The sequence below is a fragment of the Argiope bruennichi genome, chromosome 4, assembly GCF_947563725.1.
Source record: "Argiope bruennichi chromosome 4, qqArgBrue1.1, whole genome shotgun sequence".
NCBI lineage: Eukaryota > Metazoa > Arthropoda > Arachnida > Araneae > Araneidae > Argiope > Argiope bruennichi.
The window spans coordinates 106,793,603-106,865,691 of NC_079154.1; the positions used below are offsets into that span (position 1 = coordinate 106,793,603).

Consider the following 72,089-nt stretch of genomic DNA (forward strand, 5'->3'; position numbering starts at 1 on the left):
ATGATAATGTTATGAGCATTATTCATTCAATTTTATTTTATATAAACAATTCTTAGTTGTAGAGCAGCGATAATCTGCTCATAAAAAAACATTAATATCATCGTAACCGGGATATACTTGAACATAGTAACTTAAACAGTAAAAAGTATTGTAAAGTAAACTTAAATATGTTGAAAAATTTATTAAAATTAGGGGAAAAATTGCACCTAAATAACATTAGGATGACTGAATAGATTTTTTTTTTCTATGTTAAACTTGTATAAAAATGGGCTTTGTGCGATAATTTGCACCGAATTTTATGAGCAGGAATATAAAAATTAAAAAAAAAAAAATCTTTCTTTAGTGAATACAACTAACTAAGAAGAAATTATGTCCCAAAGATGATAGTTCCAGGTCAAACGGTCTGCCCTGTAGGGCGTTTTCATAATCGTTATTTCTTTTATTTGACAATCTAATATTTCTGATCATATCTCTTGTATTAAATATTTTCAAGACTGTGGTAATGCAAAAACATTTAGGAAAAAAAAAATGGTGGTGGCAAAAAGTATCAAAATAAAAAAGAAATGCTTTCTAGTGCCATAATATTTTAATCTCTATTCTTGTGAGAAGCAAGACTTTTTATTCAATTGCTTATAGAATGCCACTTGCAGAATATAAAAAGTCAATGAAAAATGGAAATTTTATTTCGTAATAAGTGGACCGCGGTGATCTAAGGCCTCGGCTTTGGAAACGGAAGGCTTCAGGTTCGAGACCCGATTCTATTGATGAACCATCGTGTAAGCGGGTTCTGGTGTACTGCTAAAACCATCGGGATTCTCCCTGTCCTCTCCCTGGTGTGGTGCGGAAGCTTAGAGAGGGGTGTGCCAGCTCAAGTGTTGTCATCGTCATCTGACCGCTGTGCAAAATTACGAGGTCCTCCTAAAATAGCGCTAGTGCTGCTTTAAGACGGGACGTTAATACAACTAAACTACTTCTTAATACACACTTTGCAAAAATTAAATAGCCTCAAAATTTACAAAATATGGACCAAGTTATTTCGCTTTATAATTAATTGAAAAAAAAAAAAAAAAACTCCGTATGTTCTAACACGAATTCAGTTTATTTATTATTTAGTGTTTATTTTATGCATTTTTCTTACAAAAGCCATAAATTTCACAAAATTAATCTGCCGTAATTATAGTTATAACATTGCTTATAATCATAAAAGGGAGTTAATTCATACATCAAAACATTATTAGATAATATATTTAGTATTAATACTTTGATGCAGAATATATATCCTTATATATATTAAAACGATAATTTTAATGATTCACGATTGACATTTTAATCTATCAGTATTTTTGTCGGTATAAAATTATATATTTATTACCTTATATTTAAATGAAGGACAAAAGATGCTTAAATAAATTTTACCTTATATTCAAATAAAGAACAAAAAAAATTTAAATAAAAATTTTAAAATAATAAATTTTAATTGTGCTTCATGTCGAAATGAGTATTTATGAGAATTTCTTTTGAAATAAGCAAAAATATTTTAATACAAAATAATAAAAAAAGATTCGAGATAAATTCTTTTTTTAAACTATTAATAATTTATTATTTACAGACAAAAGATTATGTGACTTATAAAATATCTGCCATTTTTTTCTTTGATCTTCATTAAATGATTTTATTTGATATACAATATATGCTACGAGTGAGCGAATTCTTTGCGAAACTTAACAGAGTACACCATCTGCTTATCACCATAATTAATTTACATGGATTTACTTTCTCAGGTTTAATTAGCATACTATTTATCTCATTATCCAAAACATATGCTGCTGCATAATCAAATTTGATTGATTTTCATAATATTTATTTTAAATGCGCTTTCTTTTTCTGCTGTTTAATATTTTATTTGCAAATTCTCTCTTTTGTAGGTAATATAATTAGAATTGCCAAAATGATCGATTAAATTTTATTGGTCTCGGTTAGTTTTTATTTTGCTAATATTAAAATTAATGTTAGTATCCATAAGATATTTATTCTCAAAGTTAATAAAAATGCGAAAATTATTAACTTGTAAATTTTATTGTTTCGTCATTTAAAAAACCCGAATGTCAATTAAGAATGTGAATGACGTTTTATTTTTAAAAGTTTTGATAATCTAAAAATTAGAGAAATTGCTGTATCCAGACAATGGGTTCTATTTTAAGAGGGAGATTCATTCTTAGAGTCTCCAGAAAATGTATTGTTATTGTTCAAATGGCTTAAAAATGTAGGTAATATAAATTCCTGTTATATACCAGAGCCCTACAGTATTCTTGCTCAGATTATGCGGTTATTGCTAATACTGGAGTGTAGTTGTAAACGTTAGCGGATAATTCTTTCATGAATTCTGTATTAAGATTTTATTCTTTGGTAATTAACATGTATTTTTTATTCATACAAACAGCTATATTTCCGGATGTAAAAATAAATAAAAAATAACAGCAGGAAATGAAAGTTAAATTAAACGTGCATGTAATAAAATAACTGCATTCCAATTCATGTAATTGGGTGAAATAATTCCTTTTTTGCAATAATAAGACATAAATGGCAATACTAGGAACATTTCTTTATTTACTAAACAGTAATCATTAAACATGAAAATTACATTGTATCATTCAATATACAAAATGGAACAAAGGAAGGGATGAATCTGATTGTAAAGTTATTCGAATATATTTTGATTCTTGAGAGGATAAAAAAGAATCTGTTAAATACTTTTGTTATACTTATCTTCGATTTTATTGAAGATTAAAAATTACATGAATATGATGAAGCCTATTAAAAATATTTTGAGATTGAGAGGAATTTATTATTTTTTTCGTGCCTTTCTCTATTATTTCAGACAAATTAGAAGTTAATTCTTTGCATCATTTTCCATAATGATGCTTAATGAAAATTTAAATCTTATTATAGATCAGATATTCGAAAAAAGAATCGCAAAAGCCGAAAAATCAACAAACAAGGTTCTGTTACCTTTACATATTTTAATTACTTTGTCACTTTTTAATTCAAATAAATTATTGTTGATTCTTGCATTCTGTTGAATATCTTTTATTTTTAATACGCCCCATTAGTCTCCTACATTTATATTAAAGCAATTCTTTCCATTATTATTGAGAATTAATAATAGCGAAAAGCGCTTATTTTGCATTATTTTTCAATTTTGAAAAATTTGCTGACTTTATAAAAATTTGTAGTATTTGAAATTAGATTTTATTCTCCAAAAAATTCTAAAAAGCAGGAAGATGTAGCAGCAAGTTTTAACTAAAAAAGTATATGTTGATTTAAGATTTGAAAGTCAAATGCTGTAAATTAGCTGAAATAATTAAAGACTTAAAATTGAAACGCTATAAACAGATAGACGTAAATTTCAATTAACTTAACAACTTCGGATGAAATTAAAAGAATAGCAATGGAATACATGTTCGATTATAGAAAAAAAAAAAAAAAAAAAAGGAATTTTGACTTTTTGCATTTTAAGATCCGCTTGTTCTTTGCTTTTATAAATAATCCAATTTTTAATAAACGAACATTCTATTTCCAAATGGAAATAAAATGTTCAGTTATTAAAGCATTAAATAAAAAGTAGAAAAATCATAACGGAACAGAACTGTCTAAGAATCTTCCACGAAATTTTGAATCAGAACACCTTATAATCATGTCGGAAAGATTAATTTTTCAAAAAGGAAAGGAAGAGTGTTCCTTTTCATTCTTGGGATATATTTACATGGAAATTATATGTTCTTCGAATCGCAAGACAGACATTGGAAATTATCGTAATAATGCATGAAGGGCATATTCATAAACACTGTCAGGGAATGACGTGGCATACATTGTAGAGGTCGATAGCTTTAGGAAATGTGTCACAGCTTTTCCCTGTAAATATTTTCCTCCGGTTCTCAAAATTTTTTACATGAGCTTCGTGATGAAGTAATTGCAGAATCCTTATTTTTGCACCACAGTTTCAGTGTTTACTTTATGGAACTTTAAAAATAAGAGGTTTTAAAGTTATCATCACACTTAAAATTTGATTTCTATGGTCTGAAACATTACAGAGAAGATGCCTGTTTTAAAGTTTAAGTGACGAAGCAATATCGTTTTAGCATCACTTATCAAGCTTACATAAAGTGGAGAATTATCGATTCCAAAATATTTACATTTTACTTCGTTTGAGTTTGCGTAAAATTCATCAATTTTTTTAACTGTCTTACAAGGAAAGATAACAATAACATGACAGAAATATCAATAAAATAAAATTACTGAGACAATACGTAAAGTGCTGGTTGTTAAAGTACTTCTTACTAGATTCTAAGGTAAAAAGTTACTGAATTGAAACATTTAAATTTTATCTTTTTTTTTTTCTGTCCACTAATTACTTATAGTTTATATTCTAAATAAAATATGCATTTTCATGTAAATGATACGTTACTTGGGATCAACATATGTAATCTACATATTGATAGTGATTGATGAGCTAAGTTGGCAAAATACACGTAGAAAACTATGGCATAATGTGCGCCTCAATGTCACTAATTCAGAGTCAAAGAATCTCTGATGTCAACTGTTTAAAGATTGCTCCAGCATCAAAGAAAGTCTTTTGAACACATAATAGCTACTTTTATTTATAGTTGAGGAAAAAAATGTACAAGTAGGAACATAAATAAAATGAAGGTGTTACTTATTCTTCAAAGTGGAAATTTTGTTTCAGATTTGATGTTTGTTTCCTAAGAAGTACTCAAATGAATTTTGTTATATAAATTTTAAGCCAATTAAAAATATTAATTAGAAACCGAATAAAGCACTGTAAAAGACATAAAGTTTCCTGTCCGTGGACAGATTTATTTATTTATTTTTGCTAATAAAATTTTATTAATATTCAAACTATAAATATTTAAACCATGGTATTAAAAGGATCAAATGCTCTTTCAGAGTAATGTTAATTTTGATTTTTATGTGGTATAAGTTTTCAAAAAAATTACTGAAAAGGTTTTAAAACATTTAAAATGGCAAACGACAAATAATTAGATATTATTTCAGTAGTAAAATTGCATGTATTCAGTGATCTTCAATATTATTTTCTATTAAGGTATGTGAGCTTGCTGTAGATGGGAGAATAAAAACTGCTTTGCTTATTTCATTGTTTGTAGCCCTTTTTTTCCTATTATCATATTTGATAGAGGTGTTTTCAATAAAACATGATTCCTCATATTTTAGAAGCAATTGTTGAAATCTTATTTCTTAACCATTTAAATAAGCATGAAATATGTAAAGAATAACTAAAACACTATGCATGTTTTAGCAAGTAGATGTGTTTGTTATTATTACATAGTAAAAGCTACTGTCTATAAAAGCCATTAAAATCTTGATACTTTTGTTAGGATGTCTGGTGAATTGGCTGTGAAGAGGTTATGTAATACAGACGATATTTCTACTATCTGGAAAAGAACATTCTTAAATCCTGGATTTCTATAGTTCTTTACGTTAGCATTCAGTTTCAGTTTATTTAAGTCTCTATAGAAAAAGTTAACTATTTTATATTCAATGTGCAATTTTTGTGATATTATTTAAATATTCCATTTAGGATCTAAAAGGTGATAAATCCTAATACATCAAATACTGACGAAGTCGTCTACTTATAAAAGGTAAATCTCGTCACTTGGCTGGAGCAACCTGTACAATTGACTGGACAAAGTTATAATACATAATTCAGTACTTGAGAGCATCTCTCAGGAAAGCTGTCTTGTCTTTCTCGTATTTGAGGCATTTACCCCACCAAGATCTCTTGGTGCATTTCTTGACATGTTTGAAGAGGAAGCACTTCGTCTGTACCACGTTAAAAAACAACTTCCCCACCATATTGCCTGCTGCAGTGCCAGAGAGTTTCAGGCAAGCTCGAAATCTGAAAATATATATTAGATCGAGTATTTATTATTGTAAATGAAAAACTAAGACTAAAAATAAGAAAAGGTTTTGGAAGAATACTCATATTTATCCAAAATCAAGAAAAGGTTCAAGAAAAATACAGATATTTGTCCAGAATATCAGTATTCTTCCAGAGATATTAAATCAGAAAATATAAATTAGATCAAGCATTAATTATTATAAACGAAAACTAAGACTAAAAATAAGAAAAGTTCTGGAAAAATACTGATATTCATTAAATAATTCAGTCCAGAACTTGATGCACTTTCATTTTCTAGGTTCTTTTTCTCTTTAAGAAGTTTTTAGTGTTATATTTAGAAAGAAATAAACTCATGCAAATGAACCAACGGCTATTGATTAACGATTGAAAAATCATAAACAATTAGTGAGATTTGCAGATATTCCTGGCTGAGTCAAATTATCAAATAAGCAAAGAAAGCTTCTGCTTAGGGGGCCTCGTAACTTTGAAGGGCATCGAACATTTTTATGGGATTTTCCGAGTAATTTTATTTTGTGGTTTCATGCGATAATCATGTTTTCTCGAACATATTCAAATTGAAATGAAGTATTTTTTAATTCTTCAACTGGCTGGAACGTAGAAAGTCGTTACCTGAAAACTGTCTTCAGACAGGTTCGGATGTAGAAAATGATCTGCGCTTTCCTCCTTTATTTTTATGAGGAAGGCGTGTTAGCTGCTTGTCAAAGACATTTTCTGGTTCCTGCTTGTAATCAGAATTTGGATGGTTCCTCGTCTTTTTATAGAATGTTTCAGTTACGTTAAAATAGATATGTGTTGTACTTCTAAAGTGAAGTTGTGAATTTATGTGGAACATGTAAGAAGTTATCAAAAATTTCAGGATTTGCGAAATTATGCATTTGGAAATAGAATCTAACATCGCTATCTTACTTTGAAATTATTAAAGAAAAAAATAGGGTATGATTCCCACATTCATATTTAAATTTCCTACAAATACTCAGATTTCTCTCAATATTCAAATTATTTAATTAATTTTTTTACATATAATGCTTCTCCGACATATTGTCAATTATTTGATAAATTTAGAATAAATTGGTAAAATTTCTCCATGTTCTAAACAAACCAGCGAAAGTGGCTTCTTCAAACCTTTTCTATGATACTCTTTAATAAAAGCGTTATATATATCTCTCTCCCTAACGCACAAATTGTGGATCTTGAATAATTCATAAATGTCGTGAATGCTTATATTTTTATTTTTGGACTTCTACACGAGAGTTGTGTTCTTTGTTATATAGTGAAGAAAATGGGTATTTATATATTAATTGAAAGACACTGGCGAACAAGGGTTACGAAATATCGGTATTTGGCGTGGATCAAACGCTTTTATCTAATTTAATGTGTGATCTGTGCCGATTAATCACTAGCTTGTGGTTAATCGAACTTCTGTGGCAAACAGAAGAAAATCGAATATGACCTTTGGACGACATTTTCTCGACTGATTGAAACCGAAATTGAATAGCTGCGTCATTCACCAGGCGATGTCTGATAGATTTGAATGTTTGTACATATGTAAGGTAGTGATGCACCAACATCGCTTGCAACGTGGTCATTATTTCTAAATCACTTAGAAAATTTCCAACATTTTCGAATCTGAATCCATAATGAATAACTTAATGTAGCATGGATTAAAATCTGTAAATATTAATGAATATCGATAAAGAAATGATTTTTGCTGAGTCATTAAATTAAAAATTCGTTATTCTTATTTATTTCAAACTAATTGTCGTATATTTTTTCCCTAAATAAGATCATTTAAAAAATATTTTAACAAATATTACAATATTTTTTATAGTTGCCATTAAATTCAAACGAATTTCATTGTTTTCTCAAATAATTTAAATTGCATTATTTTTTCAAATATTGAATCTATGGCTGACAAAGCTTGGCTCCTTTTTAAAAATATTTTTCTGAAGCTCAACATTACATATTTTTTAAAATCTATTTTAAACTGAAGTAAAAATCAAGCGATCTATGTTTCATGTTAAAAAGTTGACTTGTTGATGCATCTTTCCTCACAATATATATATATATATATATATATATAAAGGATTTTTGATTTTTTAAAAATTTGTTTTTTAGTAATAAATTCGTTTCATTTTTTTTTAAAGTTATTATGAACAATTTTCTCTTAATTTTAAACATCGTGAGTAAGAAATAATGAGCCGAAACTTTTTCTTCCCAAAATTTAATATTTAGACAATTTTGAAGGTTTTGAAGTTACAACAATTTTTAGAGCAATTTTTTAAATTCAAAAATAATTTTAATAATTATGCATGTAATCATGAAGTTTCAATTTTTGGTAATTTCATTTTGTGCATCAAAGCATCGTATTATCTCTTCATCCAATATTTAAGAAGACAATTTGCAATTTTTTAACTTGTTAAATCTTTGATATTCAATTTGGTCATGAAAAGAATTTTAAATAATTGAAGTTAGTTTTAAAATGCTTTATTTTGAAAGTATACTTAACAACGGTAAATCATCTTTATATTCATATCAGTGAGAATTTTTTTTATATTTTTCATTAATAATAGGGACAATTTAAATATTTATGACTACAATACAATAGCTTAACTGGCGAGAAAGCCAATACTCTAGTTGAAGAAATTAGACATCAGTGCTGTCATAAAAATGACATAAAATTTGAAACCAAAAATAAATCTTACACATATTTTTAAATTAGTTAGAATCTTTCGACTTTTAAGCTAATCCAAGCTCTTAACAGTGTTAACCCTTTGTACTAGGAAAAGTAAATCGATTCATAATTATTCACCTAAAAAAAGGACTAGTTGTTTATTCCGAAAAATAAATATATAGAATTATTTTAAGTTGAATTTTCTCGAAAAATTAATTTACGTCTTCTTACAACTGTCTTGGCATTTTTAACTTTTAAAATTAAAAATAAATAATTAAAACGTATAAATGATGTGTTATTGGTTATCAATATTATGTTGAATGGTGCTTGAGAAGAGACATCTGAGTCTGGATGATTAATAAAATCTTTTTTTAAGGAAGAGAGGACTGGAAGTGGAAGGGGAGGGTGGGCTCTGAGAATAGGATCAAAGTCTAATCAAAATAAACGGGAGGAAAGAAAGTTCGGGAATCGCAGAACAATTATAATATTGGGTGAAAAATTATTTTTGCTACAAATTCATAATCACTGTTCAATAGCTTATACAACGCAAAAAAAAAGTATAATAAAATATAGCATTAAGATATACAGTATTCAACCTAATCATGGTTTATTTACTAATTACTATTAGGGATAGGCATATACTTCAAATCAAAAAATGCTTTAAAAGATGCAAAGAATTATAATGCATGAAGCAATAAATGTTCTTCAGAAGGAATTACGATGTCTAAATTTTTATATAATCATCCAATTCTGTTAGTCATATTAAAGAAAATATTGTCGATACATTAATATTTTAAACTAAAGAGTCTTCACACTTCTGCGACTAAAACTGATCGAGTTCTGAGGCTTCGCTATTTTTGTCGATTTAAAACAATGTAAGTGATTGACTGAAGGAAGATTCATCAATAAATGCATGGCAGTTCATTGAGCTGGCTTACGATTCATAACTTCTGACTTCATAACTCGATCAGTTCTAGATGCAGAAGTTCATCGAAATTTTAATCTGCTAAAATATTTTACTAAGTATGACTAATAGCACAAAGGGATTTTTCATTAAATTTAAACATCATAATTTTTTTAGTCAATATATTTATTGACTCAAACAACATAAAAGATAATTCTTAACAACATTTAAAGAAATTTTTCAGTAAAAAAGTATAAATCTAAAGGTTTCTAAATTAATTGCTGGGTCATGATTTAAATGAACATTCTGTACAATAATGGCTTACTTGATAAAAATTAAAAAATAGGTATGGAATATAAATGGGGGTCATTACTATGACATCATCATGCTATTAAAACGTAAATGTGAGATTTTTAATTTTAACTTTCTCGGTTCCTAACTCCACTCCTTTATTAGTTTTGTAAATTACATAAACATTAAACAATTTTTTTTCTTAGGCTCCAACAATTGAAGAAAATCAAGCGATTAAATATTTGATGAAACCATGATAATAGTTTGAATCCTAAGGTAACAATTCAAACTATTTTTAAAAATAATTTTTTTTTTCAAAATTCAGAAAAAAAAAAATTGCAGGGAAATCGAATTAATTGAAGATGTTTTTTTTTTAATTTTAAGATCACGCACGCACGCACGCACGCACACACACACAAATAAATAAATAAATAAATTAGAATGATTAGGATTTAAATTTTTGCCAATCGTCACCTTTTAAAAATTTTAAAAATAGGATTTTACAAAACATCTTCGATGAAGTCTGTTAGTATACATGATGAATATTAACTGTTATTTTATAACAACATTTTTATTTTATATACTTTATTTAATAAAAAGAATATAATAGTATACTTACTATTTAAAATAATATCTAAACACTTTTAAAATTTCTTATATAATTGATACAGCAATAAGTGCTAATATATAAGTAAATATTTTACGGCATTAAACATTAGCAAATTCTTCAATCAATTTGGTTTGATCAATTTTTTTTCTAAAATATCGTATTGCGTCGACAAAGTATTTAAATCATTCAACCTGGACCATTTTAAGGACATCTTTATTCTGTACTCTTAATTATATCAACGTCTCTGTCACTGTTTAGTTGTAAGCTCTAGATATATTTTTGTTTTCAAAATTAAAATAAAATCAATGAAATAAATTTTTCAGATCAGTGGCACATTTTGGATTAGGGTTATATTCAACTAGCCCGCTGAATGAGACGAATTTTTTTCTGCAATGTCAACATTAATTTATTCATGCATTAGGATTTTTTATGTATGAAGTGAAGCTTTTAATCGTATCCTCTAAAACTTTGATGACAATGGAATCATTTTATGCGAGGTCGCAATCACGTGACGAGCTTAATTATGATGGTATACAATATCTAAATGATGTGACGTTTTGTCTTTTGTTTGAAAAAGATGCATGGTAGATTCCAAATCGAAACTGTGATGGCACAGATATTAATGCATATGAAACAGTGATGTGCAAAATTTTTCTGTGTTCGCCTATTTTTTATGTAAAAGCTTGTAAACACACAATTACAATGATTCATTAGCATTTTAGTACTTTAAAACAGTTGTTGAGATAAATAAAATATTATATTCTGTTATGGTTCTGCTATTTCTGATATTTGCAGCAATTCATAACGTTCTAAACACTGATTAATTTAGTTTTAATGGCAATAATTGAATAAAACAATGATACTTAAAAATATATGACGTTTAGATGGGATTTACGTAAAATACATTTGTTACAGTTAAAGCAATTGTACAGTTAACTAAAAAAGTATGCTTTCATTCGTTTTTGCAGCAAAGGAGTCCCGATTTGTGTCCTTTTTTATGAAATGTTTTATAAAAATAAAATTAATACTTCAGATTAAAGTATAAAATTACTTTTGAAAAAATTAATTATGCTTTATCATTGAATTCATTGAATAAAGATAGATATTGAATGCAATTAGTAAAAGATAATCATGTCTAATCATAACCCTGCCCATAACCAAAATGTGATTTATAAAGAGACTTAAATTTTTAAGAAGGAAAAATATTTCCTTTTTTTTCTTCGTTTTTATTTTTTTGTATACAAAAAAAAAAACATTAAGCAAAGCATTTGTTCAATACTTTACTTAATATACAATTCAATTTGTTTGTTTTAAATATTAATATATGTATATCACTATGTTTTGTAAATATAAATCTAATATTTGTATATTAATATTTTTAATATAAATGTATCCAAGTAAAAATGGTAATGTCAGACTATTTACATTAATAATTGAAATGGCCATCGACCAATTGTGAAATTTTACGAATGCAACAGAAGTATGTTTGAATATGTTTATATTAATATTTTTTTGCTATTAATTACTTTTGTATCTTATTTTTTAATATATTTTTCTGATTCTTGATGTTAATTCTTATTTCAATATCATTAAGGTGCTGTTCTTAATCTATTGTAATTTCATTCGTGGCAACAAATTCCATGTTTGTTTTTGTCTTTCTTGTAAAAATGTTGATGGAAGCAATTTGCTAACTGCATGACTTTTAACCCAGATGATTATTACTCCAGCTTCGCTGAATTGATTTGGTCTACACAATTATGCTTAATGCCAAATTTGTAATCGTGAAAACAACGTTGAATATATCATCTTGTTTTGTTCCCAATACGCAGCTCATAGGTCAAACCTTTTTGCAAAACTTAATATCGATCTTCATTCTGGTTCTTCATTCAAAACGCTTATTCAAAAAACTGTTTCTAATGAGTAGTATCTTCGGGTCCTTCTACAAATTCTGAAATTTTTTTAGTATCTATTGAATGCACTCTTTTGGTATAAGGGGATAATGGCACTTTGTTGCCAAAAATCCCATTCTCGTCACATTTCAATTAATCAAAGTTTCAATCAATCAATCAGCTTACTACTATTAATAAAAAAATTGTCGCACAAAGCTGCAGGCGTTGTGGTCTTTTTGTGTCTCTTTTCTTTATTCACCATTCCGTGTTGCGGGAACTGTCCGTCTTATTGTATCTCTTCTTTTCACTGGAAATCTTGAATCTCGAATATGAACTAAATCGCATCATCGCAACTACTTCTTAACTGTTAACTGACTGAAACTTCATCTGGAAATAGGGGATAATAGCCATTGTAGCTGTAAATCCCAATAACCTACGTCCACATAAGTCTGCAGCTTTCAAGTAAAGCTGCAGACTTATGTGTATTCTTAAAATTTTAAATAGACCAAAATATAAATTATATTTTTATAAGAAAGACTCGTCTTTCAATCCAAATCGACTAATTGATTCCTCAAGTGAGGCTTATTAGATGCTTCAAGACTGTAAATGAAACTTATTTTATTCTCATGTGTGCATCGCCAGAATACCGTTTAAAGGATAAAGTTTACTACCTCAGATTTTTAATTAATATTATATTAATTATTTGTTTTATCGTAACATGATTAAGTTAAGTAAATTTGTTCTTAAACATTTAAAGAATGACCTAAATCACAGTAACCGGATTTCATAACGCTTTTTTTTCTTTCCCCGCCTCCCCTCCTTTTTTTTTTTTTTTTTTTTTTGAAACTCTAGATATAAACGATAATGAGTTTAGTGATCAGTACAAAGGAATTTAAAGGATGTTTGAGTAGAATTGATCAAAGATTAAAAGAGTTTCATCAGTTATGAGATTGAGGAATTTGAAGCCAAATATTTTGGAACAGAAGCAATAGACCAATCTGCCATTAATACATTTACTATTAAAAGTGTCCTAAAGTAAAGTTTAAATCTACCTGCCGCTGAGGATGGCTTTAAACTACTTCTTTTAAACATTCCGTGCTTTAATGGTAAATATTCCGATTGGCCTAATATTATAGATCTTTATTGGGCGGCAGTTCATGATAATAAATTATTGGGAAAAAATTGAGAAATTTCAATATTTGACAGGACTTTTACAAGCAAGTCAACAAGCAATAAGCAAGCCTATAAGGAAGCACTTTTCTATTTCGGAAACTGCATATCATGAGGTGTGGAATAAATTAATGAAACGTTATGATAGAAAAAAGATCAAAATGCCACTTCATTTGTGAAAGTATTCCTTAACCAACCTTATATTATAAATGTTCATTCTATAAATTTAAGATGATTAGCTGACATATCTAATGAAGTTATCAGTGGATAAAATCTCTTAGGGAAAAGGTGTTGTTCAGAGATATTTGCATTAAATATTTATTGTTGGGAACAGTCGAAAGTGAAATGCGTCAATTATGATCATAAAAGGTCGGTGAAAAAGAATTTCCAGCAATCGAATGTTTCATGAAATTTTTAAATTCAAGATGTACTTCACTTGAAATATTAAATAGTCACAATAGTGAAAAGAGAAATCTTATAAAAATCAGCACCTTATTTTTATAAACGTTGCGCAAAGTAACAATCATTCAGTTCTTAAGTGTCAATACTATAGTGGTCCTCATACTTTATCAAAATATTATAGATTTAGATGCAGATATTCCAATTAGGAAAAATACTGTCTTGGAAAAACTTATTGCGTTTCAATTGCCATGGCAATCATCACCAGAAATTCTGTTTCTCGCAAACAATGTGTCTTTTTTGTAAAAGCAAACATCACGCTTTATTATATAAAGATATTAAAGCTAATAATAAGTAAATTTATCTACGTCGGAGGCACAGAATAAGGAATAAAACGGAATCCAGAAGAGCATTTCATTATTTCCAATTGTGGCGGTTATACTTCATGATTCTACTGGCCAAGAAATATACACTTAGAATTGAAAGTGAAATTAGCTTTGTCAGTGAATCCTTTGTTCATCGATTAAGTATTGGAAGGAAAAATTGTCGTAATTCTATAAAGGGGCTTGGTGATTCTTAAACCGCAGTCATTCATAATTGTATAAGTGTGAAGTTGTTTTCAAAATTTGAAATGATGGAAAACAGCGTTTATATTCATGCGTAGCTTAAAAAATCAACATTCCAATTGCCTTCAAAACCGGTTGACATCAAAGACTTAATTTATTTGAGTTCAATTAATTTTATTGATCTGAAGTTTAGCATATCCAAAGAAATCATGATTATAGGTGCAAAATACCATACCTAATTCTATATATTTAAGTCATTGCATTTGTAAATTATCATGCTTGCGTATTTCTGAAAATACATACTGACAGACAATCAACCCGTTCTTGGATTTGGTTCAAAATTTGATAGGTGTCTGAACTATAGATGTTAAATCTGTGTACCCATCTTACCTATCTAGCTCTCTTCGTTTTGTAGTTATCGTGTTAACTTACTTTTGAACAGACGGACATCCTTAGAACAGATTTTACTCAAAATCCGATAGAAATCTGCAAATTTGGTGCATACACCAAATTGCAATCGTCTAGTGCAAAGCGTTTTTGAGTTATCTTTTTCACAGATAGATATTTTTCAAAAATGTATTTTTCGAACTCATGAAGGTCTAAAACGTGGAGATTCGAATCTCGAGTTCGAATTTTTTGATGATTACTGTACATTCTCTATACTAAGACGGAAAGTCAAAAAAGAGGCATGATCTTTATTTCAAACAAAACTTGCTGAGTTACGTGTATGTAAATCAGAAATTTGTCAGTATTCAGTAAGAACATATTATTTAAAAACTTTGAATGACGAAACACAATAAACTGCAGTTTCGTTCCACTTTTGGCCATCACATCCTTGTTTATCCCCATCAACTGTTTCTAGGAATTTTTACATTGCCAGTGTTAAAAGAACATGTTATCTGCTTAAATGTACAGGATGTTTTGTTCTGTGGGGAGTTAACGCGATTTATTGGTAGGAAGAAAACCAGAAAATCCATTCATGGAAAAAAATGCAACTGTGCAGTCATCTCTGTGACAGCATGTGATGCATTAAAATATACTCCGATGTCCAGAATCAAAATAACTGACAATCTATTTTCTAAATAAAATTTTAGTCGTTTTCACCTTTTTCTCTAGAAGGTAAATCACCCAACATTTTTTATTTTTTTATTCTAAACTTCGAAAGACTTAAAAAGAAAATTAATGCTAATAAAGAAATTGAATTTAAAAATTACCGAATCTCGGAACATATGAATTACTCTGTATCCATGCTACATTATAAAGAATTTTGGAAAATGTGTCTTGAAATATTGTATATAGGGATTGCAATACCGGCATACCGGGTTACCGAATACCGGTATTTTGAGCCATTTGTACAATTTTGTAATACCGGTATTCACAAGTTTAAATACCGGTTTTTCGGTATTTACTAGAAATTTTTAAAATTGTCTCCACTATATGTTCAGGGATCGCCAACATAGCAAAATAGAATACATTTTTGTTTTTATGTCTCCCTAATGGGCGAAATTAATTAGCTAATTAATGGCTTAATTAATTGCTTAAATCTAAATTAGTGAAACATGGATTATCCCTGAAGGAAGATATTGTATCCATAACGACTGATGGAGCAACAGTTATGAAAAAAGATGGAAAGTTGATTGGTGCAAATCAGCAATTGTGCTAATCTCATGGAATTCAGTTAGGAGTAATAGATGCATTATACCAAAAAAATAAAGAACAGAAGAATCCAAATACTGTGGATATAGAAACTTCGGATTCCGACATTGAAGAGAGTAAGATGAGAGTGATATTGACAATGAAGATAATGACAATGTAATTGTTGAAGAAGATATTGCTAATGAGGAGGAAATATTAACCCATCAAGAATTGCTTCCTATAATTTATAAAGTTCGAAAAATTGTTGAGATATTTAAACGTTCCCCTACAAAAAATGTCATATTACAAAAATATATACTAACTGAAAATAAAAGAGAATATATGTTAATAATAGATTCTAAGACACGTTGGAACAGTTTACTCCTAATGATGGAACGATTTTTGAAATTTAGAAATCCAATCTCCAAAAAGCAATAATCGACTTAAACCTGTAAATTAATTTTTCAGATAGTGAATTCGACTTAATATCCAGAACTATATCTCTACTTCCAATAAAACTGACTATTATGTCGGAGCATTATGTCATTAAGTCGGAGAGATTTTAATTTATTAAAAGCTAATGCAACAATAAATTTCATGTTGCAGTCATGAAAGAACAGCACACATCACTATCTGAAGAATTATATATTACATTGAAAAATCGCACAGAAGAAAGGCATACCGAAATAGAAAATGTCTTATGGTATTTACATAATTATAATGATTTTAAAAATGAAAAAGAAGAAAATAAAATAATCAATTCAAATCTGATTAAGTTTATAGTAAATTTTTAAAAAATTTTTTACCCACAAATTTATCCACATTCAGAAGAATTCGGTTCAGTTATCGAAGATTATGATGACACTAATATCGATAGTGAAAAGGAATTGTCTCTTGAACAAAAATTAGAATTAGCGATAAATAAATAAATAAAAAAAAATACAACGAACAAAATACAATACAGAAATCAGCTATATCCAAAGCCATCCGACGAGAAATTGATTTATTTGAAGATGAGGGATTTAGAGGTAAATACTTGGAAAAAGTATATCGCGCATTACTAACAGTATCACTAACTAGCGTAGATGCCGAAAGAGCGTTTTCGAAGCTAGTAACTTTTACACAAAATTACTTTTCAGGCTTAATGACAGTAAAATGGATGCATTATGTTTTTTAAGATCACATTTCAAAAATTTGTAATAGTACCACATACTGAATAGTGATATTTACACTTTGTTTGTGATTTAAATAAATAAGTTGTTCTTTTACTTTTTTGTAATTCTTTATATACTGTTATTATTTATAAGTTACATATTATTTTTTGTGTTATTTGCCCTCTCTTATAAAACTGGCAAATAAAACAAAGAAACACCTGTGTTTTCTTCCTTTTTCTAAAATTTCTAATACCGGTATTAAAACCGGTAACCCGGTATTAAGATCTAAAAAATACCGAATACCGGTATTGAAATTTTGCTCCGGTATTGCAATCCCTAATTGTATACCTTCCATTCAAAATGCAATAAGCAGAAATAACTTTTAATTCATTGATTGCAAAAACTGCATTTGAATTATTGTTCTACATAAAAAAATTACTGTGATTCGTAAAGGCATTATTACTCGTTGATTTATTGTACAATTCCTATTTTATTTGAAATTCCCCATATTTAAATATTTTTTCCACAAAAAATTTCTTATTATTTATGATTTTTGATGTGAAATTGTAATGTTAAAATTAATAAAATTAAGCTTTTATTTATTTATATATATATATATATTAGCATACATACGAGTGGCAACGACTTCAGTTATTCTATTCAATGCAAAACATTTTTTCTTATTCGCAAGACAGGATGTTTACTTATTTTGTATTACTGCATTTAGAATATACTCAAACTTTATATTTCTTGCATTTAAATGATTTTCTTGACGTTTTTCTTATACGTTGGAATAAAACTAAGCCAAAGAGGAAACATTCAGGTTAGTTTTTATTTTTTATAAATAGCATGCCAAAAAAATTTGCAAGCAAAATGTTAGTGGTCAATAATTTCAAATCTATAAGTTACATTTTTCTATTGAAGTAATTTTGCATTGCATTTTTAATTTTCAGAAAAAATTATTATTTTTTACATTGAAGTAAACATAATAATAATTATAGTGAATTATTTATTATGTTTTCTCGACGTTGTAAATAATCGTACATTGGTAAGAAAAATGAAGGAAGCAACAATGAAAACTCACCGATGATTCATTCAAGCTGATGTTTTTGAAATTAAAAATGCGAAATTTTCGTAAAATCTTAATTTTTTTATATCGAAAATACTAAAATGTGTAATTGTATATTTCCTCAAAAAATAAATTTAAATAAGAATGTAAATAATATGATATTAAGTAGAGAAAGGGTAAAATACCAATAACTTTTTAAGAACCAAAAAAAAAAAAAAAGTACGAGGGCAGTCTTGATCAAACTTGAAGCTTAATACCGATTTTCCATAATGGGAAATTATGTTGCTCGGAAGTCCTTGATGTCATTTAAATAATTCATAACAAATAACTTGAAAACTTCAGTGATCCAAGTCGATGTCGTAGTGCGTCTCGCACATGTTTTATTGGATTTAAATACGCAAACATATGGGATTCTGTTTAACGGATTCATTTATTTTCAGTTCAATTAATCGGTGGTACTGTGTGATTGCAAATTGGCTCATTTAATACCAATAACAAAAATTAATTGCTAATTTTACTTCTATACAACAGGAAATGAGGATTAAAAACTAAATAATTGTATTGTAATTATGGTAAAAATGTATCAATCAGTGTGCCACTATCTATCTATCACTATATCTATAAAAATTATGATTCTATCGCCTTTGTATCGGTGCCTTCAGCAGATATTTTTTGATTTCTCTCGAGTTTTTCTCTTCCTCCAGATCGAAATCATTCTGAAGGGGAGGGGGGGGGTTTGAACAGAAGCTGAATTCAGCAATATATAAAAGATTCCATTTCGTGATCCTACCGTGATATATAGAAGATTTCAATCCCACTGATCTTTATACCACTTTAAAAAGATCCATTTCACATCCCGAGTAAGTGGGGGACAAGTCATACGGTCTCTGAACACAACCCCCTTTCTTGCCACCTGCCTCTTAGGGTGCATTTGAATGATCCAGTTCCTGCAGTTACATCAGTCTTCTTCAATCTGGTCAAATCATCTCTTAGCAATCATTGCGAAATAAAGATGTCGAGAACTTGTTGTGGCACTTTCCCAGACCAATCTTGACCAGATTGTCTGCATTCATCGGGAGCTTTAAACTATTTTTAGACTCTTGACATGGCGCTATTGGCTATTTTTAGATCATTTCAGCAATGTAACTTTATCTGTCCAACTTTCACTCGTCCAATCCGGTAATATAATTAGCTACGTTTCCCACTTTTCAGGTGAGAAAAATTCATCTAAATACTAGTTCAATTCTTGGAATTAGAATTTGAAGCATCCATTTGCACTACCTTCCATTCCATGAGTATCAAAAAGGAATATTACTGTAGTGAAAGTGAATTCTCTTGATTAGGATATAATATAAATCTTGAATTAGAAGCCAATTAACTTTCAATTTCACTTAAAAGAATTCACAGAGGAATTTTGTATTGTAGTTCTTTAATTTGTGCCGCCAGGTATTTAAAGCTAAGAGTTGAAAGCAAAATTTTGTTATGCTTTTTGCAGTTGTCATAGTCTGTAATCCGAAAATATTATCGTTCTATATTGGCCATTTTTTATTTTTAAGTTTTTATTAATATATTTATTTCAGTTTTTGTTGTTATATTTGTTTTGGTTTATAGCAACAAAAACATGTTTTTATATTTGAATATTAATTTTTTATTTGTATATTTATTTATGCATTTATTAGAATATCAATAATTCAAGTAAGGAATTTAAACTTTATATAAATACTTAAAATATTTAACTGTTTACAAAGATAATTTTTAACTAAGAATCATAAGTGATTGGTATTGTCTATTCATTCAATAAAAAAAAAAAATCCCTTTATGATCTAAAAATAGATCTAAAAAATCTTCATAGATCTAAAAAACTTCACTTGAAAAATTTTTACTTGCTTTAATTTGCTAACAAAAAAGTATATCCGCAAATTAAAAATATTTAACAGTATAAAAAACGTTGAAAGTAAGGCAGGGGTTATACAGTCCTCGTTATTCAAAACTTGCTATGACTGCGACAGCTTTATTGGCACAATGCAATTAATCGAGTGGAAACTGCATATTTAATAGATAGACCCATTTGGCTTTGTAAGGCTGAAACGTGTTTTTGACAAAAGGGGTGATCCCTGACCTTTTTTGACGTCAGCTACAAAGTAGGGTTGCTCCTGCTAAAAATAGAGCATAGAATGAGTGACCGTTTGAATATTTCGGAAACACGTCTGCATATATGTGATTCTTTTGGAAGGTTATAAAAATATCAAGTATCATTTCATTTAGTACAAAAATATTTTTGTTTTTAACGTTGTACATAAGCATTTGCAACTGTGAATTAAAAATATTATTAGTATAATTTTCCTAATTTTTGAAATTTGTATTATTCACTCTGCTTTGCTCTCTTGCAAATTTGTATGATTAATTTAATCTAGTGTAATTGTATTGTAGAAATTACCTTTTTGCATATTTACTGTAAAAGTTAAATCACTTTTTATGCTTTCAATTATTTTCATTATTATGGAAATTTTTTAAAAAAATACTATCGAAAACTTCTAGCGTACATTACATCTAAAAATTTAAATTCTATAAAGCTCGTAAATCAGAATTTCATTATAAGAAATTCAGATACTTTAGGTTAGAAAATTATAAAGTCACATTTTACATTCGTCATTATGTTTGTTAATTATTTGATATGTGATGAATTTAAATTTTATCATTATCAAGGAGTTTACTTCAGGGTTTTATGCACTTCACTTGTAAATTTACAATAAAAAATCCCATGTGCCGCTTGGCATTTCTAGGATATGTATAAAATAACATGTAATTATTTATATTGCTTAGGAACTACATGAAAACAATCAGCATCATTTTGACACATTATAAAGATTTTTGTTGGAAGAATGCGATTAAATAAATGAAATAAAATGCAGTAATTAAGACAAAATTTTACAAAGAAAAATTTAAAAGTGATTCAAACCTCTAGTTTAAAGTACCATTTTAAGCTTTATTCGTCGATCTTTTTTGATTTTTAAAATTTACTCTTAATTATGTATCAATGATAAATATAAAAAATGCAAATAAAAAGCATATTTAATCATTAGAACGCCCGTGTGCCATAACGTAAATAAAGCAATGAAAAATGTCGTAAAATATGCTTAAAATATTTTCAAAATTCATTAAAATTGAAAAAGAATTAAAAGGATATAATTGAAAAGGCTTATTATTTTTTTAAAAAAAAGGAGTGAATATAATTTTTCAGTGGGAATATGATTCAAAGTTATTGAAGGAAATTTCTAAAATTTATGTAAGTTGATAATTACTAATCCAATAAAAAAATTCATAAATCCTTACTTAGAGCATTAATTACTTTAAACTAATTACGTTTCAAATTTGGTAGTTGTATGTTAAACTTGTGTCCTATAAAACTTTTTGAACGGTTTTTGAATCGTATATGTCGCATTACACAATTTACTGCCTACAAACAATATTAGATAAAAAGATGAGAAATACGAGAACAGTTTTATTTGATGCATAATATATGCTTAGAGTGGATTCTTTCACTTACTGTTTAGAAAAATCTTATAATACTGTAAGGGAACAGTCGATTTTGAAATAAGTGAAAACGGACCAAAATATTTCTTTTGCGTCAGCACCATATACATGTTTAAACTAAACTAAAACATTATAAAATGTTTTTCAATAAAGTGAATATTTAAAGGGTCCGGGAAAAGTGCATTTTAATTACTTTTTTTTTTCAAAACGATTTTTCAATTAGATTTGTATATTTTTGAAATGTTTCAAATGAATTAATTTGTGAGGAAATTAAATGGAATCGATAATAAAGATTTTAGTTAAGCATTAAAAGAAAACAAGGTATATGTTTTATGTTCCGAGTTTTTTTTAGATATTTAAAAGTCAATTTTAGTTCAGAAATAATAAAATTCTTAAGAGAAAAATTCGGTGCCTGTGCATAAAAAATATTTTAAAAAGGTTCTGTTTTAATTGCAATTACGAAATCATACACATTTTTGTTCCAAATAAATTTATATAGGATAATAAGGAAAAATTAATAGAAAGAATTAAGTCACCTAAAGTATTTTGAAATTTTTAAAATTTATATATTTTTAATTTTTAAAAAATAATATATTTTGTTTTACAAAGTTTCTTTAAAGATATTTGATGTATTTAAATTTTAATAAACATACAAGGTGTCCCAAAAAATGTATACACACTTTAAATAATTGTAAATTTGGGGTTTATTATAATTCGAATAATTTTCATCATATAAAAGATTCTACAAATATCATTCTACTGTCTTGTTATCGCATGTTCTCAAACTGATGTTCATTCTGCTCCAGACACTGCTGACAACGCGAAGCGATGGAATAGCACACATGATGGAACAATTCCCTTGGGATATTCGTACATTCATGTTCAATGGTTGCTCTCAATTGAACAACTGTTGCAGGTTTATGGACATCCTGAACAGTTCCATCTGCTTCAAACTCATCTCTAATTCGAGTGATGGTAACTCGTGTAGGTGGTTCTTTGTTAAACTCCCTCTTAAATTGTCTTTGCACTTCTACTGCATTTTCATACTTCCAGTAGTATTTTAGAATAAATTTCCTTTCTTCAAATTCAAGTCTGTCTGCCATCACTCGGTTCAATGGGTTCAGTTTGTAAAGAAAGAAGAAATAACTTAGTTATTAGCTGCTAAAATGTGTATACATTTTTTTGGGACACCCTGTACATATAAAATTTTGTAATCCTAAATTAATAATTCACAAGAGTAGAGTCCACTGTATTTATAAGCTTTACTAGAGGAGGACTTCGGTCGCTAACGTTGCAAAATCTACAAATAACAGTTAATTCATTCCTTTGAAGATGATAAATGAGCTAGTGTTCAAACACAATAAAATATTAATCCTGCAAAAGTTTGATGTCGCAAGTAAAATTCCGAACACAAATTTAATATTAAATTTGAGTTCGAAAATATAACAGAAAGTTCATGAAAATTCCAATTTTATCGAAAGACAGAATTTTCAGGATTAAAAACTTGAAAGTATATTCTTACCTTTCAAAAAGTAAGTTTGCAGATCCCATTGTTTAATATACTCAAACATTACTTTGAAAAAATTAAAAGCTTTAATATGTATATTTGCACTATAATTTGTTAATAATGTTTGCGTAAAACATTTAGTTTACGCAATCTAAATGTTTGGTAAACTAAACTCCTTTGACTTCATACATGTAGTAGCTTTAATATGCTCTGTTTCGTTTCATATGGCGACATTTACATATTTCTTCGTAAATTGAAGAGAAATTCACGCCAAAATTTAATCGCCAAACATTCAGCAATATTCTTAGAGACTGGCCTGAATGCTCGGCAGGACAGTGCCATAAAAAGAAGCCTGACTCACCCCCTAGTCGATGAAGCATGGCAGGGGACTTCATCCCCAAGAGGGGAGGAGAGATTTAGTCAATAGTGTTTTTCTTGCACACCCGCTTCCAGAAGAAAAATGTGTAAATAAATGTTCTACCTTTGCTCGTAAATAACTTAGTATCTGCTCAAAAAGCATTTTATATTAGCTCATTTGAATAGAAATTGCATTGCAAAACGTAAAAAAATATATATATTATTGAAATCGGAATCATTACTTTTCTATCAGCTATGCTACAGTTTAAAGTGAATTCTTGGATTGTTTGTGAATTAAGGATTTGCTTATAAGTAATTCGCATTTCTATTAGAATGATTTTTTTGAACCGAGCAGATTAAAAATTCCTTTTTTTGTTTGGAACAAAACGTATTCGGATGCACTACGATTCCAAAATGATATTTATAATATTTTCTTTTATTTAAATAAAATGAAAAACATCGGAAACAAAATACCTAAATTTGGGTTTTTGACGTACTAAGTTCTTAACAGAATAAAGTATTACAGTTTTTGCTGATTTATGTTAATTTACCCTCGGGTTTTCTAAATATTAGAGCTATTTAAGAAAATTAAAGGAAATTCAAATCTCCAGTCCGAAAATCTTAACATGATAATGTTTGATTAGGAATGAGGAATTCTTTATATAGCGAAAACGTACACACACACACACACACACACACACACACACACACACACACACACACACACACACACACACACGTATATGAGGAAAAATTTTCATTATTTAAAATTTGTGTCATTTTTTTTGGTGAGCAGCTGCAGCTACTATCCATCAAGCAACTACATGCTAAATTTGGCTCTAGGTTCAATGGTCTATGCTGCCGAGCAGTTTGAATGATATTTACAACATGCCGCATAACACATTTATTGCACAGTATTTAGCGTATAACCTTTGTTTTGTTAAAATAATCCATTGGATAACAAATGTGTTAAATAAGTATGTGAGCAAAAGAAAGTATGAAGAATATGGACTTTAATGATTTAATAACACTGAAACTGTTTACTTCTCTCTTGTGTTTACTTCATAATTTAAATAAACAAATAAAGGGTGCCCAAGGAAAGTTTCCTTTAATAACTTTTAGCAATTTCATTCTTTTCCTTCATCACTGTGATCTTTTTTTAAAGACAAGGTTATATATTCAACCGTGAATTACATTCAATTTGAATTCTTCCAGATTTTATATACAAAAAGGATTTTATTGTAACCAATTCAGTCTAAATAAACTAGAAACAGTTAATCTCGTATCAAGTTTTTCATTTTAATATGAATAACAATCGTATGATGTACATTTCTTCAATGATCTGCCTTTTGTGTGATATTGATTATCTGTATTTTCTTAGAATGCTATGAACAATTACTTACTTCTACGTCACTTTGAAGTTCAAAAAAAATTTTTGATATTAATTTTATTTCCATACATTTCTCCCTAATTAAAAACTATTTTAGTACATATTTTACAATGATATTTTTCTTTTTTTTTTTTTAGTTGCTACGATTATATATACGAGTGGTGAGGCAATATTAAATACATTTGTTATTTGGGCATTGACATTGTTAAATAACTGATAGCAACTAAAAAAAACAAAAACAAAAAAAAGATAGACGAAGCAAGCATGGACTATTACTTTTAAGAGGTTTAAATCCTCTTTACATTTTTCTGTTATATCATGCTCTGTCATACATCTATTGCTAATCTGCTATTGCATTTGTCAGTGCTAAATTTTGTCCAAATATTCGTGAGGATGAAAAGTCTTAAATAAAGTTTCAATTGCATCATCTGACCGCATTCAAAATTATGAGGTCCTTTTCAAAATGGAGCTCGTGTCATTTCAAAAAGGAGATTAATTAAACACCTTTTCAACAATCCAAATTGTTAATATGAGTATATCAATAACCTTTTTTCACTTTCTAGTGTACGTGGTATTGAGAAAGTATAGTAATCGTTAAAGAATTCGAATTCGAGATTTTTACGAATCTCCACGTTTTAGACCTCTGAGTTCGGAAAACACATTTTTGGAGAATTTCAGTCTGTCCGTCTGCCTGTGACAAAGAAAACTCAAGAATGCTTTGAGCTAGATGGATAAAATTCGGTATATGGTTTTTACATAAAGCTTGCAGATTTCTAACAAATTTTGAACAAAATCCGTTCTGAGAAAGTCTGTCTGACCAGATGTACGAATAAAAGTTAACACGATAACAACAAAATGAAGAGATCAAGATATATATAATTCGGCACACAGATTTCACATCTATATTGTAGACATCTAGCAAATTTTGAGTCAAATGCTACTAGAGATTGATCATCTACTGGCATGTACGTTTCAGAAACCTGTCAACGCGCTAACTTACAAACTCAATGACTTAAATATAGCAAATTTGGTATGGGATTTTGTGATCCCAAGTGTAGTTTTGTGTCAAATTTTTATTTCAATCGTTTGGGAAAAACACTTCTAAAATGCAACTTCAATTCGGATACTATTAATCTCATGCCAGGAATAAATCGACAAAAAACTCGCCAAGGATTACAGGGCAGATTCAGTAAAATGTTAAATTCACGCCAAAGGTTAATATTTCGTTACTATTTTATGCAACGCCATGCAATGCGTTCTTTGGGATATCATCTTTATTGCAGAATATGCGAGAAAGTTTTGAAAGGACCACTCCTGCTCGTTCCTCTCTCTCGCACGTCTTTACAAACTTATAAAACTGAACTATAAATTTGTATCATTTGTTTAGCATTGAATCGATATGGAACTTTTTTTTAATAATGATGCTAATTTTTTTTAATAATGATGAATGCAGAATAGTTACCATATTTTTGACAAAAAAGAAAAAGCGAATCACTAAGCCATGATAGGCCCTGGTAACAAATAGTTCGTTTAATAACATCCTATTAACCTTCTTATAACACTCTATTGCTCACTATCGATTCGATACTAACTTTTTCATTCTCCTCCCGAGTCATCCATATGCAATGCAAACAAAATGCATCTAATTTTCAATGTCGCTATCAGCAGGCGTCGGGCCGCAGGGGATTAGCAAAGTTTTAAGCTTCATTAGAGAGATAAGAGAGCCCTAGCTATTTGCAAGGATGACTGGAGCCCAAATGAATTCCCATTTTTGCTTTATTCTCTCCACTTTTGCTTACGAATGGTTTGAAAAATGACAGCAATACTTATCGAGATGAAACAGACAGTTCTTCATTTTTGTAAAAGTAAGAGAGTCCGCCTTACTTATCCTTACAAATGTAGCCGAGCATTATCGCCGTCCAAATTGTTTGCACTTTAAAAGAGAAACGATTCTTCACTGGATCGTTAACAAGACAACTGTGTGAGAGAGAGAACTTCGGTGGTTTTTTTTCTTTAGGAAAAATTAATTATGAGAAACATAAACTGATAAGTCGGTATAGTTTACTGACATATGCTAACTAATGCACGTCGTAAAAATGTTGTATTTGCCCTGGAAGTCGATGTAATGATTAAAATTAATTAAAAAGTAGAAATGATTACTTACAAAATGGATAAGTGAAGCGGAAATAAGGCATATTAAGAAACGATATTAATGGTTAATTAGGTTGTAATTGTATGGTAATTATACTTAAAGAAAAATTGTTTTTGGTGTGTTCTTATTTCTGAGGTATGTCTTGTTTAGTCACTAAAAATATTAGAGGTGTGAAGAGCAAGTTGCACAATTTATTTTAAATATCATTTGGAAATTAATATAACAATAAAAGATGGAACCTTTTTTCTTTAGCATGTATTCAAATTATTTATGTTGCATTAAAGGAATATGTGTTGGGCTGCACAGGTTTAAGCAAATTCAAATTCAACAAAACGGAACAGCAGGTCTAGTGAATAGGGAAAAAAATTAAATTATTTGAATATAAGGTATGATTTTCACAGCCGTTTTCAAGAGGCATTGGACGTTCTTCAAGTCAATGCAAAAATAATAAATAGGGCAAGACTTTAAATGCTTTTTATTTCCTCACAACTTATGCACATAAAATACTACTAATACTACAAAAGAGCCTCAAAATATTTACAAGACCCAACACACGTACATCGCATTGCATTAAATAGTGAAATTCTCAAAAACTGTAAGCACAGGTATCTCGTATGAATCTTGTTATCTATATTATTCCTCCTGCTTGGTTGCCATACGTAAGATGTATATTCCCCTGCTGGTAATTCAAGAAGTTCCCCGTATTAATAAAGAAAAATTTAAATAATTTATGATTTTGCTGAAATCATTTTGTTGTATTAATCTAGTGTTCTCATAGCAACACTTTCTATTGTATTTAAACAACGTTTATAACTTAAATTTTCTTTGATAGTTTTAATAGAAATCTTTCAGAATCCTGTACCTTTCAGACAGTTATCTGTTTGCGATAATTTGAATTTACAACAAAAATCAGTGAAGGTTTTCCCCACCTTCGCTTTCTCGTACAAATATCAAAAAGTGAGTTTAGTTTTTAATAAGTATGAATTCTTTCCTAATTGGATCCAAAATTTGATGCAGACTTGCAATTTTGCTATGAAGTCTGCATACGCTCATTTTATTCATTCAATTTGTCATACGATGAATCATCGTGTGCACATACACATTTACAAAGAAGTATACATCTACCGGCATATTTAGTTCAATATTGCTCATAGATTTACAGTTTTGTGTAAAGAGACCATATACAAAAATTCACTATTCTGGCATGCTGCGATTTTGAATTATCGCGTCAACAATCGGATAAACCAACAATTTCAGAATATTTGGGGGCTGAGGAGGGGAGGGGGTCTCAAAGGAAATCTAAAGTATAGAGATTTATCAAAATCTCAAGACCGAACTTTTGGATTCTTATGATCTTTTCTTTTTGTATATAAGAAAGTGATAAAGTTAACATGAGTGATTGCGATGCTATACCATTTTATAGTTAACACTAAGGCAGGTGACTCGTGAAATTTAGAACATCGTCGCAGATCTTATATTTAAAAAAATACATTTGATATTTCAGCATTGCATTTAATTAACAAAGAATTTACGGTAACTTAAGTAGGACGTTCTGTTTTTTCCAAAATAAGCCTTTTTCACATTAAAAACTTTAAAAGGTGAACATTATCATACTGACTGTGGAAAAAACAAAATTTATTGGGAAAAATTTATATAATATAAAATCTCGTTTTCTTTCTTCCGTCATTCTTTGCATTTTGAATGCCAAAACTGGCGAATGAAAAAAAGAAAAAATGACGTTTCGCATTTGGCATCGTTAATTTTTATAGTTTAACAGAGATCTTAATTTGCCACTTTGTTTTGTATCAATGTTTTTTTTAAGTTGTGAAATCGTTTCAAGAAAAAAATTTGCAATAGCATTTATGTAATGGCATATTGATGCATCCTTTTTTCCCCCATATCCTTGTTGAAAACTCTCTGCTGTATGATTTCCAGCAATTTAATGGAGACAAATCGCGGCTGGTATGCAGGGGACGTGTTTGTGACAGGAGGAGGGGAGTGGGATGCGTAATGGGTGCACCCAGTCACACCCATTACGGAATCTGAATGGGTACGCAATTGATACATCTGAATACCACCACACCGCAAATATCCGTCTTCTTCGAGCGTGCTAATTCGCTTATCCTCTGCCGTATCTTGTCCGATGAGTAGCCGATTCATTGGACCACGCATGCGATAGAACAGTGTACAAAAGACGAGAGGGGATGTATCGCTTTTCATCTAACAATAGACGATTGGACGGAGAAAAGGGGGAGCCGACTCTTAACGCTCGACAGGATTCGTTTGGAAAGGCTGATTTTGCCCGAGAAGAATCAAGGTTGCAGTTTTTGTTGCGCTAGGCGCTGTCGCCAATAGGTAGGCGCTTCTTCTTCGACCTTCCGAAACTTCAATCTTCAGCTGCATTTTTTTTTACTTGGTTTGTTCACTATTCTGGAGTCATTAAGCTTTCATTATTCACCATTAAGCTTTATTAAATATCAGTATTCATTAACAAACAAACGTTATTAAACATAAAATGTTTTAAATGGATTTTTTTTTTGTTTTGAAAATGGAATTTCAAGAAGATGACAAAGGTGTTTGTTCCTTAAATAGAATGCAGATTATCCTTAAAGATTCTCTAGAAAGAATAAGAGAAGTGAAAACTTTCCCGCTTTCATCTTTCAAAAGCAACTCGAGAAAAATTAACATTCCAATTTTTTAAAAAAAAATTATGAATATATTTCGTGAATTGAATTTAAATATTACCCAATATCATGCAGTGAACTTCTCAATTTCTCAGTATAAAACAACAATATGTAATTCTGTAAGTCATTGCCTCTCCATTAGTTCATTCAAACGTGGCTACCAACTGCTGGAAAACTTCGCTTTTTATCAACTTCACCCTTAACAGCAACTAATCTAGGCTTGATTTTATTCTGATAAAGGCCTGCATTATTCAATGAGGAAAATTAGAGTTTATTTACTTTGATGTACAAGCAAAATAATAAATTAGGCATAGGAAACAACACATCGTGTTTTGTATTAATAATCACTATAAAACAAAATTTCGCCTCCCGTGTTGTGAATGATTCAGAAACCAAAATCTCAACAGATGTACCCATCCGTTGACTTAACTCAGAAACTTTGACTTGACCCTTCCACTCAATATATCAAACACAATTTTATTGATCTTTACTTTTTCGTATATGAAGTATAGAAGAAATATTGTAGTCGACAAAAAAATTTGAAAACAAAATTTTGACGCATTTTCACGTTTTAGACCTTTTTGAGTTCCAAAAACACAATTTTGGTTTTATGCTCGTCTGTGAATATTATAACTCAAAAACGCATGAATGAAGTTTTGTATATGAGCTTAAACGATTAGATAAATCCATTCGCAGGAAGTCTGGCTGATTGTTCGAGTATAAATAAACTCAATAACTACGAAACGTAAAGAAATAGTTAGATAAAATTTGATAGACAGTGACATCTAAAATATAGATTCTTATTAAATTTTTAATTAAATCTGTCGAATGGTTGACTATATGTCGGTCTGTACTTTCGCATGTTTGTAAATACAATATATCTCAAACTCAGTCAGATAAATCAATGAAATCCGATATGTTACTTTGTGACTACGACTATAACTCCGCGTCAAATTTTAATTGGTTTCTGGTCGCCAAAAAGTGCCCCAAATACATATTCTTACTATAGGTTCAGTAAAATTATTACATTCATGTCAAAGATTCTGTATTTCAGAACTATAGTTTGGCAATGCCATGCAGTGTATTCGAGATCTTACTCGAAGTCTACAATTTTATGCGGGAGCAGGATCAGTCCTTTACTAGAGAGCATGCTACCCTTGTTGGCTATTTTACGGTGGTAGTGAAGCTGTAACTAAGTTAAAAAGTTACATAAAAAGCCATAGTGGTATAAGAAAATAAATGTCGTTTTCTTTTTTAAATTACATTGTTAAAAACTGTCTACTTAAAACTAACAGCAAAAATATCATGCCAGTGAGCAGGGGAGTTGCCATCTTTTCCTTTTGGAAACAAAGGAAAAAAAAAATATTAACGCGAGGTAGTTCAGAAGAGGCGTAGCTGCTCTACTCCAAAATCAACCTTTTGTCTTTAAAGAAAAAAAGTATTTTCATCCTATGCTTCATACTAGATGTGCTTTAAGCTTGATAGTATATGATGGCCAACCTTTGCTGGAGGGAAACTTCGAAGTGATAAAAACACCCTTTTCAGATATAAAATGAACATAAGTTTAACAAGAGGAAAATAATAAATGGTATTTATTGCTTCTCTCTCGGCATGCTATCGTGTGATTTGAAATTTCTGACTCTTCTGAATGTTGAAAATATTTTCTACCCTAAATTTATAAAGGCTTTCCTTTATTTTTTACGACTATTAAGCAACAGTTCTTCTGGGGGATGGAGTGAGACTCAAACTATTAAGTTAAAGAATAATTCGTAACTAATAATAAAAAGTATAAATGTTAAAGATTCTTAAAACAAGAGTGTTAAAATCAATAAATATTGATGAAATTAAACTGCGAAAAAATATTGCTATGGCATGATATTAGACTATTTTATTTTAATGTCTTAGCACTTGAAAGGAAATAAATCAATATTGCAATAGAATTTTCCCCCTCCAAGATAAACTAAAAACGATTAATCACAAACTGCAAGATACGTTTTGAAGAGTCATAATAAATCATCACTAGAATCAATAGTTGCCGAGAACTGAAGTAAGAATTGCAACAAATTATTATAAAATTACTTAAACATATTTGCTAGTTTGATCTATTTACGAAAATATCTATTAATTTTTTTGTCAATATACGGAAAAATAAGGAAATGAAATGAACAATTAGTTTTATTGTATACAAAATGTTTAACTACACATTAATAGTTAAACGGGGTGCATATTACAAATAGAGGCAATTTCGCTAAAGCAAATTTTATTACTCGTATGAAACATACATAAAGCAAATAATCCACAGATCATGACATCAGATCAAAAAACAACCCGTGGAAATGCAGTTATCGTATCATATTTATCTCGAAGGTAATTAATAAGAATATTCTCAATAAAGTATTAAAATTTAGTAATTTTAATGAATTTAACTACATTGTACGAAATAATTGGCCTTATTGTGCATATTACAAAATAGAAAATGCCATGCAACTAAAATGTAAATTATTATTATGAGTTTTGAAAAAAAAAAAATATTGAATTGCTGGAATAAGGCCTCGCATATGCTGACACTGATGCATTGATTTTTTAAAAAATATGTTTATTGTTGAAAAAAAAATGAGCAAATAAAATGTTAAAAAAATGCTACATATAAATTTGCAAATACTTTTATTTTCAATATTTAAACACTATTTTGTTTTTGTCTGATGTTTATTTTTGCCTTTGGAATAGTCGCAGTGGGAATATGTAAGTCAAAACTTTAACTATTCTTGGTTTAGCCTCCCATTTGTAAAATTTTTTTTACGTGTTTTCAAAATGTTTTTTTGGGGGGGGAATGAAAATTAGTGATTGAAATTGGAAAAAAAAAAAAAAAAAAAAAATCTTTTCTGCATTACTTTGTAAGATTAAATTGCCTCAAGATTAAATTTTCGTATGCATTTTATTTGAATAAAAACCACGTTTCAGCAAAATATTATTTCTTATGACAAAACTTTAAAATATATATACCAACAGACATTTTTATCTGAATATCCGCAAAGCGATTTCATGACTGTTTACAAACAGTTTCCCACGAAATATTTCAACAATTCCTTTGTCATCCTACATTCAGAAGCCGACCGGAATGTACCGATGAATAGATTTAAAATGAGACTTCAGAGATTCTACAAGAATGTGAAGTCAATTGGCACTTTAAAATTTTTTAAAAAGAATATTAGGGGAAGCGCGACACAGGAGCCCATAGAATTCTCCCAACTTTGCGGGTGACCGTCATCACCTCTTGAACGGTGATGACTTCACTGACAGCAAGGGAGGATCATTTTTCCTTCCCCCACTTAAACAGCAATCGAATCTTGCTCCTTTTTTCTGCACCTACCCCTCCACCCTTGCTTCTATTTGAATCTTCTTGATCCCGTGAACGAGAGAGGTATTGCATTGCGCGATCCCCCTCTTTTTTTTCACCCACAACAGTAGGTCGTTGTTTGGCGATTTATCCCATCGAAGTGAATGTTCAGTGACAAAAGGAAGTTTACTGAATTGGTTGTAAGAAATTCATTTTGGCAAAATAAAATTTTACAAGGCATCACACTCCTTTCTATTTTAAGGAGAATTCCTGTCTACTTTTAATGGCTGAAGAATCATTGATCAATTTCATTTTTTGTTCTGTTTTCAGATGTTAATACATTTATTTATTTTTATTTTTTCGGAAAGTAATATATATTAATACCTTTGGTTTTGCATTTGTAAAGTCCATCCTTTTCTGCATATATTTATTTAAATTTTAATATTCAAGATATCCACTTTAATAATTGCCCAATAGCTGATTTCGAAATTGTTACATATATATTTATGTAATGATATTTTAAAATTTAATTTAGATCCCAATTAATTTCTTACTTTTTTTATCTTAATTTTACCCATATTAACTTCATGCTAAAATGTTTTCTTATTTCCTGATCCGATTCCTACTTTTTTTTTTATTTAATTAATCCTACGCATGCTTTGTAAAACTGTAAATTCAGCAAGTTCTCACGTTCCGAGTGAAGAGATGAAAAACCTTAATGTGTGTGCAACGTTCTTTTAAAGATACATGAAATTCCCTTTTCCAAGTCTACATGTGTCAAAGAAATCCCTATAAAATTTTCAGTCCCTACCATTTCAAATAACAACAGCAACAATTGCGATTAAAAATAATCTAGCTATGAAGCTTTGAATATCTCTACTTTAAATGATTTTAGGTCATTTCTTCGTCTACCTTGTGGAAGATCTACCCTCCAATAGACGGTGCTTACTCTAGGTGGCTTTGTTTTCTTAAAAAATAAATAAATAAATTTAATCACAGAAGTGTCGATTATTTTAAATATTTGAGTGTCAAGAATATTTCAATAAATATGGCTCCTAAGATTATGTGATTGATAAGAATTTAGATTTGCTATTCTTTTTATCAATATATGTACAGGTTCAAATAACATAAAATATTTCCAGTGCTATTTAAAGCATTTTTCCAAGATGAAGAATAGTTTTATCTCAAATGATTTAGAAAGTAGCTATTCAGCTAAGATTACAGTGGATACCCTCTACATGCTTTAATTCACATAAATAATAATAAAAAAAAATATTTCGAAATCTTAAAAAGGTTTGAAAAATTTTGGAGGGAAGGAAATGGATATAAGTGCAAAGCATCAGTTCTTTATTTCATTATTTATAATGCGAGATAATGTTTTTTTTTTTTATATATAGAACATATTTTGGAATAAGACCTAAAACCATATATATTGATTGTATTGATAAAGATGTTATAAAATCAATTAATTGGATAAATATTGCTGATAATAGATAACGATGGAATAAATTCATTGAAAATGCTAGGACACATTCTGGGTAGTTGTCTTGCATCGTGGTAATGGTATGGTATATTACCATTACCATTGGTATATTACATTACTAAGGATATTAACGTTTTGTAGAACGCAATTATATAAGTGCAAATTATTTTTATAAAATAATATAATTTTAAAATCTTCTAAAAGAATTAGTAATGTGGGAATAATAAGATATAAATCTCTAAGAAAGTTTTTACAGTGAGATAATATAATATTTTGATTTTAAAAAAGCATAAAAACAAGCAATAAAAGCCTCAAGATAATTTAGATTTTAGATTTTTATAGCCATGAATATTAAAAAAAAAACTTTAGTTAAAAGTAATAACCGAAGTCTTTAATAATGGTTTCATTTTCGGACTTATTCTGACTGAAAAATTATTTTTGAATTACTCTTAAGAACTCTTATTTGATTCACTAAAGAACTCTTTTAGTGAATCAATTTGAGTTTATAAATAGAAGTAAAATATTAACCATCATTAAAATAAAAAATTCTATTATATAATTTCATCATCAATCATCATGTATCAAAATTAAGAAAGTTTGTTTTTGGCATCCTTCAAAGTTTTATTTGTTTCTAAGAAAAGTTCAAACGTTCAAAATATCCATAATGCTTTAAGACTGATTCTTCTGATTTTATTTTATTTATAAAATTTACTTCTTATTTATATATTTATTTACTTCTTATTTATATAGCTGCAATAACTCTGTTACCAAAATAATGAAAGTATAGCTGTTGAATGTACTTAAAATATTTTGAAAAATTTATTAAAATTAGAAAAAAAAACCTTTAATAAATTTGGTATTACTGAAAAATTAATTTTAAAAAATTGAATTGGTTTTAAAATGTTTTATTTTGTGTAGTTATATATTCCAAAGTCAATCGAGGTTTTTACGTTCTGCCACGGTAATTTTTTCATTAAAAATCTTTTACTAGTATTGAAATTTCGTTTCTCAATAAGCACCTGCAGCCTAAAATTTATTACGTAGCAAATGTGACAATTTGAAACCCAACGGTTTGCTCTGTAGTGCACTTTGAACGATTTGAACGTAGCATGTCGCATGCATATAAATATTATCATGTTAAAATGTCGGAAACTGCGTGTGGTGTTGCGGAATGCAGTTTCCTTTTTATTTAACAGCTGTTAAGATTTTGTTATTAATAGAGTATTTATAGAGTATATCGGGCAAAAAAGATGAGCGAGCAACATTTATTTATTATGTTAATATGATAATTTGTTTAAAACAAAAATTAGTATATATCAATTTATTATCATCTAGTTATACAAGAGAATTAAAAGATCTGTTTATAATAGATTAAAAATTTTTCTCAAGCAATCGTTTCTTGGGATGGTTTATTCCTTGATCTCCAGATATTATATCTTATTATTTCACAAAATATTATTTGGGTAGCATTTAGAACTGGATTTTTTTTTATCTCAACTATCTTTTTCCTTTTCAGAATCCAAATTTATATACACTACAAACTTTGGAAAGGCATTCTTAATTATTTTTTTTAATCGAGAGTAACAATTATGAAAATACGCTACTTAAGCAACCCTAACCCTAAATACCTAACAACTTTACCTTTTACGAGAAACATTTATTGAAAGAAAAAGAAGTTTTTCTGCAGAAGTATCTTTAAAAAAAAACCCCTGAAAGAAGCTTTGTTCCTTCTAAAATTATTTTTAAAAAGTGGGTTCAGCGTATGAACAAATGTGTTATACATCGCGAGAATTATTATTTTTATCTAGATTAATTTTTCCATAATAGAACATATACAATTTCTCAGAGATCTTAGTATTAATGTATTACGGAGTTGGAGTTGGATTTTAATGGCACAAAAATTAGACATGGCTATGCTGCGCCAAATATATGATGAATATATGAACATATGGTAATATAAAATTATAGTGAAAAAATGTTCTAAATTGCGCCTAATTCGTATTAGGGATAATAATAATTGTAATGTATTATGGGAAGCTTTATAAAGCATATATTTTATTTGTACCTTTCATTTTGCTTGTATTGCAACAAATTTTATTGGTTTTTTTGTAAAGAAAATTTTAAGAAAATAACTTCTTTTTTAATGCAAATTAATTTGAATGATACTTTTATGATGTGAGAGCTCATATACAAAATGAAATCTTTGCTAGGAAAAGAAAAAGAAAAAGATTTTCGAACCTTTCTCACACGTTTTTCATCGTAAACAAGAAAGCAGTAGGTGGAAGGATCATGCATTAAGGTCGAACAGAAAACTCTGAGGGCGAAGGAAAGAGCAACGGTCCATGGCAGAGCTCACAATCGAGCCTTTAAGTATTTTTTTCACCTTCTTCCTCACAATCTCCCCACTTTACATGCATGGCTTCGGCTCTTCTTACACACTTTTTTTCGCCCCACACCTAAGTGCAGGGACCATTTTCAAAAATACTTCAGTCGTCACGGTTGATGTTTTGGTGCGTACTAAAGGGGTGGGACAGGTTGACTATCAGACTCTTCAAACACCGTTACAATGCTTATGAGAAATCTGAACGTTTAATTATATCTAATTTCTTATCTTTAAAATTACCAATAAACAGTTAAAAATAATAATTGAACTAAATTTATGTGAAATTTCCTAATACAATCTCTTCCTAGAGGTGAATTTACCCCTTGGAAGAGATTGTATTAGCAGTGCAAGGCATTTCTGCTTATTTCTAAATATAAATTTCTTAGTTTCATTCTATAACTTTGAGAAGGAAGGAAAACCTGATTCTCGCGCGTAAGATAACGATATAATTGATTATTACGGTTATAAATTATTGCATTAATGTCTCGCCAACAAAAATTTATTCTTATTAGTTAGAAAACAGAAAAAAGACATTAAAACATTTTTTTTTTTTCTGTTGTAAATTATGATCACTTCCTGTAGATAATTTTTTTCTTCTTTTTTCATATACAAAGAAGTACATATTACAATCGCAAATGATATGTTTCAGTTTGATTTTTTTTTGAATGACTATTTTATAATGTTTTAAAGTTATTTGGCATATATCCTTTCAAGTAAAGATATTTTTCATGGAAAAATGTTTCGGGAAAGAATAGCCACAGAAATAGGATAAATAATTTCTTTCGAAACGTTGAAATCGTATTCAATATAGGTTTGGAATTTATTAAATTATTTTTTTTAATTTTATTTAATTTAGGAAATTTACTAAATAAAATAAATTGCACTGGAATTTTGTTAAACTAAAATTTCACGCATCGACATAATCCAAATTTTACTTTATTAACAATTGAAGCATTGAAAAATTTAGTTTAATTCAATTTAATTTAAGCATTTAAAAACAAATGAAACTTTCGCTTTTATTCTATATTCAAAAGGAGATTCCAGTAAATTAAACAATACAAACAGAAGTTCATACACCTCATACAAAAAGCAGGAATCGTTTTCGGGGAAATATTCCTAAAGTATAACCTGCATAAACACATCTATTTATATATCATCAAAAATCATTCAATTTAATTTTTGTTCATTTAAGTGTGATCAATAATATTGATAAAAATTCATTCATTTCTACATATTTCTTTTCTCAAAATTCTGATTTCATTACATTATACTTTAATAACCAATTCATCTCTTTAAATCTCAACTATAACTAAAAATTTCTACCAGAGATATTTTCAGAATGATCATCTATAAAATTATTAGCACGATTTCTTTGATAACAAATTAATATCTTTACCAGTCAGAATATTTCAAGAAGAAAAATTTATGGTCTAATAGAACAGGCCTTATTTTATATAAATATATCCCATAAAATTTCTTTAATGCATAGTATTTCATTTCTTGTTATTCAATATATTAGTAATTTTTTGAACCTGTTCTAAGTTCAAAGACTAGATTTAAAACTTAAAAAAAAATTGAAGTATTTTCATAGCATTAATTTTCAACGAATATTAATTTTCAAATTAATATCTTTACCAGTCAGAATATTTCAAGAAGAAAAATTTATGGTCTAATAGAACAGGCCTTATTTTATATAAATATATCCCATAAAATTTCTTTAATGCATAGTATTTCATTTCTTGTTATTCAATATATTAGTAATTTTTTGAACCAGTTCTAAGTTCAAAGACTAGATTTAAAACTTAAAAAAAAATTGAAGTATTTTCATAGCATTAATTTTCAACGAATATTAATTTTCAAATTAATATCTTTACCAGTCAGAATATTTCAAGAAGAAAAATTTATGGTCTAATAGAACAGGCCTTATTTTATATAAATATATCCCATAAAATTTCTTTAATGCATAGTATTTCATTTCTTGTTATTCAATATATTAGTAATTTTTTGAACCTGTTCTAAGTTCAAAGACTAGATTTAAAACTTAAAAAAAAATTGAAGTATTTTCATAGCATTAATTTTCAACGAGGCATCAAAATGAAAGGGAATTTAGAAGGCAAAATGTACGGTACCTTTCGTCACAATCACAATGACTGATCGTGTGAAACCTGAAGTTGAAGAAGTTGAATTGACTCGTAAACCCTTCAATGGTGTAGGGGCAATGGTCGTGATCTCTGCAACAACGATCCGCGGCTGCGTTGTAACCCAGCTCGTTGAATTTCCTCGCATTGCTTCCAGATCCACACCAGTTGGTGCCAGGATACAAGAAAAGATCCCTCTTCAAGCGTTGTAGCCCATGGTGATTACTGTGTAGGGTCATTTCGCGGACTTTCTTGTGCAGGTTTCGACATTCCCTGCGTAGTGCACCGTAGTCTGTGACATCTGGTTTTACAATGTCGAGGTTTCCTTCATCATTCGTGGGGGATCGGGTCTCATTCAGAAATTGTTTCTGTTGAGGACAGTTGATGTCTGCAGCAAAAGCTTCAAAGAATTCGTCCACCGACTTTGCTGACTTGAGGTATTCACAATCCCTCAGTTCCCAGCCTGAATCGTATATCAGTTGAATAAAATGCCGACCATCTGTGACCTGCAGCAAGGTCAAGATTTGGTACTCCCGTGCTTGACTTGACGTCGAGAAGTATGGGGAGTCTGTTGATTCAGGAGGAAGCTCTACCGTGGTCTCTATGGCTGAGATTCGTCCCTTTTGAATTCGTCTCTCTACTTCACCGTCTGGAAGGACTCGGGTGCATACAAAGTCATTCCCGATCGTTCGCAACCACGGAGGATGTCTGGTTTCTCCGGTTGTTGCCGCGGTGAGTAGAAGTAACGTCACCCACTGTCGTAGTCGGCGAGATATCATACTCGCATTCCTATAACGAAAACGAGGCTCCTTATTTTTCATAATAAAGATTTATAAAGGATAATTATTGCGAGACACAAAGTTTAAATTATGTTCAATTTAAATTATTTCTGAACTAAAGAGGAAAGAACGGCCTGTGCTATCTCAGCAGATTAAACAACTCTACTCTTATTCTTACGAATTATATTTGAAAGGAAATGATTGAATTGAAAATCTTATTTTTGAAATCAGCAGTTCATGTTTAACCCGCAAAGTTATAGGAATTCAGGATTATCGCTATTCAGACATTATTGTTCCTGTGTTAAAAATGCGATCTCAGCAGAGTTAAAAACATTTGTAAGCTTATCGGTAGCGCTATTTATCAGAAAGGAGATGTTTAAAATATTATTGGAATTTCTATTTTCGAAATCCGCCGATAATGTTTAATTAGCATGAATAAATGAATACTCTGATATCATATTTCTTACAGAATGAAGAAGGTCAAATGAAATGCGAATGAATGGCTCTCAACTAGTATTACGACTTAGAATAAAAATATTTAATCTAGGTTTGCCGAAAGGTTTTATCGGAATGAGTTGACAATTTATCTATAAAAGGTGATGTAATTGCAACTGAAAAGAACAAAAAATAAGCAAGCATTTGTAATGATCTAATGCAAAAATCTTATGAAACAGTTTTCATTTTTGTTAACTGCAAGTAATTCTCGGATCTTATGACTATTTTATATACCTTTTGCTTTTAATTACAGGTTATTTTGAACAATGGCATCATCTCTTTTTAGTTGATCTCTACCTAATTATTACGAATATATCATCATCGAATCATTCTTCTACTATGCATATGTACGAATGTTCATTTTTATTCATAATGGAGAATGAGCATATGTATATTGGGGCTTTACAGACTACAATGAATAGGAAGGAGAATGTGTATGTCTATTCTGGCGTTATACAGGCTGACCTAGAGCTACCAAAGTTTCCACAAACATATTTAAGAGGACAGAAATATACATTTTAATGCCATCTTTTAAAAACTTCCAAATTTTAATTAAACGAAATGTTGGCATTTTCCCGAGAAAACTCCTAAAAATAGTATTGCACAAAACCAATTTTTGCACTATTTTAAAACTTGAAATATTATCTTTTTAATGATACCAACTTGATTACCTTGCAATTTTCCGTAATTTTAATAATTTTTTTAAAAATATTTTTCCACATAATTTTTAATGGATTTCATCGTTGAAAAGAGAATAAAGCTATTTGTTTTTGTTTCATTATATATATAATCGCTTGATTTTCTTTCTTTGTTGATTTTACTGACTTTCTGCACAAATTACTGGATATATCAGAAAGTGTAACTACATTACTGCAAAGATATCATGCAGTTTAAAATAGATCATCCAAACATTTTAAATTTTGAATGGTAATGTGATGTCACAGGATTCGACTCCATTAGGAATGTTGATGTGAACAATAAGAATTGATCTAAAGCCATTAAAATAACATGCCTTTAAAGTCTGTCACAGTTTTATGATTTTAATGTCTGCTTAAAATTTCTTGTTCATGCATAACGAATTTAATTGAAACTTCTTATCTATATTTTTGGTTGAACCGCTGATCAACCAAATGATTTTTTTAAAAGTAATAAATCACTTTTATGGAACTGTATTTTTGTAACATCGGTCATTAAATTTCTTTGGTATCAAATTGCCCGTAAATCTGTTACTGAAGTTTTAGCATTTTAAGAGACCAAAAGGTAAGAAGAAAAGAGATTTAACTATAAATATTCTATTTATTTTAAAAATAATTTAAAAAAGACTCTATATAAATGGCCACCATCAAAAAGCAATTAAAAATTCATCAAAAGCAGTTCAAAATTAAACGATTTTATGTTCCAAAATTAGATTATTTTTGCTTAATTCTGAAAATTTTCAAGAAAGGTATTAGTTTAGAATTAAAAACTGTTAAATTAAGATATGATTTTCTATTTTTTTTTTACGTTTAGAAGTAATTCTATTTTTTTCTAATAAAAATTTATTTTATTCTCATAACAACAAAAGACGGCAGGAAAATTGTATAAACTATACAATGTTTACAATTATAATACGATTCTCACTGTTCAGCAATGTCAGTACTAATCGAGACGAAAGCAAAGCCAAGGCTTATTTTTTTTAATATGCAGGCATTCAAGTATGGATATTGGAATATAGTGCTCCGTTGCGTTCATTGTTGTTGCACTCCACCTTCGAAACTTTCATGGAAATCTCTTCTCTAAATCTTAACAAGGGAATTTCAGATCGCCTGACCGTTTATTATTATAACTTTACAGCGTTTATTTATTGATATTTTAATTCTAATTTCATTTAATACTCTTGCTTGATCATTCCTAAAGTTTTGTTTAATATACCATGTCTTTTTTTAAAATTTCATTTGTTTCACTTCTTAATCTTAGATTTGTTTATTTCACTAGTATTTAGTACAATTTCACTAATAAATTTCATTAGCTTTAGCTTGAAAATGTCATCTTAAACATTCTAAAAATTTTTTTGGTCGTGTTATGGACTTGCATATTTTTGAAATTCTCATATTTTCTGATTATATTGCTAAATTACTCAACGTGTATTTGTATATTTTATATGATTTATGATCTGTAAGATATATTTTTCAAACTTATTATCTAAAATTATGTGCATGCAATATGCTTTGTGGATCTACGTTGCCGACTTTTGAATAGGTGATGAAAGCCGGCGTAGGTTAAATAAATGCAAATGCATAATCTATTAATCTATTTATGGAATTTGTTTAAAGTTGGGCACAATATATATTAAATTCACAATGCTAATATTCGAATATTCCATTAATTTTATACTTTGATTTTCTAAATAAAATATTGAGATTTTATGAAAAAAAGAAAAGCAAATGTTGATGCATAGGCCGTTTTTCTATTATAATTCTATTTAAAAATTAAACATAGTTCAGCCGGATTATGCTCCCTTCCTCGCTGTAGTCTTTTCAGTTATGGAGGAGTGGGATGTTGGATTAAGCTTTTTTTTTTTTTTTTTAACTGTCTCTGTGATAAGTCGCTATCCATTTTAAAGCTATGTTTTCTATTTGACCTCCATCATACTTTCAAAAATTTCATATTTATGTTCTTTGTTTTTAAATGTATGTTTTAAAATGTATTAAATATTTTGTAATTTCATTATATTCAACAAAAGTTCTTATAAACTATTTTTTTGTTAAGTTGATGAACCGCAAAAATTGTGAAATTAATACTCTCGAATTCCGTAAAATAGATTGTGACGTCAAATATTCTCTTAAAAGAATATCACAATAAATAAATAAAATAAAGAAATGCTTTTAATTTATCCCTGTTCAAATTATAGCAAAAAAAAAAAAAGTGTTTTTTTGACAACGTTTGATGGTATTTTTGCAATTTTAAATTCGTTTTAAAGCAGACTTCTACTGGAAATTCCATATTTAAAAAATTAAAAACTATTTTTGTGATAATTATAATCATATTTACAGAAATTATTGGTAAATTTTTAAAAATAAAAACTACTAATGGAATGACTGAGTGATAATTATTTTTAGTTAATACATTTTTACTTTATAAAATTTAATTGTTTTTAAGATTATTGGAATATAATGATGAAATAGAATGCCAGTTTACTATAAGTAAGTTTATTAGAAAATATAATTCCTTCACACACTAATTTAATTGCTGTCTGTAAATGTATGCAAATGAATAAATTGCATTGATTTTTTTTCTGTTAATTCAACCAAAAAAGATTATTAGTTACCAAAATAGTCAACCTAAAAAAACAATTACCAAAATATCATAAATAATTATTTTAGATCTTTAATTCAAACATTAGATATAACTGTTTTCTGTTTTCAAATAAGCATTCATAATTTCATATATCATGTTTTTTTTTTCTTTTTTTTTTTTTCCTAGGAGATATTTGCTATACATATCCAACTGAATTTTTGCGATTTCGTAAATTAATTTTTTTTATAACAGTTCTCTTACTGATAAGTTTCCTGATTTTTTTAAAAAAAAAATTGAATGTGAAAAAAAAAAGTCGAAATCGATTTCATTTTCAAAATTATCACAATGGAAACAAGATAAAATATAATTACACAAGAGCTTTATATGTATTAAAAAAAACTCACTTCTCCCCCGTGTTTTCGTCGGTGGGTTTCCTTTACTTAGAGATGCGGGAAAGCCACGTGATCCTCGCAGTCGAAAGCGTGCGAGAGGGGTCCCAGCCAATCCTGAAGAACGATTGTGGAAGAACTGAGGGCTCGCTGAGATCGTCTGCTGCCGACCACCCTCTCTGATCACAGGGGGTAAGAGGGGGGCAGGATGGGTTAGGCTAATCATTTTCATGTTCGAGAATTCTTCACCCATCTCGAAATGTAACCAACGCCAGGAAGTCATCCTGTTGTCGCCAAATTTGGCGAATGTTCAACTTTTCGAACTAAAAAAAGATAAACGACTTAAAAACTTTTTGCTTTCATTGTATTACGTGTATATATATATATATATATAATTTGATACCTAAAAAGGTTTTGAATATTAGGTGCTTTTTTATTAATTGAAAAAAAAATAATGAATGCATTTTGTTGCCAATAAAAATTATTTATGCCAATTTATTTTAAACCATGCGTTTTATTTCAAATATCTAATAATTCGTATTTTAATCTCTCACTGCAAAACATTCTTGTTATAAAATAAAAACATTTCATTATCCTAACAATTTATGTTGCATCTGATATTATTTAAATTAATATGTGATAAATCATACATTTTTGATTAAATTGTAACTCTCCCCCTTTTTTTTTTCTTAAAATAATAAGAATGAACAAATTTAAAAGGATTTGATTATCTTAATTGGTTATCAAACATTCTCAAGCATTCATAAACACTTTTTTTTTTGGAAATCGATTTCTAATTTAATTACTATTATTGTTACCGGACCTTTAATATATTATTATAGCAATTCAAAAAGATTTTTCAAGTTTTTTTCTTTTGTTTGTTATTACTATCTTGCTTATTTCTGTTTAAAATTCTTTATATGTATACTATTTTAATTGAGAATATTACCTTAAATAAAAAAAAAAACTCCTGTTTGCATTAATTTAATCTACAGCTAATGAGAGATTTTAAGATAAAATATTCCCTTGCTACTACAATTGCAATCTACAATAGATTGATAATTTATACAAACATTGAATTTTGAAAACAAGAAAATATTTAAAAGATGTAATACTGCAACAAAACTTTAGCTAAAAATAAATATTTATATGAAAATCTTGCAAGAAATTATTGCATGCCATTAAAATTATCAAAATATTCAAAGTGTATTTGAATGCATTGATATCAATTGATGGGAAAAAAAGGTAGAGAAAGAGAGAGTGAACAACTGCGGAAGCGTACATATACTCTAATAAAAATAAACTATAAGTTGCTTCAAAATGATAAAAAAAAATTATCTAGAATTGAAATTGGAAGTAACATTAAAAAGGAAATATAACGCATATTATGTTTAGGAATCTCAAAAAGATGCTCTTTATGAAAGAAAATGAGATGGATCGCAAAAATGTAATCTATTTAAAAACATAATCGAGAAAAGCCCTACAATCTTTTGTAAATTACATTTATTGTATTTTGCAATGTTTTTTTTTTGGTAATGTTGGTTAGACATAGAATATGATAGTAATAAGGCTGGCAGTCTCGCGATACATTATTGTTTAGTTCATGAATTAGCATGCCTTTATAACCAGTTTATAGAGTACATTTTTTTTTTCATTCTCAAAGTTCCAAGAAAAATTTAGTGAAAAGAAAATATTCACATTTAAACCCGAATAAACCCTCTTTCCAGTCCAAAATGACTGTTTATATATCAAATAAATAATAATGTTCACTTTTATTGTGAATTATACCGTATCAGTAAACCATAAGAGTCCAAAGAAATGATGAAAATTAGCTTGGAAGTCTTCAAGCTAAAGTTAAACAAAAGACTAGTAAAAAAAAATTAAAAAAAAAATGTGAAGTCCTGCATTATAATAAATATTGAAAAAAATCGTAACTATTCCCTTTCAAGAAAAAAATAATTGAGAAACTTGATAGAACTTAACTATTTCCTTTATTCCAAGTTCAAAGTTATGAAAAGGGATTTATATTTACTATTTTTCATTTCAATGAAAAACTTATTACGTAACACAATATACCGAAATATGAATAAAACGAAACAGTTTGAATTTTATAATTCGACGAAAATGTTCAAACTTTTAATAACATTTTTACTGTATAAATAGATTTCCCATATATTTCTAACGGTATTAGTTAGCACAGATCTTTATAAATAAATTCAAAATATTTTCTCATTTATTTTTTTCAGATATCTTTGACAAGAAAATTAATATAATTATAAAGTGTTTATTGAAACTTTTAAATATGTCGCAAAGGTACAGCAGCTGAAGATAATTTTGCAAAACTCGGAAGAAGAGCAACTATTTTTTTTTCAGGATACAGCAATAAAAAATGTAAGATCTGTCTTTTCTTCCCATATATATCAAAAGAATATTAGCTGATACAGGGAGCAATATGGCTGAAACGCCCAACCCTCGAAATGCATCTTCTTTATCTCACTGCTCATGGAACCTTTTAAGAAGATACCGCTTGCAGTTGAGGTGTGGCGATAGAAACCTCTTGTTGCTAAGTGTAATAAGTAGAGAGAAAAGTAGGTATGGGAATCTAGAAAAAAAATATATTGGAATATGGTAAAAGAAGTAACGACAAGACAGTAGAGCTCCTGTTGTTCAAACATTATCAAAAAAAAAGTAAAGAAAGCGAAACAATTGTTTCTTAATGTCGTATTCAAGCTGTGATATTTTAATATGGTATATAAGTACACAAAATGCTTGCTGTATTGTTTTTGTAATCATTAAATTAGTAATACGTAAAATTCGCTTTTAAAAAAATTTTTTGGTCAATTATCCAATTATTGAGATAGGATCTAATTCTAACTAATTCAGATAATTGAAGTTCTTTTGTATTTATAAGAAGATATAAGCGAGACAGGTCAAGTTCATTAATAGCTTGAATTAGATTAATAGTTAAAATTATTTATAACTGAGTTTTTTATTCATTTGATGGTCTTGAAAATTTTTTAGAACCTCCTAAATTATGGATAGTGGTTTTATTATTTTAATAACACAGATTTTTTTTTGTCAAAACGGTGATTTCTCAAGAAAATATTCAGATAAATAATTTAAAAAGGCACAATATAGTCAAGTAAATATTTAGTTGAGTTATTGATTTCTAATTTACGGCTTCAGCTTAAAGACATACTAAAATGAATGGAATCAAATAAATACTTGTTGAATAATCAATTAATTATATAATACATTTAAAAACTTTTCCCATACGAAAAAACATTTTCTTCTCATTTTAGTTTATTATTATTAAGGGTTTAGAGAAACAGGTGGAGTTTTGGTCTATATATTTGAAACAAAATCAAATGTACGAAGGTTTCCAGAAAATATGTCGTCCATAACATCCGAAATAATAGACCTTTAAATTTTTTATTTTTATAACAAAAAAAGATTGGCTGACATTTTTCTAGATATAGCGATTTTTTGGGTCTGCAATATTACTATGGCAGATCCATTACTTATTTAGCTTACAAGTAGAATAAACGCTACTAATGAAAAGAAATTTAAGAATTACCTTATAACAATTACCAAATTTATTCATTGAAATTAATATTCCATTCTGGAAAATCAACAGGCCATGAGTGACCACTATAGATTTCTTATTTGAGTAAAATGAAAAACTGAATATGCTTGGAAAGTATCTTGTACCTTTTTTAAATAAGGTAACTAGAAAATAAATAAGTGAATGAGTCATTCGCATTCCCTGCAACTGAAATCCAAATACAAAAGTCTTTCACCGACTGTCTAATTAAAAGACATGGAAACGCGGCCATACAAAGAAGATTAGTGCTGAGAAAACTTTTCGTATTTTAAGAAAAAAGAAAAGAAAGAAGAGAACACACAGAGAACATGGTCAGGAAAAGGAGATGCAGCGCTATGTTAACGAATAATCTGCCTTGAGAGAGATTAATGTCATTCAGTCGATACTTCTGTATTTCAGGAGTCTCATTTGTTGAGAGATTACAATGTGTACTCGTTTAGATAGGAGACCTCGTCTTTGAATTTCAACTCTTATGCATTAAATGAATGTACCATGAAAATTCAGTTTTATTATAATTGAAAGCTTTTAAAATATTTCTCAGAAAAGATAAATGAATGGGAAAATTCTTATTTAAGTAGAAATTCTTACCTATTTTTTTCGTGTGCATTTGTTTAAAAATTTTCTTAGTAAATTTCCAAATTTTTATTTTTAATGGATTTTTAGAAACAAAAGGCAATTTTCTTTTTGTTCTTACAGGTCAGAATATTTTGAATTCAAAACGTATCATAATTAAAATTTGGAAACAATCAATAGTTATTTTCAGCACGAAATAATATAAAGGTAAATGTGTTCTTGATTATACCCAGTGTCTCTTAAAACTCGTGAAAACGATTTCACTTTGAATTATTTAAGACTTTTACTATTAATCAGAGATTTATCAGAAATTAATAAAATTTTTCGTTTTTAATCATATAGATCTGAATTCTTCCCAGAATTTTCGGGAATTACTGGTATAAATAAAGAATCTATATTTTGTAACCATTTTTAAGAAATTTAAACACTTTGGTAGAGTTTCATAAAATCTAGTATAGTTTTTAAACGGGAAATTTTCGTAAACTGACATGTTTCATTTATATAAATTGGTTAAATACTTTTTAATTCTATAATGCCGATAATTGAATTTTACTTTAGTTAATATAGTCAGACTCATTATATTAATATAGCTCTTTTTTGTGTTAAATTGTTAACTTCTTAACGGTATTTTTAAATATAAGCTCAAACGTTAAGTTTTAAATGAGAATTATTCATATATTAAAGAACGTATGAAGATTTTACCACATTTCCGTTAGATATTTTTCACACTTTTTCTGGAAATTTTTTTTCTTGCGCATATTTTGCTATTAAAAATATTTTGATTCTTTATAAAAATAATATATTCTTACTAAAATTCGAATTACATTTTTGGTTCACAAATCTGAACAGATTTTGAGACTTATTTTTAAAACTTTTTTTTGTCTCTGTGTGTTTCGATTATTTTCTTTCTGTTTTAAATGAATACACAAATATGAATATTCTACAAACATGAATACTTCAGTTATTATTTATGACCTTTTATGCTTTTGCGTATCATTATATGGTTTTATGATAAATCCAATGATTGTTGGAAATTTAGGGGACTGCTTTTCTGTTGAGGTTATTTTGACTGGTATTGGCCCTCTTTTTTTCCCTGACCAGTTTGCCGTTTACCTACATCAAATTTAGTAATGCTGTATTTTCACAAAACAATTCCAAGTAACTTATGATTGAAATTCTATTGGAAATAATGCAGAAACAATTTAAACATTCACTGAAAACATTGTTGCATTATAATCATAAATCTTGGGTATTGCGCTAAGTTAAAACAGATGGTTAGTCGGTGAATTAAATGGACAGAAAGTACTCTTACGATGTGAATGTAGCCTACCATTGCATCTATTTATGTTGCTAGAGTACAAAGGACCTAAGAATTCTATTATGTTTGGAAACTGCCTCCATTAAGCATCGGATATCTTTTAAATCGTTCTTTTTCCATACGCAAAATGTAACTTCACAATTCTGAAACACAAAGCGAATAGACTTTTTTTTTTTTAAAGAAAAAACGAAACAAATTCCTATTAAGAAAGTTAATCTACTGAAAGAACAAAAAAGATTTGAGCATAAGAAAAGTTTCGATTTTTCAGCTGTCGTTCGTCGAACATTTTGGGCTCCTGAATCCGGCAACGAGCAGACGGAAGGGTCACGTGATTGATAACTAATAACCAGACGCCGTCTCCCGTGTTCTAATGGAATGACCGTTTGCTATTGACTGGCCGGGTGAATAATGTATTTACTGTGGTCGTCTCAAATTCTGTCATTTATCGTTGATTCCGTTGAATCCGGAGTTTCCGAGTCAGATGGTGATGAACGAACGATTTTGGAAACTTCGTTTTACTAATTCCGCAAGCTCTGCGGATTCGTTGGAAGGTGCATTTCCTTCACGTGTTCGATCTTTCCGAACAAGTTTGTTTCTCTGTTTTTCGTTCGGGTATTTAGAATCCTGTGGAATTATTCCCCGATATATTCTCTAGAATGCAGTATGAACAGTCATTTAATGATGATGTTAACATTGATTTCTGTACATATGGTGAACATTTGAATTGGACCTCCGGAATAAATATTATTTCAGTACATCACCTTGTTTCATAATCGTTATATTAAAGGTCATTAATTTTCTAAAATCAAATGCAAAGATTTATTAATTTTTTTTTAAATCAAAGAGGAGAAAATCATTTGAAGCAGTAGAACTCAGAGAAACTTAATAATGATACGCATATTAAATTTTGAAATAGGTTTCACTTTTGATAAATATGAGCATGTGTTAACAGTCTTTAGCCTTTTAAAATCTCTTTACTATATTTTATTGCTTGTTGCATCATTATATTTAGTATAAAATTCCTAATAAGAATTAAAATAAAATGTCTGTGCAGATGCATACAGAAACACTGTTGAGCTCTGCAAATTTTATATATACTTTTTAAAAAAATATTTCAAAGCTGTTTTATTTATAGTCTAACAAACCATTTTATTCCGTATAACTTTCACATTAATTTCATCAAAAAGGAAATAGTTATCGTGTAGCCGTTTGGAAACACGCATTTATTTACATTTATAAGCTTCAAGCAGCTGTTCCAAAAGGCAACAATGGAAGTTTGGAAATATTTTTAAATGTTTTTTGGTAAATATGTGTTGACAAAACCGTTATATGGCAATAGTGGTAGTAGGATTAAATTTAATCTGGAGACTCGGGAAAATACCAAGATGTATAAATAATTCAACAATTAAAAATACTATCAATAAAATACCATCAATATATACCAGTATATTTTGCACTGTAAAAAATATGTTGTTAAAAAGGAGCTTTTAATTTTATTGTAAACTTATTATCCGCCACTGGAATATCGTTTTATTTCTTAATGTAGTCGTCTCGCATATTTTATTTTTTTTAAATTTCACAAAAAACAACAATTAAAATGATTTTCTTAAATTATATGCATATATATACATATATAAATAAATAATAAATCGTGTATTCTAGGGTTAAAATAAATGAATGTTCATGACAAACTTTATTGAAATCTAAAAGAGATTTTCAAATATTATTAAAACTAACATCAAGGAGATTCGAATTATTAGTTCGAAAAATTATAACATAATAATATTTTAAATGGATTCATTTATCTATATTATTTCAAAAAAATTTTCTTAGTTATATAACAACTATAATGTGCATATAAAAATGTCTTTAATATAGTTGCAATGTATGTATGTATAAATGTAGTAGTTAAGTGTTGAAAAGTAATGCTTTGAAATACATTTAAAATTGAATTGAAAATTCATTAAGACCAAAGAAAAGAAATTTACAGAAGTAAAATTAATATCAATAAAAAAGCTAATGATTAGAATTTTAAAGTTATGCAATAATATGCTTTAAATTCACAGATGAAAAAAATGCCAATTTATATAAATTCATAATTTAAAATTCAACACTTTGAAAAAAAAACCTTTCGTAATGAGCTAGCTCCCAATATTTTTTTCAAAAACTAGTTACATACTAATTTTGATAGTTTTAGGTCTAGTGGTCTGCACCATAGATGAACCTGAACAGTGTCTGTATCGTATATATCCAAAGCCGAATAAATGAACAGGCAAAATAGTTAACTGCCTAGAAATCCCATAACTTTCTGAGAGGGAGGAGTAAAATGCTGCAAAAAAATCTTAAAGGTCGAACATTTTTGGGTAATTTTTAGAGACATTTAATTTTGTACTTCTATCGAATTTACAGATATCTAATTTAAATTAAACGCAAATTTCGTTTAAGTTTTGGAAAATTATTTTAGCATCATTTCTAATTATAAATTTATGATAAGTTTTTTAAATTTTTTTTAAAAAAGCGTGGTTTTATAATTAAAAAGTTGTTTGATTTTATGATTAAATAAAATTAATTTGTGTTAAAATGTTTTATCAATTTTATATAATATTATTTTTAAATTTAAATTTTGCACTTTTTTTTATATGCGTTATTCCAAAACTAAATATCTTAAAAACGGTCACGATTAAATGTTCTGCTATTTCAGTTTTAAGAAATTTGCTATTTAAATATGGATCAAATTAAAATCCATAAAAAAATATATATAACTAGAAGATGAGCAGAGGTAAATTGGGGCCCTTTGACTTCCTTTGCTTAAGGGTCTATAGTCTGGACTAGATTTAGACTGTATATATTACATGCTGCAAATCGCAGGTAATATCTAGCCAGAAAATTATTGTGCTATATTGCACACTGTTTAGTTATATAATTCAAAAACCTAAAATGCGTCTGAAACATTATTAATAAAAAAAGAAAGTTTCTTCTTGTTATAAAAATATTTAATAAATGATATTACAATACTTTCAATAATATTTTTGAGTTTAAATTCGAAGTACATAAAAGTACTATAAGTTAATTGAAAATGAATATACAAAGGAGAGGAAATGAATTAAAATTCTACAATTTAGATATTTTCTAAGTTCTATTAAAGTGATAAATAACTATTTTATAAGTATCAATGGTAGAGTTAGCACTCCAATTTTAAATTTAATTCTACATATTTTAATTCTTTGAGAAGAAAGATAAGATATGTATAAATTTTTTTCTATGTCGTTTTAATCTATTGAAATATATAAGATTCAATAGAAATAACAAAATTATAAATTTTATACAACATTTATAAATCATTCAATCTAAATTTAAAATTGAAAGATAGGAAAAGAAACGTTATCAAAAAACAAATATATTAGACTTAAGAAGTTATATGATATATAAAACTATAAAATGAACGTACTTCTTATTGTATATAATCTCGTTCAACAAACTGATGTCTAAATATTAATAATATAAAGACATTGCTGTATTTTAAATCTATCTGCACTCAAAATATTTTATATTATTATTCTCAATAATTGAAAAAGAAATTCAGACTAATATTCATTATTTTATGCAATTCCTACAACAAAGTGAGTCTATATGAATAATGCATGAATCACGAAAAAGTTTTCATATAAAAGGCGATAGCAATTTAAAAGAAATTTTCTCAATATTGTGCTGAAGGAAATAACTAAAGCTCTTGCAAATCCAACGTAGGGAAGGAGAATTCTTTATTGAGAAACTTTACTTGAATAGGTCTAAATTTTTCCCTCACTTTAAGTTAAAGTATTCTATCAAACATTTTATTTATTATCTATTTATTTATCAGTGTCCTCTATTATTTGGACAAAAGTATTAAAGATTTTGTATTTTTCAGTTCAGCATTCTTTTCAGCATAAAAATGTAGGAAAATAAATATGAAGCTTAGATATTTTCTTATGAAAACAAAGTTTACTATTTTAATTGTATGAATAACATCATTCTTTCGTTTGATTAAAAATTATGGTCCCTCTTTTAAGAAATTTACATTGGAACTTTTTCTTCTTTCTTTTTATGAATATCATCATAGTGGTACAGCCATTTAATTAAACTTATTTAATAATGCTGAATTTATATTTTTTTTCTTTGATGTTTTAACTAACACAGAATACAGCACATATTGAATGATAGATTATTAAAGACAGAAAATAAAGAAATTAACTTTATCTTAACCATAAAAAAAAACATGACGATAATTTAAACAAAATTACTAATTACATTTTACAATGGCTGACTGATAAATTAATTCCCAAATATATTTTTAAGAAAACGACGAATAGCTAATTGTTTCTAGAAATGAAATCTTTATTATTAAAAACAGACAGTTTGTTAAGCTACTATCTAAAAACTATTACTTAAGAAATCACGAAGAAAATGATTCATTTATTTTCTTTGATCAAGCTCAATTATCATTCTATAAAAGCTTAAAAATATTCAAGAAATTCATCCAGATACTCCCCCCCAAAAGCTTCTTTGATAGATTCATTGGGAAATAAGGCAACTCTCTGGATAAAAGGACAAAATCTTCTACTATTCTTTGATCACAAATGAAGTATTCTTAAGTTTATTTCTCTAGAAAGTGTCTGGGTCATCCCCTTCTGTATTTATAAGATGAATGATAAATAGGAACATTGCTATGAAGTTAGCTATCACATTCAGATATTTTTTGTTAGAATCTGATTCAAACTTGTATGAAATCAGTTAATTGTTAATACTTCACTCAACTTCCTAAAAAAAGTTCATGTTCAAAAGCCCAATATTATAATTTAATAATTTGCGCTCACTTTGATAATCTTAGAATGTCCTTGTTATAAACTTCAAATGGAACCATCGTCTTTTTTTTATTTTTCACTAAACGATAGCAAATTTTCTCCCGATAATTCTTATTTTTTTTAATATAGTAATAATCATTGCAGGAAATTAAACGCCTATATCATATCTTTTTATTCAGTGAAAATTTTAACTAAATTTATAATATGATTTTATAGAAGCAATATAAAAAATATGTTAATAGAAGCAATATAAATCTGATATTAGGATTTTATAGAAGAAACATAAATAAATATGATGATAGAAACAATATAAACTTGATATGATTTTATAGAAGCAAAATTTTTTAAACTTTTTTTTTGTTCACCTGTAAATATTACATTCGGTTTACTATTCATTTCATTTTTATCCATTTCTTTTTTATCTTCGTTTCTGATATTTTTTTATTCTGAAATTTGTGCATCGAATTATTTACATCTGAATATTAAAATTTCAGAAAACACGGAAACGATAATTTAAAAGAGAATCGATATTAAAAACTATTATAAATGCATTAATAAAAGATATTGCTAATTGCAAGATATATAAGATTTAAAAAAAATTATCTATCCACTGCTATTTAAAGAAAGCAATTTTTTTCATGGGAAAGCAAGTAAGAGTGACCAGTTACCTAAAAGCCAGATTTTTATAAGTCTTCAATATATTTTTAATTGTGTATTGGCAATTTCTAATTTCCAATGTTAAAAAAAAATATGAATAAATAAAAATCTTTCAAAGAAGCATAAGCTTTTATAATTTATTGATTAGTTTATATTGTTTTCATTGAAATAATTGAAAAACGTCCATTTCATATATGCACAGCGCAATCTTCATTTTATATTAAAATATGACGATTTCATTAATACCTTATATGCGTCTTGGATAAAAGTTTAGGTCTAATGACTTACGGTACAAGCAGTCCTCTAATCTAGTTAACAGAGAGGGGTCGACCCTATGAGTAAGAGCGGTACTTGCTATTTTATCTGTGACTCCAATCGCACTAATACCGTTTGATGCAATTAGGACTGAAGAGCAACGAGTCTATAGCGGAAATTCCCAGGAAGTATCCCCTCTCTGAGACAACATCTCTGAGGAAATGGATTCTTTTGCTCCTTAAAGGTTCACTTAACGGCTCATTTACTCTTATATAAGCGATTAAAAAGAAAAAAAAATGAAAGATTGTTTCAGTCTCATGTGTTAACTAGCAACCGAAAACTATTGCTATTTGGCTGTAACAGAAAAAAACAAACAACCTCGATTTTGTGCCGTATAGTTTTGAAAATATAGCTAAAATTTTCATAATCAGGATTCGAATAAAAAACAAGTAGAAAATACTAGATTACATAAAATTTCCACTGCCTTGATCAGCTTAGATGAAACTCATTGTTCTGGTTATGCAAATAGGAACAAGCTCTTATTTTATGGGTTTCAAATTCTGCACTTAAAATTATCCTTAAGTGCTTATAGATTGTCATCCAAAATCAAAACAACTGCAATCAGTTGCACAATAAGAAATTAAAATGCAATAATCTTGGAAATCTTAATTTTTTTTTTCTGTAATGCTTTTTGAAGACAATTGCATTCCAAATTTTTATTTTGGAATTGCTTTCATATATTATACGTAGCTACACCTACATGAAAAAACAGATTTTTTTCCCAGAAAAAATATCATTCAGAAATTCTACAGCAAGTTTCTCTGCATGACTAAGTTAAAAAGGTAATTGATATGCAATCTATACCCCGACCTAGCCAGAGGCCATTCGGGAAACTTGATGGGGCCGCCGAAGAGCAACCTCACCTAGCACGAAGGAATACACGATAGTTGATGATATTGGACATTTCCAAACAGCAAAGGACCCTCTAGAGAAAACGCATGTCCAGAAAAAAAAACATTACATTTTACATTACATATTAAACATTTATGTAACATTAAACATCATTAAATACATTAAACATACGTTAAATTTTTAAATTAGGAGAGAATTAAAGACAAGAGATTTGACAAAATGTCCTTAATAAAAGATGTAACGATTGGAATGTTTAAGAATTCTTCCACTTCAAGAGACATCCAAATTCTTGGTCATCTCACCATAGTGCACAGACTTTGATCACTTGATTTATAGAGCCTTCTTCGGTGTCACTCTGACAAGTCCAACTTTTGTCGAAAAAACGGCTTTAATGTACAGAAAGAACACCAAAAGTAACTGATATAAGAAGGTTGAATATTTCATGTTATATTTTCTTTACTTTTGTTTGTTTGAGGAATATCAATGAAAAAATAAATTGTAAATATAAGCAAAGCCTGCAGTTATTGCAGTAAATGTTCAAAAATATATTTTGATTAATTAATTATATTCTAATTATTATAGCTGAGAAAGTTTTTATAAAGATAGTAAAAGAGAAAATAAAGGTGATCAATTATTTTAAATCATGAATAAATTTTAGATCTGCTAAGGTTTTTTCATTCTTTAATTTCTTCAATTATTTCCTGATCCTTAATTTTTTTCTTGGAACATAAGACATTTATAATCAATATAATATTTCTGTAAACGCATATATTGTCTTCGTTCAAATTCATTATTAAATTTATTGATAATTTATATAAACATAAGCAAGAAAGTGAAATAAATGAATCCTTCACTAACGTAATATTTCAAGATGTCCTTTCTTTGAATAAAATTCCACGGATGTAAAATTTAGGACAGCGATTTTTTCGACAGGTGCTTTGAATCAATTGCGCCGTAATTAAGCCATCAGTGCTTTCTTCGCTTTTTAAATTTCATTGGTAGTTCGTGACTCATCAAGTGGCGCTAAGCATCTTAGTTCGTGAATCTACGCGTGGGGTGACACCTAATTATAGTCAATCAAGGAATGAGGAGGTACTTTGTTTTCCGTCCATTTAAGATCGCAGAGTCTTGGAAAATTAGCGATTCGCAGGTGAAAGTTTTCAAGGAAATTGTGTTTGTAAAGCAACATGTTGCAAACTTGTTATAAAATATACCTTCAGAGAAGTTGAAAAATCGTAAAATTGTTTTTTAAATTTTTTTTCGATGAATACTAAATTAATTCGATGTCTTGGAATAATTTGATTACTACTTTTCTTTACATAATTTTTTTTTCTTTACCAAATTTTTCATAAGAAATATTTTTTTTTTAAATTACCATATAAACGGCCATATAAATAAACCATTTAAGCCATATAAACGGGGCTTATTGTGACTGGCTGTTACATTCATTAACGTCCAACTTCAGCATAAGAGGATAACGGCTAATGAAAGTTCAAAGAATCTTCAAACTGTGGGTAAAAGGATAGAAATTTTTTCTATCATGTTTTTTAATGTTTTTATATTTTTATGATTACTAAATCATTTTTCTGTTTTTTTTTATAAAATAAAAAAGTATTTTCTCTTTAAAAGTTTTTTTTCCTCTTTTTCTTTTTGTTTATTTTATTTATTTATTTTTTGAAGAAGTTACTTCAAAGCATCATTTATATTTCGTGCGGAAGATTTCGCTTACTAAATCTTAGCACATTTTAAGGAGGAAAAAAAAAAACTTCTGAAATTCCTTGTACCCCTCTATCATCTTTCACCAAATAAACCAAGAGTTGTTAAATCGTTCTTTTTCTTACCCACTCCACCCTCTGCGATGGCATTTATTAAACGGATTTCCTTTCTTTCTGTGATTCCCGCAAAAACTCTGAACCCGATTATGTCTCCCAAAGATATGCCTTCCTTCTTCGGCACTCCAGCGAAGATGCCGCTGCCACCGAAGACTGGGAAATAAAAGTTTACGAGTTGCTGCTGTGGCTCTGCTGGCGGCATTAAAAGGGAAACAAAACCAATTTCCGGCACATGCGGTCATCGCTTCCTGCTATCGGGCCGGACACCAAACTCCCGGCTTTTCTGGAGGAAGCAGCTGACGAGGTTTCCTCCAATGATCCCTTCTTCGGGCTTCTATCAACCCGGACACAGACAGATGAGGCCGTGGTTTTACTGGCGAAAAGTGGAATGCGATTATTATGGCAGAGATAATTGATGGCAAATGGCGTGCTTAGACATTTTTAACGAGAGTGTAATGATGGTTTGGAATTTTATAGTAAAGCAAGATCCGATAAATAAGGCGAGCGATATATTAATTTTTAATTAATTCCATATAACTTTGCATAATTATTAAATTTTATTTAATGGAATGCGAAAAATATAGAGAAAATACCATTATAATCATCAAAAAATTTTTTTTAACTAGATTTTATTAAAAAAATGAAAATATAAATGATTTATATGGTTTACTCGTTCAATGGTTTATATCTGCTGGCCAATTTATAAATGATTTACACCTTCCTCAATCAGAAAACAAGAATTATTTTTGGTGTCCTGTCTGTAGACACTATAAATAAGAAACGTAAGAAGATAGGCGAAGAGACTTAGTATGCTATCTTTTTACCGAAGTTTTAGATTTTTTAGGAAAATAAAAAAGTCCAAAGTTTATAAATTTCCTAACGTAGAAATTTTCTTAAAGTTCGACTTTATCTATCTGTTCAATTAAAAATAAGCATTGAGATAAATACATCAAATCGGGCATATTCTTTTCTAATCTTACAACTTTAAACGAGCAATTCTGATATAAAATTTATTTATTTTGTGTATCTCGGAAGCGGCTCTAACGATTTGGGCCAATTTTATATTTCAAGATTTTGCTTTTTAAGTTTATCTATATAGGTGTCCTGCAAAAACACGATTTTACATAATAAAACCCCATATTTTTTATAACTAACTGTATTCAATTTCTGCCTCGAAGTGTGGGCTGCGCAGTAGTCATAATAAATGAATGATGCTTTTGTAGCGGGTCCTCAGTTTGAGTCGCACTTTTTGCTTTATTATCTTACTTATGCATTTATATTTAATATTTTTGCTTTTTAAGCTAATCTATATAGAAAGCTATCATCTATATTTCTGATAAAATGTTTTTTATAACTAACTATAAAATTCTTTTTCTATCTGCTGTCATATTGACAATGTCATATACCGTCCGTTCGGATCCGATTTCACCATGATAAAATTGAGCGCAATTTGAAAAATATAAGTAATGATTGATGAACTGTAAAATGAGTGATGTAATAAAGCAGATTATTTCGAATAACATGTTAAACTAAGTGCATTCAAGATTTTTTTTTTATTTGAATGATCAGTTCATATGTAGGTAAGATTGAAAAATATTCATATGCAATCAGTATGTATATGTTGTATTTTCTCTAAAAAACACGATTTTGCAAACAAACAAAAAATGTCCAGCGAAATTTGGTCTTCCAGATATTTAGAATTATTCATCAATGTGAAATTTTGTGCCTGATTGGTCAAAAAAAGAGGTTAAAATATATGTTTGAATCTATTCAAAACATTACAAATCTTAACACAAAACTTACAAACATTACAAAACATTACTTAAACATTACAAAGTTCAATATAAAACTCGCCGCATTCTATAAATAAATGTGAAAATAAAAAGGAGAGCATTCTGAATTATTTTTCCGTATCGCCGTCTAATTCTCATTTCACGTGGGAATATATTGCAGAATGTCGATTAATCAATACTCAGGATAGTGTATTTTGCAGTGAATAATATTATTTTATATTATTAGTCACGGTATATTAATAAATAATTTTAATAAAAATCTGATTATTCCATTTTACACAATTGGAATTTACTTGCACATAATCAGCATATTCAATAAAAATCAATGCTTAGAACAGATATTGTGCTTTGTAGTGGAGAACTTTTAATGTTTCTCACGATTATATTCATCAAAACTTTTGTGGAAAGAGGAACAGCGTTTAAAAAGGAAGTATCCATTGACAGCGCTTTAAAAAAGCATGCAAAATTGAAAACTGTTTGTTTTATTTTTACGTTGTAGTTTTAGTTCATTATGAAAACTCAAATCCTCGCGTTTTGTATTTATTCAATACGTGTCCTTTGTTTCAGCAGCAAGTTATTAATCAGAAGGAAATTTCATTAATTTCTACAAAAAAAATGAATGAATAATATGTAATTAAAAGCGACTATAATTTTGATTAAGGTGAATAATTTTTAAACGATTTGTTTCCTTATTGAAACTATTATTTAATTTTCTTTTTCGAATTCTTCTGCACTTTTTCCAGCTTAAAGTTTGCTTGTTTCACTCGCTTACTTATTTCTACATATTACTTACTTACATTACTTACTTATTTCTACATTTCTACATATATCAATTTTATATAAATTGTTCGCACGTAGTTGATGTCATAGTATGAAAGATTCATGTCATAGATTTCTATTAATTGTGGACTTATTAAAGTATTAACAGTTTTATTAACATTTAATTTTATTATATTCACAACAATATTCTGAAAAGGATTTTTTAACCTTATTTGAAATTTAGTTTTTCTAAATATAAATTCAACAATATCGAAAATTAAACACAGTTTGTCTTGTATCATTGAATAAACTACCTTTAAAATTGTAAAATTTTTATTTGAATCCTTTTTACTAATTTTTCTTTTTTTTTCCATAAAAATTCAGTTTTGAATTTAAATTTTAAAGTATCTTGATATTTTGTGAAATAACTTTATAGTGTTTCTGAAGAAAAGAAACGTACAGTTCAAATTATTATCTTGACAAAAATATAGTTTAGAATATTTTATATTTTTATTAAATTTTACGTTTGGCTAAACATTATAACTTTAAAAAAAAGCACATACAATTCTGATAATTTTGCGCAAGAGTTCCTTTAAATAAAATTATTTTTAATAAATTTTCTTTTTTCCAAATTATTGAAATATTTCTAATAAATCTCTCAATTTATAATTAAAAATTCTCTAACATTTTTTGCAGTATTGTACAAAAATAAAAGCCATAATGCTCAAAACGAATTGCCTCATTTTAAATTTTCTTGAACTTCAATATACTGTCAATTTCCAAAGAATTTTTTAGAAAATTTAGTAAATAAAAATTTAGGTGTCAAGGCTATTATCTGCGAATGTAATAAAAACATTTATCTGTATGTTTGTAATTAATAGAATTTATAGTTTAGCATTGATATAACGTTTTTGAAGTTAGATGATTTTGCGATTGTTAAATTCAATAAAATTTTATCATCACTGCGATTTTCTAAACTGTATTTTTTCTATTTTTTTGAATGACAAAAAGGCAAAACAATAAATATTATAGAAATATATTCACGAAACATAAAAAATCAATTTCATCAACTAACAAAATGAAACGAGATTAAGCTGATAATGTGACCAGTTAAGAAACACCGGAGAGAACGACATATTTCTTTAGGATCTCACCTGTGTACAGCTCATAAACAAAGTCATAATTCAGTATTTCCAGTTCGCTTCTAATTAAACGTCTGCAGCGCAGGATATAGTGGTGGGGGATCAACAAAATGTCATTCAAAAGCACTGCAGCGAGACAGGGAGATATGTAATCCCTCCAGGAGCAGCTAGTGGTAATTATTTTGTCGGACAGGCCGACCACATTTCGATGTGTCAGGTTTTTTGCGGAACAGTCAATTAGATCTGTCAGAAATATCCTTCTTGAGAGTGGACCTCTACTTGTCTTTCGTAATCCACACTCTACTCTCGTTTTAATGGGCACTGAGTTCACTGTTCTCATGGAGGTGATGCCCAACTGTTTCCATGGGGAAAGCAAAACCTTAACATTTATTTTTTTGCGAACTTTATTACTTATTGCTGCTTAATTTTAATGTTTTATAGCAAACGCAGAACTGATGTCGAATAGTTTTGTAATTCTTGGTATTGCTATTTGGAGGGCAAATAATTGCATCGAAGCGCTTATGTAAAGTGGATTCTGATTTAGCTAAATTGCAGCTGATTAAAATTTTACAAATAACATCATGGGTATTTGCTTTTCAAAATAGTTAAGAACCACTTTAATTATATTATGTAAGTTTTCTCGAATATATTTTAACACATTAATAAATACACAAGATGACATAAAAGTCAATATACTATCACTAATAACTTTTAATAAGTGGAAATACCCATTCACAATTGCAGATGAATACAGATTGATACGGACACAACAGATAATAATGATCGCAAATGTACAATACATAAATAAATCTGTTTGAGCGCATCAGCTGGGTAACTACTATTATCAAAAACATGTTACAAGTTTATTTCAAGATTTGGCTAAATAATCCGGCCGAATTGCCAAAGTACCGAAATTTGGATTTTAAAACAACAATTTTATTGGTTTAAGTTGTTGGGTTGGCCATCTAAAGCATAATTTGCTCCTGGATAAGGAGGGACGAGGTGGGGAAGTTGTAACAAAAAGCGTTGCTGAGAGAGTAGTGCGGCGATTGGTAGGAGCGAGGATAGAACCTGGGACCTTGTGGTTAGCAGTCCATTAACATGACCATGATACAAAAACAACCATGATACAAAACAAACTTATAAGCCAGTAGTTGTTAACTGGCTTATAAGCTATTCATTACAGTAGAAAGTTGTAACTTTTAAATAAAAGGCTATTTATCTAAAAGAAAAATTTTCAGTAGGAAAGTTATGGATATTAAAAAGTCCTACATAATGAGATGACAAATAATAAGATATTCTAAATAAGGCAGGAGTAAATCTAAAAAAAAGTGTAAGTTTGGAAAAATATTTTTGATTTTTGTAAAAAAAAATTGTAGGAACATTTTTGTAATTCCACTTATGTTTGTGAAATAAGGGAAATATTTGATGAAAAAAAGAAATAGAAATTTGACATAAAAGGCAATATTTGATGAAAATATTAGAGTTTGTTATATATTATAAGAACTTTTACTATATTTTATTTTGTATTATGAAATTTTTATCATGTATTCACTTCTTAAATGAAATTACAAAAAAAAAAAAGTTCAAATTTATGCTATTTTTAGATTGACTTCTGTCTTATTTATTATCACAGATATATATTTTCGAAAAATTCAGCTTTGTCAGAAAACAAACCTACATACAGTCGTCGAAAAATGCTCCAATGTATTTTTCAATTTGTGGCAGGGAAAAATCTTATTTTGATGGTTATTCTGTGATTTCAAATGGAATTATAATGGATAATTTTTTTAAAAAACTTACTTTGTGGAACTTATATTTTGAAAAGTATTATTTAGTAATGTTCGAAAGCTTAAAAGTAATCAGAAAATGCTTTTAGGCTTAATAATTAAGATAAAATGTCAGCTACAAATTTAGTTTTCACTTTCTTTTTCAGAAAATCGTAAATAGCACAAATAATACTTAAAATTGTAAAGCAATATTTTTGGAATAGGGTTTTTTTTTCTAACCATGAATTTGTACAAGTAGAAAAAAAACTTAAAGGATATTTTTTTGACAATTCTGGTTTCGAGAAAGCAGAATTATTTAAAAAAATAATTCTGCTATTGCTATGAAATATTGATCAGGTATATTAAATAAAATTATAAAAAATTTGCTCAAATAAAAAAAAATGAAAAATAATTTTTTGAGTTATCTGTGACTTTTCTGTTAAACTTTTCCATCTCACATGAACAGCTTTTTATATAAACACATATTTTTCAACGCGTGTTTATATAAAAAATATATTCCGCTCTTCCTTATCTCATATCTGGAAACAAATATAATGGCCTGTTTTATATAGCCAATCCAACAAATGAAATCAATTAAGTCATTGTTATGTATATGTTCCACACCCAAGTACAATTCGATAATCTCTAATTGTTATCAGTGATTAATTAAGAATTAGAGCCAATCCTTTACCTTATTCAGTTAAATTGGTTTTACAAATAAAAAATAAATAGTTGAAATCGAAATTAATCATGGCCCAACTACAAATTATATGTTTCTTTTTTCCACTGTTTTAAAGGATTATTTTAAACAGACAAACATTTGCTAGTCTGTTTTTAAACTCTATTATTTGACTTATTTCAAGTTTGTAAAGATAGAATTTTGCATTCAATTCAATAGTCCCAAATGTGCTAGAATTTAAAAATTTTTGTGCAATTGTATGCACTAAATGACAACATAATATTTTAATATTTTCAAGCTTAGTTATGAATTAATAAATTAATTTTGATTTATTTTGCGTTCATACAGTGACGGCGTTCTGAAAAGAAATTTCAGGAAATATTGGTTTCTAGATTCCATAACATTTATAATATATGGATAAAGGAATACAAAATAATCAAATTGAGAAATCGATATTTTAATTCACTAATAAAAGTGTTTAAAAAAAGATTTCGTTTACATATATGTTTGGATGGTCCTTATATTAAAATTTATGAAAAATGAAAAGTTCGTGAAAAATTTATATAATGGTTTGATTATTATAAATATCCTCCACATAAAATATGAAGTATTTTTGTTTTTATGGATAACAGAACATTTTTTATGCAATACTGACAAATAATTGAAAATCTTATAAACAATTGCTTAACATATGCTTAAATGCAACTTATATCATTTAAGATTAACAAAACATTAATTTTTATTTAATACTAATCATTATTAAGTATTGTCTTTAAAAGCTAGACCTTGATAATAGGTATCTTTTATTGTGTTTTTCTATTAAAAACATATTAAATGGTGATTTTGATTATGAGAGAAATTATGGACTTTCTTTTATCTAATTCAATTTTTAAAACACGTACAAAGCAAAGAATGGCTAAAGCAGAAATCGTTTAATAAAAATGGAAAATATCTGAAAATATACAATAATAATTTAATTAACGAATAGTAATTTAATTAATGAAACTTATTTGATCACAGATGCTTTCACTCTCAGAATTGTGATATCTATTTTGAACTATCATATTAATATTTACTATCTTTTTAAATATAGTACTATAGTTGATTAATAACTTGAAACATATAGTCTTTTATATTTTATTCCTTTTGTATTTTGCGTATTTAATGCAGGTGAAAGTTATTTAATGTCTCGTGTGCTTTTTAAGAAGCACTTAAAATCATACTGAATTTTCTTTCAAGAATGATTAAAACGATTGCATTTCCGAAAAAAGAATTAAATTTTTACTAAATTTTTCCATTAAAGTGCAGTGAAAAACTTTGGAAGAATTTTAGAATTTTAGTCTATTTATATATCATGTTCTCCGTTTTCATCTCTCTAAAATTATTTTCTTTTGAAAGTTATACATTTTTCTCTTGGGATTTTAGTACAAGAGAGTATTATGTTTTCCGTTTGACAGTTCTTGTTTTTTCACAAGAATATACATTACTTTTCTCTAACTATACTTCTTTCACTGTTTTGCTAGTCTTTTTTCTATAGTTAGCTTATATTGCTAGGTTGCTTTCACTCCGTTAGTTTAATTTTCTAGGCATTTTTTTCATTCTGCTTAAATTGGAAGGATTTTTTTCAATAAGCATAAATTGCTAAGCTTTCTTTTCAGTCATCAGCTTGGCTTAATTTTTTAGGCATTTTTTTAATAAGTTTAAATTATTAGACTTTTTTTAGTCAGTTAGCGCGATGGGAGCATTTCTGCCACTAAAGAATTTTAATTTTCTTTTATTTGATATGAATGCATTATCCAGATAAAGATGAATAATCATTTGCATTGAAAAATAAAAACATTTGAGGGAATAATTTACAAATTTAAACCCCAGGTTTAATTGAGGGCTAAGCGAACAAAATTTTTAACATGTATACATTATCATTATCGAAACATTTAAAGATTATTTCTTTTTTAGTGGTCAACTTCAAAAAATTTTGAATTGCAAAATTACGAATTATTATTAATTACTAAACAAATTATTATTATTTACAATCAAAAATTAAAATTTTCTTAACTTTGTGATATTTTAATAGAAAACATATATTTAGTTACGAGTTATTAGACAACATTTTAATTCGGCGCCTAAATTCACGAAATCTTTTAAACATTAGAACAAAATAATGGAACCATCTGGATTATTTAGTATTAATTAGATATTTAATAAAAATTTGTATGATTATTATTTTGGCTCAACCGCGCATTTCTTTCAGACACGATGATACACTTGAAAAGACACAAACATGTAATTATTTAGCAAGAAAAGTATAAATTAGTTTAAATAAAAAATATTTTTATCCCTTTTTCGTAAGTACTCAAATAATTTTATTATGCTTTGATGTATTCATGAGAAAAAAATAATTTATTTAAAATATTTCAATTAAAATGATTTTATATCTTTACCCATTTTTCGCATGTGCTCAAATAAACTTTTATGTTTTAATGTGCTCTTGGGGAAAAGATTAAATAATATTTATCCGTTTTTGCAATAATTTTATTATGTTTATATGTATTGACGAATTAATTAAATTTTAAAATCAATTCCATTTTAAGTTTCTGTGGAAAACAAAAAAGTTAGAACAACAACGTGGTTATCACATCCAAGAAAGATTCATGCTAATACTTGTTTCGAACAAAAAGCACGAAATATTAAGATTTTTATATCTGTTTGAGAGTAACTCTGGACTAAAAATACATTAAAATATCGCTCATTTTATTCTGTTAAAATACCTACAGAATTAAATGAGCATTTCAATATATGAATTGGAATGCAAAAAATTTAAGTTGATAAAATTAAAAAAAACATTTATGATGTATTGGAGCAGAGAATATCAATCTTTTGGATTTTTTTTTAAAAAGGCTGATGTATTCTAAATTACTGAAGGCTTACATATATATTAATGTTATCACACCCGTACAGTTTATTCTATTTCCAATTAATTTACAATATATTGGAATCATGTTGCGACAAATTAAATTATTATTATGTTAACTGTTGCAACTGAATTTTTCACTGTTTCTTTGCTGAAATTTGTTGATAGATTAGATATATTTCGTAGATGTATTGAAATGCAATTTTTGACTTAATGAGTGATTTCTTTTTTATTTTCTAATGGAGTATAAACAAACGATCTAAAAAAATTGTCTTGACCCAAAACACATTTTATTTGTAACATAAAATGCTTTGAAAACGAAGAAAAATAATCTGAAGTATACTTTACCCATGCAGGAAAACAACTCGAGTCAAAAATAAACCGGAATAGTAATACTAAACTCTGTTCCCAAAACAGTATTTAAAAGAAAAATACAACTGCTGCCAATTTACATAGGGTAACTTTTTTCTTTAATAACTGTTTCAACCTCAAACAAAAATGGGCATTTGTATAATTTTCGGATACTCAGACATTACATCCGGTTTAAAACATAAGTCATGCAGACATAAAAATGCTATAATATTTCAAAAATATAACAGTAACTACATAAAGGTTTCGGAAACAAAAATCCAATTCTTAGGAAACTTACACGATCTTTTGTAAAGACATGGACTTTCCAACAAAGAAGAATTTCGGAAGATATTATCATCATATGTTCATCAGTATGTTACTTTGTTATGGGATTTTTCAAATTTAAATAGTCCAAATTTTTTTTTAAATTTAAGTTTTCTCTATTTTATGCAAAATTTGAATACATAACCACTTATTAACTAATAGTTTAAAAATGTTTAAATCTGTCTTTTCTCGGATTTTTTTTTAATCTAGTTACTTGGAGGTATCCAAAACAGAAGTTGAAAAAAAGTTAGTCGAATTTATATTTATTTCATATTCTAACTGCTATAATTTTTATGACTTAAAAATAGTTTTTTATTAAAAAATTCCAATGCAATTTTAGGCATATGCATAGGAGATTCCAATGCATAGGAAAAAAAAAATTAAAAGTGAAAATTTTGTTAGTGTTAAAAATCCCACTATAAAGTTTCTTAAAGAAAAAAAAATCAACTGGTGAACTTGACTGACTTTCAGAGAAATACAGTTTTGTGCAGCTGGAAAACCGCACCGAAATTAGAGCAAAAGTAGCTCTAATTTATCTGTAATACAAAATCGTCCTTTCTATAACTTATGTGAGCTGTGAAGACAATTAATTCAATACGATTACCTTGAAAATAGTCCGGTGCGTGTAGAGTGAGAAATCCAACAAGATCGATAATGGATAACAATGCTTTATTCCTCAATAAAACACCACACACAGATATCAAAACACAGTCGAGATGTAAACAAAGACAGCATTTGTGGAAATCTGCAACACACACGCAGAGAATAAAATATCCAAAGCGCGTGGAGCTAGAAAACTCACTCCTTGATCAACACAAAAAAAGAGAATTCATTTGATTCATAAGCTTTAGTCTCTCGCCTTTATATATGTTTTCCAACAAGGCATAGAATTTTCTAAAAGGATCTCGGAAACTCGACTTCTGATTGAGATATCGTAATTCTTATTTCCTATAGCCTTCATGTTTATCGCCAAAGTCACTAAATTCTTTGCCAAAAATTGACTATGTAAATTTTTTATTCTCATGTTTTTCAAATGCTAATTTTCTCAAGTAAGATCGAAGCATCATTAGCTTCATTAATATAATTCATCATCTATTTGTTTTTTGACGAACTACTCTTTATTCGCATAAATGTAACTAGTTTAAAAAAAAATTTTATAGTATATTTTAGACATAAGCAATTGACTTTTTTTGCATGCAGTCCCGAAATATGTTTTCTTTGAATCCTTATCAACCAAATTTATAGTTTTGCTAATTTTAATGTAGTGAAAAACATAAAGTTTAAATATTATACTGAATATAAAAAAACTAATTAAAGTCAAAATGCTTTTTTTTTAAGTTTGGGAATTTTTTTTTCTTGCAAAAAAATTACACTAAATCATGATTAAATGAATCATAACTGAACTAACAGGTTTATCTAGTATATAAAGGCCTTTCGACAAATTTAAGGAAAGAACATTTATTATTTGCTTCTCTATTCACTAAGTCAATCACACGAGAAATAATATTTAAATACATATAATCAGTCTTCAAACGACTTATATAAACAATAAATTTCATGCTCATTTCTTAAAACATATAAGCAAAATATATAAAGTTAAATAATAAATTATAATTAAAGGAAATAATTCTGATTCCTCAAAATTTAAAGAGAAATTTTAATTAGTTATTATAAAATATCAAATACAATTCATTTCGCAAGCTCTGTCAAAATATATGCTATTTTCAAATTTACAAAAGAGATAATAGAAGAAAAAACAGTCGGTGATTTTTTAAATTTTTATCCATGTTTATTACAAATAAGAATTATAATTCTGAGCAATGATATTTCAAGCTCTATTTTACAGAATTGCATGAAACAAATAGGACGTAGTGCCATCTATGTATAAGAAAAGTAAATATTTTATGTGAATAAGAATTTGTTTAATATAAATCACGATAGATGGCAGCACGATTCCCAATTCTCTGAAAAATTATGAAACAAATCAATATTAATTACCATTCTGAAGGTTAAAGCCCAAATAAGCTGATAGTAGACGATATAATTTTATCTTCTTTTTTGAAATCCAATCAAGAAGCAATAAAATTAAGAATTATATCCAGAAGGTTGAAAAATTATTTTCTTAAAAAAAAAATTGCAATGGCCATACAATTGATCTTTTTTCTTCCCTCATTTTTATTAAAAACAAAAACAAAACTGATTTATATGATTTTCTTAGTTTAAGAGCTATTTAGTAAACTGTTACGTGCAGAAGTCGTACTGTGGTTCCTTCATCAATTTTGGATATCTGTTTTCGTCTTTTAATTTTACGTGGCGACCCATTTTGCTATAATTAATCATTAATTATGTCCTATACCTTCAGACGAGTGTTAAATGATTTAACTCCTCTCCAAGTTTATTTGAATATTGTCATTGTTCAATCTTGAGAAGCTATGCATCTTAATAGACTTCGTTTTATCGAATCAACCGTTGAAATGGTCTTAAATGATGAAATTCAAGGTTCCATTACTCGATTAGTTCAGATAAAAAATAAAAAAAAAGATTTTTTTAAATGACAGGGAATCAAATTTATTTTATTAAAGATAATAGCAATGAGAACCGCACAAAAATTTAGATTTTGTAGTTTGTTTCAGGAGTACATGAACTTAAATATAATTCATTATTTCATTCATTATTCCATTCATTTTAATATTGTTTTCAGTATGGAAGTATATGTCACTTTCCAAAATATATTATGGTTTAAAAATTAGCTTTTGGCCCGTGATTGGAGATAGAAATTACAATTTCTTTGCTAAGTGGTGTTAATTGAACATTTGCTGTTGGAAATAAATACTTCACATTTAACATAATTTGTAAAACAATTCACTCTTCTGCAGTTAGCTCTTTAAAAACTCGAATCAGTAATAATTACTTGAAAAACTTGTTAATTACTATATTTTATTTTCTTAGTATACAAGAAAAGTATAAAGTCTGTATACTAAGATGTTTATACTAAGTCTGTATACTAAGTTGTAAAGTCTGTATGTAAGACTATAAGTTCTTTGTATAGTCTTGTATACAAAGTATACAAGAAGATAGTATTGTAATCATCAAATATTTCGAACTCATGATATTAATGAATCTCCAGGTTTCAAAGCTCCCAGAAACCTAAAAACACAATTTTGTTTATTATGTCTGTCTGCTCAACAACCCCTTTATTCCATTCAATTCAAAGGAAATTTGTCTGTTCTGATGTCCAAATGAAAGTGAATACGGTAACTATAAAATACATTAAAATTAACAGCAGTATAATGCTTTTCTAGTCTCACTTTAAGTATTTCTCGCTAAATTAGAATTATATAAATTATCATTGTTTCTTAACACCCGTTCCTTGAGTCGTTGTGACTTTTTCTGATAGATTTGTACTGATGATCAATGATCGGTACGGATATTTTAATTCGAACTCCGAAAAGGTTTCGATTTATAGAAATACACATTTCATACGATTAACATTCCGGGAAAAGATGCAATCTTTGTTGGATACTTACTGAAAATTTGCCGAAACACGAAGGTTGTACAATTAAATTGCAATTCATAATCAACATTCTAAATGAGTACGCATGTTATAAACCGTAGCTTAAGAAAAATAATATATTAAAGCTTTGACAAAATAAGATAAGTGAGAAGTCAAAAGAGAAAAAAAAATGACCGAAAATAAAAGTTATTTCACGTCATAAATTAGTGAATTCTAATCGAATTGAATGTAAAATATGTTATTTAAAATAAATTAAATACAATTTATAAAATTTCTCAATGCATATATTAAAGTTTGCATTAATGAATTTAATACGTAAACAAAGTAAGAAATAATGAACTTGCTTAACCGAGGAATGCTTTCTTTCGCTTTTAATACAAGAGTATATCATGCTGGAAATAGTCTTTTTGTGAACTATCTTAATCATACACCCCCCCCCCCACACACACACACAGACAGAGAGACAGACAGACACAGAGAGAGAGAAAGAGATTTTAAATACAATTTTCATTATTTATTAGATATAATTTTCATTACTTAAATGCAGGAATAAGTTATTTTTCCTACATTAACATGTGATAATATTTGTATGATATCTTATACTTTTTAAGAATTCGGAAATAAAAAATAAAAA

At 28.2% G+C, this 72,089-nt stretch overlaps 1 protein-coding gene across 1 annotated transcript; it reads right to left on the reverse strand.

The window, feature by feature from the left end:
- Positions 1 to 2,687: 2,687 nt before the first annotated feature.
- Positions 2,688 to 44,342, reverse strand: LOC129966752 (uncharacterized). Its single transcript, XM_056081310.1, has 3 exons — positions 44,237 to 44,342; positions 39,274 to 40,071; positions 2,688 to 5,935 (listed from the first exon to the last, which is right to left on the reverse strand). The coding sequence occupies exons 2-3, from the start codon at positions 40,059 to 40,061 to the stop codon at positions 5,743 to 5,745; spliced, it is 981 nt and encodes a 326-aa protein (XP_055937285.1). The 5' UTR covers positions 40,062 to 40,071; positions 44,237 to 44,342; the 3' UTR covers positions 2,688 to 5,742.
- Positions 44,343 to 72,089: the final 27,747 nt, after the last annotated feature.

Coding starts and splice junctions, on each gene's coding strand:
- LOC129966752 (XM_056081310.1), bottom strand. CDS start 40,061: ATGATATCTCGCCGACTACGACAGTGGGTGACGTTACTTCTACTCACC. Junction 5,936..39,273: donor CATTGTGATTGTGACGAAAG/GTACCGTACATT, acceptor ATATATTTTCAG/ATTTCGAGCTTGCCTGAAAC.